Source organism: Armigeres subalbatus, chromosome 1 (genome assembly GCF_024139115.2).
Source record: "Armigeres subalbatus isolate Guangzhou_Male chromosome 1, GZ_Asu_2, whole genome shotgun sequence".
In the NCBI taxonomy this organism is placed as follows: domain Eukaryota; kingdom Metazoa; phylum Arthropoda; class Insecta; order Diptera; family Culicidae; genus Armigeres; species Armigeres subalbatus.
Window position 1 is genome coordinate 213,177,441 of NC_085139.1, and position 72,089 is coordinate 213,249,529.

General features: G+C 41.8%; 1 protein-coding gene across 1 annotated transcript; it reads right to left on the minus strand.

Moving 5' to 3' along the window:
* Positions 1-7,958: 7,958 nt before the first annotated feature.
* Positions 7,959-45,730, minus strand: LOC134210689 (uncharacterized). Its single transcript, XM_062686900.1, has 4 exons — positions 45,569-45,730; positions 8,924-9,096; positions 8,546-8,854; positions 7,959-8,467 (listed from the first exon to the last, which is right to left on the minus strand). The coding sequence occupies exons 2-4, from the start codon at positions 9,038-9,040 to the stop codon at positions 8,393-8,395; spliced, it is 501 nt and encodes a 166-aa protein (XP_062542884.1). The 5' UTR covers positions 9,041-9,096; positions 45,569-45,730; the 3' UTR covers positions 7,959-8,392.
* Positions 45,731-72,089: the final 26,359 nt, after the last annotated feature.

Here is a 72,089-nt window from a genome sequence, read left to right on the forward strand (position 1 = left end):
GAGGAGTACGATTTCGCGAAAAATAAATTGTAAAAATTTTAATCCGTGGCTTCGTTGCCGGTCACGACACGAGTTGGTGAGACACCGGAATAAGGACGCCCAAGTGCGTTTCCCGCCGAATAATTGGTCAGCCACCGCCTTGAGTTAATTCTGTACGCCGCATCCGGATTCGGCCACCCGTCAGTGGCTTCAAAATTTGCCGTTCATACTATCGTCCGACATATAGTCGATACCTACGACGTCACCCGACCACCTTCTTGTTAAAGCAACTGTTGTCCATCAAACCCACCACCGCCGCATCGTAGGCCGTTCGACCGTTTGTAAGCCGCGTAATCAGCTCACCTCCGGCCGACTACCTTGTCGCTCGGAGCCCGTTGGCTGTATAATCGCGCGGCCGCATATCGTCCGTTTTTTCTTTCGGCCGTAGCCGTGTAATCGTCCATCCTCCGGCACATTTACTGTACCACCATCACCCGCATTGTTATCTATCTGGCCAACCACGAGATCGTTCTACAACCACCCGTCGGCTGCTTCAACGGCCGACCACTCGTTTTTCGACACCGAAAGCCATTACGGCTTGCAGCCCGCTAGCCGAATCATCGTTCAATATAACGTCGGCCGCGTCATTGCCCTGATTTCCTCTGGCTGAACTTTCTTTCTTGTTGGCACCTTCCTCGCTTGACCACCCGACCATCGCACCTATGAGTGTTTTTTGGTAATAAAAACCTCTATGTAGATTATTCAATTCCATGGTTAGGTCCTTCACGCTCCCGAAAGCTTCCCCACACCAGTGACCCTGAGACCCGGAACAAAAGAAGTCTTCTGCGCCAGCCCAGACAGCTGCCGTGGCTAGACCAGCAGCTAGGGGTTAAGGCCAGTTCCCTTCTGGAACGAAGCGGTTTTGGGGCCATAAATTTAGACTCTTATAATTTGCATCTCAGCTTAATATTAATATTATTGCCAAATTTCATAGCTGAAAAAAAACAAACGTTTAATAAAAATGGAATACCTATATAATAATGCGACGGATGAATCTTATCAAGAGTCAGCAAACATTTTCCTTGATTGTTATTGTTTGGTAAAAAAAATCTATAAACGAAAATGTTGCTATGGCATCAGTGCTAAACCATGTTCTAAAGGTCGTTCATAGATTACGTATTGTTTGCAAAGATGACATAACTGGGTACCGAGGATTGTTCATAGTGTGCGAAACTGGAACCACTAAAAAATCGCTAGTTTCATATTGATTGTTGGTAAAGCTGAAATAATAAAAATTACAGTTGTGCGTTGCTTCCGTATTGCCCATGAAAATGCGAGTATTTTAAAATTTATACATATTCCGGGAGGTTTGTCCTTAAATCTAGACCTACATTGGAAAAGAGCGTAAAAGTCAACATTTATTTGTTCCGGTTCCTTATACATATTCAGTTTTCCACAAGCAGTAATGGCCGCCAGCTTACCTGTGAGCTAGTTTCTGAATTGATGTTTTTGGAGCTTTGATCAATGTGCACTCTGGAAAAAATCCATACTAAATAGATTAAAAGTCATTCGAATTGGCTATTCGCCTGGTTGATCCCGTCTCTCTAGCAGAAAAAATCTGAGACGGTTCATTGGCAAAAAAATGTACGTTATTTGGACTCCGCAAGATGCTTCGATCTAATAAAGTTCGCCGCCGTATCAAACGCTCGTTCGTTCGCACCGCGAAAATTTGAAGACTACGGTGGGCCAGGCACGTAGCTAGAAGGGCGGACAATAACCCGGTGAAAATGGTTCTCGAAACGACCCGACGGGCATAAGAAGGCGAGGTGCGCAGCGAGCAAAGTGGAATACGATTTACGGACCTGCGTGGCTGGCGACGTACAGCCATGGACCGCTGACTAAGACATTCGAGCCTTAGTCTGGAAAGATAATAAAATGTTTTGTCTCAAGGACCGTTGTGCCAAGTCTGTTTATGGTCTGTCTCATTTCTCAAATTAAACTTAAAAGGGAACATCCATAAACTACGTAACTGAAGCGTGACGATCCATACAAAATTTTCAGATGGTCCATGCGAAAAGTGTGACATAGGGGGAAAGGGGTATAAAATAGCCAAATTTTGCATTACGTAATTTATGGATCTTCCCAAAGTGACAGTTCGAAAATTATCAGGCTTGCAGAACAAGATTACCACAGACAAACAGACATAACACTTGTCAAATTTCCATCGTTCACTGATTTACTGATCAATTCAAATAATCATTAGCTGGCTAATCGATCACTAGTGGCGCGCGCATCGGATTTGCTCGAGTTTGATGTTTTCTCACTATTGCCATCTGGTTCGTGATTTGCCCAACTAACTGGAATCAACAGATGTCGTTGATGTTTAAACGACGATGAATTTGATGAGTGAATGTTCAATGTGTTATGTCTGTTTGTCTATGAGATTCAAGGGCCCCATACGCCTGTTACTGGCGAACAAAGCTCGTGTACTCTGCATCGAAGCTTAGAACCAGTGTTAGGGCGCAATCGTTAATGCGAACATTTTTATATTCGGTTAGTTACTGCATGCAAATACATTCTTTTTCGAGTCCCTATAATCAAGCAAGTATCTCAAGCATACCACATCGTTATATTGCTGTATGATTGAGTGTTTAAATTTGATAAAATATCGAAAACAAAAGTGTGCAAAAAAATTGAATTGCCATAACAAACAGGTGGTAGAGAATTAACAATGTTGTTTACATTTTAGTACCAGCACATGTCGGGGTACACTGAGCCAAAACAGCAACCTAAAATCGACTGATTTGGCTTTCCCCTTATTCAAAATATCGTTTCATCCGCAAGCGAATGCTGCGCCACTGTGTATGACATACTCATGTAAAATCGAAAGAAAATCATCCGAGCAACAAACAATGCTTGTAACGCCTGTTGAATGATGTGTCACACATATTCCTAATGCATATATAACGAAGTAGAATCGTTGAGATATCGGATGATATTTGCTTTGGTAAGGCACCACAACGATGTTCATTCGGTATTGGTATGCATTAATCATTGTGTTTCATATGAAGGTGTGGGTTGGTTTAGCGAGTACTTGCCTGGCGCAAATCAACAATAGTCGCCATGTTTTGTTCTCCTGCCGAATCAGTCCGTGTTTATTTCTCTTCGTAAGTTGATTTCAATCGCCATTACTATAAGGCGCCATTTGCGGTACGTATAAATTGAATAAATAATTAAGCAAAAATTGCATAAAATAATTGAAATTTTGTTTTTAGCCAGTAATATTCGTCTTGCTCGTCATCACCAAATTATTTACTTGCGCTCGCGCAGCATCCGGTAAGTAGAAACATTTGTCTAGGGAATACGCAAAGTGAATTAAAGTGAGTTTTATTTTGTTCAGGATTTTGACGCGACGGACGCTGGCTGTGATGATATGCTGGTTCCGACAAAAGAATAGTCCCGTTAGAAGACCGTACGCTACGAAATGCCCCGCTATGAAGGCCAAAGAATGACCACATTCCGGTAGAGGTGCCATGATACTCACATGAAATCAAATAAACGATACGTAAATAAAATATGGATATGACTTAACAAAATTATTTGTTATTGTATTATTATTGTATTATACATAAAATGGCATTAAAACTATTATTTAGCTTTCAAATTGAAAAACATTTTTAAATTAAAATAAGTTCAAAACCATCCTGAAATCATCTGATGACCGAATGTTCTTCACTTCCACACCATCTGTATTGGATAATGGAAATGGGATGACTGTCATACGCAACGCACGCGGGCGAATGGGAGCTGGCAAATGACGATCATCCTGAAAGTGAATGATTATCGTTAAGGGGCGGAACCAAATCAATTATCAGTCGCTATCAGGATGAAGATTTGGTTCAGTGTAGGGATTCAGTGATCCGCCTTCTCCCCCTGGTGCGATTACTTTTGACAGATATCGAATCATGCGCACTGAAAACCAAAACTACCCAAAAGTGGGTTGTTTCCACTCAAAACCGTAGTTTGGGCCAATAACCCAAATTTGAGTAAAATGACTTTTCTGGCACTAGGTAATTTGCCTTTAATCACATGTAAACAATTTACTCAAAGCTAAGTTTAATTTATCCAGCATTATTTAATCAACGCAAAATTGAGAATATTGAATTTACTCAAATTTGAGTTGTTGGGCTGAGCAACCCCGGTGAGGTGCTTGCATCTTTCTCTAGTTTTGGCAACAATCATGGGAAAGAAAGGGAAAACTACCCAAATTTGGGTAATTTTTTTCTGCGATATTCTCAACAGTGCGTAAATTGAACTCAAATTTTGGGTTGATTTATCTATCCGTGTGGGCTTCGTGGCCGTGCGGATAGCGACGTCAATCGTCTAGACGCATGGACTATGTAGCGTGGGTTCGATTCCCGCCCCGGTAAGGAGGAATCTTTTGAATGTTATGTGTCCTGAACGTTGTCTAGATGTTAAGTGTTCAATCTGTACGACCTCTGGTCGAAGACGGTGCTCCTGTCTTTTTCTTTTCATTTTTGATCGATGTCTTATTGGAATTACTGGGTATTATCAGCCATTCTGTAATAATCATTATAATTCTCGAACTGTCACTTTTAAGTAAAATTTAATTTAATTCATTACATGAGACAGAGCCTGAAATCCATGTCGGTTTCTAATCAGTCTGATAGATGTCCAGATAAACTTATTGACAAATATTTGTCAATATGAGAAACAGTGTACTGAGGGCTTTAGAGTACACTTAAATTAATCGACTAATCTATGTACAAAAGTCGGATTACAAAAGTCGCATAGACATTTCAATAAAATGGTTCGCAAAGTTTCAATAAAAAGAAAAGTTTTATAAAGAAGTTCAACAGATCACACTACCAAACCCACCACAAATTAATACGTCGTTTAGATTTGTTTGAGGTATTTATCAATACCACTTGAATATTTGAAGATTGATTAGTATCATACCTACTTCAAGTATTGCTTTGGGTAATGTAAAAATTAATCATTCATTAATATCCTACGTAGTTCTCTTTAGCAAATAAAGGTGATAGTATTTATCAAGACAACTAGTCAAAAAAATGAATGCAAGCATAAGATAATTGGTAAAAGAAATAAGTAAAAAAATTACAATTATTTATTTCCTAGTTATGGTATATTAATATCAGAATCAGGTATACTTAATGCAGGGGTGCATGCTGCTTGGGCTACTAATACTACGGATCTTCCGGAAAACTTTCCGGAAGTCCATGGTCATACAAAATTTTGAAAATTTATATGAGTTAGTTATCCATTTCAGGCGATGCACCGCCGCACTGAGGAGTATTTCAGCCCAAATCCTGGCCAAAAGTCAAAAACAAAATTTTTAGATATTTCCATATTACTTTTCGTTTTTGAACTCTCAAATAGTAATGCTAATTTGCCAAGGGATTTTTGAAACAATGTTGTTTACTTGCAAGCAATGCTAACTGTCAAAACTTCACCATAGTTTCAATGCTAGTTTAATCGCAATGAATTATTGGCAGTGGCTGATTTCCTACTCGCCGCTGCCACATCCAGGCGCTATAGTATATGCGCAAAATAGCCAGCATGAGTTAACCGCCAGAAATTTGTATGGCGAAAGGCATCTATAGCGGGATTTCTCAAAAGTAGGAACTTTTCACGAAAAAATATTTGGTACCAGTAGTGTAGGAAGGTGTCCGCTACTACGCCTACCAAATATTTTTTCGATCAAGCTGCTTAATTTTGAGAAATCGAACCTTAGATGCCTTTCGCCATACTGATTTCAGAAAGTGAACTCCTAGTGTGCCGCTGTAAGCATGCTCAAAGCAGGCGATTCATTGTGCATAAAAAAATGTTCACGTTTTTTTTCGTGTTTTTCTTGGTTATTAGTGATTTTGAAGATGAAAATCAATATAGGTATCAATGATTAGAGTATATGAAACGTTTTGAAGCATGATTCGATCTGAAACCGTTTTCAGGTGATCCATAATCATGGTATTATTTGCTAGCTTTTTTCTACCTTTTATACACTAATATGCTTTACAAAATAAAACTTTTAATTAGGTTCCAAGCTCGTCCAAGCAACAAAATTTTCAGCGTTGGAAAGATTGGAGTTTCCCTTAAAAGCTCCACAAAACACATTTCACGCATCCTCACGCAATCGTGACTTATTTGTATTTTAATAAAGTGAAGTTTGCTAAAAAGCTAGTCAAAAAGATAAATAATCTTGGTTTTGAGCCACAAAGCACACATAAATTATGTTTTGCTTCCAAAAAAGAGTGAGGCCAAAAATGTTGTAAGTAATGATAATCAACGAATGAAAAATAACATAAGAAAGATCATACTCAATGACGGATCCAGGGGTGGGCGCCACTCGTCGCAAGCACGCTGTAGTTCTCAAAGGCAGCGTTCTTGCACCAAGTGATGCTATATCAAATAACAATAACTGACGCCGCCAGTGGTCATACTGCACTGCTATGAATGCAAAAAGCATAAACACGAAAAAATACGCTTTGCTGTGTATATTGAATGCATTTACAGACAATAAAATGATTGATATAGTTTTGGCCACGCTTTTACTCTGCGTACTCCTATGTGCGCCGCGTCTAAAACTCTTAAAAACCTTTATACGTGGTATATACGCTGCTCCTATAGGTCACTAGCAGTTGATTTTTTCATGGAATCTTAGTCTTGCGAAATTATACTACGTTTTGATAGGGAAGTAAATTAATCGTCATTTTTTTCTGTTCGGGGGTGCCACTGCGATCAATTATTAGATCTGTTGGAGCATTCCCAGTATCCTTAGTTTATACGTACAAGCCGATTTTTTTTTTTTCATTTTATTCTGGACACTTAACACCAGAGTGGGGCATTCGTGTCTAAAGTTTAGAATATCTATGTGTTGATTTGCTTTTTCGAATACGTTCCTTTGGTTGAACTTCCAAGGTAACATGACTTTAAACAGTGATAACAGTTGTTTCTGGGATCCTAAAGAAATAGTCTACGAATTGTTCTTCAAGACTCAAATACTTTTCAACCCCAAAAGCGCTCAAAGATGTCTTTTATGGTTTCCAGAAGTAAAAAAGTATTTGAAGGAATCAGAAAGTGTGATTATTTCAAAATTTATAAAAAAATCAGGCTTTGAATATTATTATATTAATTTTGAATAGATTATCAAATATCCACGGGAAAAAAATCGTAGAAAGCTGAATAGATTAAACGTGGGCTTCGCGACATCTACTGGAAGCTTGTAAAGATTTTCGAAAATCAGAAACATTTAAGGAAATACACTGGAAGTAATACACTGAAAAATATTTCTACTCAATTTTAGCATACTTTAAAAATCAACCGAAGCTAGTATAACTTTTTAAACTATGCTAAAATAAGTTCCAAGAATGTAAAAAATGAATTATTTCAATACCTACTTTGTTTTGTTCTATTTTTGAGTGTGGTAAATAGGAGGTGTGAATCCTTCATCACACTTCATCAGCAGCTTCTTATTTACTACATTGATCAAAATGCTCGGAACGGTGGATGCAGTTGACTTCCACAAAAGTATGTGACAAAAGTCAAATCAGAGACTAGTCCACAGGCAAGTTGGCGCCCACTGCCGCTCGCGGAAAGCTGGTATCAAAGGACTAAACGATTCATTGATATCATGACAATTTGGTTTGGTTGAAAAACTATGAAAATATTTGAAGAAGTTGAAAATGACGTACCAATAGTATGAAGGTGAGTGTGTTGATCCATTTTTAATAAATTTGCTTGTTTGGTTTTAAAAAATCGCTCCAGGAACAAAAGGCAAACGGTCAGAAGTGGCTAGTTTAAGTTCAGCAAATGATAACAATAAACAATGTGGGAAAAGCGAATCTGTGAAAAATGATCATGTTGTTGCTGGATTGCCCCTTAGCGAAAAATTGCCAAGCCATGCTTTGCTACACCTAATCATTTTAATAAAAAAAACATTATCTTATATTTATTAGAATATTTATTTATCTTATAATAGTTATGAAGTACAAAGTAATCTCCTTAATCGTACAGTACATCGCATGACTTGTTTTTGCTGCAGTTCCTACTTGTTTTAATGATCCATTTGAGATGAGAATAAAAATCGAAAATTTCCTTGGCAGTACACTTATTCACTAATTATTTCAAATCATACCTTGTGTGTTTTTTTAAGATTCGTATGAACGTTGTATAGAGTATATATTCCAATCATAAAAGCTTTAAAAAATTCTAGGCACATTTATGTTCACATAATTCTAGGCACCAGGCGACATTTATATGGTTTTCAAAATTTGGGTATTTCATATCTTCAAGATTGGGTATATTTCGAGTTTAATTAATGGTTTCAAGTAATGCATTGGAGTTAAATAGATGGTGATGACTGTTTAAGCACTTAGATTCCTCGATAATACCGCTGAGCCAATATAGTGCTGAAGAGATAAAGAGCTGCATTGATTATTCCCAATATCTGAAAGAAATGACAAAATGTTAAAATTAACATTGCAAATACAGAAAAGTGATGTCACCCAAACTATTGGAAACCTACGGAAGCAATCATGTAAGCATCCTTGAGCGTTGAATAATATCGTCCGTTGGTGACATCAGATAGTAGAATGATGGACGACGTCAGTATCAAGATGAAGGCAATCGCATGGTAGATCAGCTCGTAAATGGTTTTCGAAATAATTCCCCCGGTGCTCAACGATACGAGGCACGACGCCAGCAGGCAGAATGTGCCAATGAGGAAGGCCACGGCCATCAGCAGGAAGAACAGTTCCGGATTACCGCTGGCATAGACGGAGTGGTACCGTCGCAGGTGCCATGCTACGATCCCGACGTTGACGGCGCCAATGATCTGTGGACATTTATGATTTCAGTAATGTGGCATTTAGAATAGAATAGTTTTTAACGCAAAACGTATTACCAGCTGAGCAAGCTTTAGTAGACCGGCCGTAGTTTTCAAATAGCCTGTGTTGAGAATGAGATGCGAGGTGCCTGTGGTAGTGGTTGTTGTCCGTGTTATGACGACTGAGTGCGACATCTTGGTGCTTCAGCTAGGAACTACGCCCCCGGTGAGTAGAAAATGTGGTGAGTTTACTGCAAAAAAGAGAAGACGACGCATCGTGTAAGTGGTGAGTATAGGTAGTGAATTTCAGATGTATCCATCTCGGTTCTCTTCAGTAAATTTCTGAGAGACGCACGATGCAACGATGCTACAACAGCGTTGGTCGATGTATTTGTTTAATCAGATCAGAGGCGCGCGCTTTCTGACGAGAGAGGCTCAGTACAAAAAAATCAGATGCAACTGCGGGATGCTGTGGTCACAGCGGAGGAAAAGAGGTACAGTGGTGGAAAACAGACAGCATGTTTTCCCGGAGCGCCAGATCATCAAAATGTGCGTTGACGAAACTAAAGGAATGTAGGTCAAATCGATGTGATTGAGTGCAATTTGGGTTGGTGGCAGCTGCTAGTAGAATGGGAAACTATAAATTTTGTGGGTGGTGTTGCCAATGTAGTTTCGAATTGAGAGATAGAAATGTATGCAACTGTTAGGTTTGCAAGTATTCGTAACATCAATAATGAATATAAATATGCGTAGAAAGGATTAACGAAAAGATAATTTGGTTTTGGAACTACCTTTCCCTTCCAATTATACGTGTTAATGTTTTTAAAAGTTAATTGACATGTTTATGAGGACACTGTTTTGCCACGGAAATAGGCAGACATAAATATAGATATATATATTTATTCGGCGGCAATATTCATTATATTGCGGTTTTCACTGCTCGGTTAGTATAAATCAGATGGGAAAGCGGTTAGGTGGTTAGGAATTGGCGGTTAGCCAAGCCAAGAAGGCCTCGAAGGAGGCCGAATCGAAGATTCGGCTCCTTGCAGAAGGGAAGCAGCTGGCGGAGAGCCAGACTGCAGAACTTAAACGGCGTATGGCTAACAGCGGAGCAACTCCTAAGCTAAGTAGGGTCACGCAGGAGGCGGACCTGAAAGTAGCTAATAAAGCCTCGGCACGGACCGTAGAAAAGGTCCGAGTGGAGACCGAGAGGAAAATGGTACCTCCACCTAGGAGGATACCGGAGGACCGCCGGGAGGAAGATCTACCATGGACAAAGGTAGTGAATCCTAAAAAGGCGAAAAGAAGCCGTCAGCAGGTCGCAAGGAGTGCGACCAAGGGAAAGGATCCAGTCACCGCCAAGAAGGGTAGAGCCCGTGAGAAAAAGGGTGCGCCTTCTAGTGGGAGTGGCAAGCGGAAGGATAGAGGTGAAGCGATCATTGTCAAGGCTGACGATAAAAGCTACGCCGAAGTCCTAAAGACTATGAGAGACACCGAGAAGCTCTCTAGTCTAGGAGGGGATGTCAACTGCATCCGAAGAACGCGCAAAGGCGAGATGATTCTCGTCTTGAAGCGGGATGCTACTCGGAAGAGTTCCGAGTATAAAAAATTGACGGAAGAGGTCCTGGGTGACAGGGTCCAGGTTAGAGCCCTGTGCCCAGTCCTGAACATCCAGTGCAAGGGCATGGATGAAATAACCGAAGCCGGAGACCTGGTAGACGCACTGAAGGATCAGTGTAATGTCGAGATCCAGGATTCCGCGATTCGGTTACGCAAAGGCTATGCGGGAATGCAGGTTGCCTCATGCCAAGTACCTATGGCTGAGGCCAAGAAGGTGCTGGATAAGGTAAAACTGAAGGTGGGTTGGTCGATGTGCTCGCTGAGCACAAGCCAACCCAATCAGGCCTGCTACAGGTGCCTTGGCCACGGTCCTAGGACTGTAAGGGACCTGACCGTAGAAAGCTGTGCCGTAGGTGCGGAGCCGAAAACCACCAGGCTCGCACCTGTCAGGCTGCACCAAGATGCCTGATCTGTCCTACGGGGCAGACAACAGGCATCTCACCGGTGCGCAGGCCTGTCCGGCCTCTAGAAGGGTCCAGACATGCAAGTAACACAGCTAAACTTGAACCACTGCGAGGCGGCCCAGCTGCTGCTACAACAGTCGGTCCCTGCTGGAAACGGCAGCTGGATTGCGGACAAGCCCGGTATGGTGGGAATCTGGACTTGTGGGCGCTACCCCATCCAGAAGATAATATCTTCTCCTGACGATGAGGGTTTCGTCATAGCAAAGGTAAACGGTGTATACTTTTGTAGCTGCTACTGTCCTCCTAGATGGAGTATAGAGCAGTACACTAGGGTAGTTGATATTCTTGCGGCGAAACTAACTGGCCTTAAACCAGTAGTTGTAGCAGGTGACTTCAATGCGTGGGCAGTGGACTGGGGTTCCCGGTTTACTAACGCTAGAGGTTATATCCTGCTAGAGTCACTAGCGGTATTGAACGTAGTTCTGCTGAACGAAGGTCAAGTGCCAACGTTCAGAGGACCGAGCGGTGATTCATGTATCGACGTCACCTTCTGCAGCGCAGGATGGACTGAAGAACCGGGATGGATGGTCCACGAGGGTCATACTTCTAGCGACCATCAGGAAGTACGTTTTATGATCGAGTATACCCGGAGAACTACGACGAGAAGAGGTGGTGCAACGGATCCCGGATGGCGCACTTCACAGTTCTATCAAGAGCAGCTGGTGGAGGCGCTGAGCTGGGAGAGTAGGACTACAGGACTAAGCGGTAACGACCTGACGGAAGTACTTACACGTGCTTGCGACGTGGCAATGCCAAGGAAGACCCAGCCCCCAGGAAATCGACCACCAGTGTACTGGTGGCCTGACACGATTGCAGATCTTCGTAGAACCTGTCTTAAAGCTAAAAGAAGGTTGCGACGTGCTAGAACAGACGTTGAGCGACTCGATAGACGAGGGGTATTCCGGATAGCGAGCAGAGCCCTGAACTACGAGATTAAATGTAGCAAGCGAGCCTGCTTCGAACAGCTGTGCAGGATGGCGAATGACACCCCGTGGGGTGATGCATACAGGATAGTGATGTCTAGGACCAATAGCACACCTCCTGAAAGATCCCCAGAGCTGTTAGCCAGTATAGTAGAGGGATAGTTTCCGACACATGAACCATCGGACTGGCCCGCTACACCATACGAGTCAGTCGACGTGGTACCGCTAGTGACTAACGAAGAGCTTATCGTAGCCGCAAGAAAACTTAAGCTTAGAAAAGAAAACTTAAGTCCCGGATGGTATTCCAAACTTGGCCCTTAAACACGCCATTCTTGCCAATCCAGATATGTTCAGCAGCTGCCTCCAGAGATGCATGGACGAAGGAAACTTCCCAGATCGATGGAAACGGCAGAAATTGGTGCTATTACCGAAGCCTGGCAAACAGCCGGGGGATCCTTCGGCATACAGACCAATTTGCCTACTCGACACAGCTGGAAAGCTGCTAGAGAGGGTCATTCTGAATAGATTGTCGGCTTATACAGAGTGTGCTGGTGGCTTATCTAGCAACCAGTATGAGCTTCCGTAAGGGCCGTTCTACCATCGAAGCAATTCGAGCGGTAACGGATACGGCCAAGATAGCGAGAGGTTTAAACAGAAGAGGTATTAGGTACTGCGCGTTGATTACACTCGATGTAAAAAACGCGTTCAACAATGCTAGCTGGGCAGCAATTGCAGAGTTCCGGATTACCTGTGCAGGATACTGAAAAGCTATTTTCAGAATAGGGTGCTGTTATACGACACTGATGCTGGTCAAAAGTCGATCGTAGTGTCCGCGGGTGTTCCACAGGGATCGATCCTCGGACCGGTTCTGTGGAATATTATGTACGATGGAGTATTACGCCTAAGTCTCCCGGCCGGTGTGGCTTCGAAGGCTTCGCGGATGACGTAATGCTGGAGGTAACAGGAGACACTCTCGACGAAGTCGAACTGAAGGCTTCATACGCGATTGGCAGAGTGGAGGAATGGCTCAACTCGAGGCGGTTGTCCCTTGCACATCACAAGACGGAAGTCGTGGTAGTGCATAACCGTCATGGGCTGCAACAGGCGAGGATGAGAGTAGGGACCTGCACAGTTAACTCCGTGAGGTCTCTCAAGCATCTGGGCGTGATGATCGACGATAAGCTCAATTTTACGAGCCACGTCGATTATGCATGTCAGCGGGCTTTATTGGCGATAAAATCTTTATCACGAATGATGTCCAACAGATCGGCGGTGCATAGTCAAGTGCGTAGGCTGATAGCTGGCGTAGCATTGTCTATCATCCGTTATGGCGTGCCGGCATGGGCCGTAGCACTAAAAGCCGAGTACAATGTAAAGAAATTGATCAGAGTACAACGGCTGATGTGCCTACGTGTCGCGAGTGCATATCGCACCATATCATATGAGGCGGTGTGCGTTGTAGCTGGAATGATGCCGATCGACACACTCTTAGAGGAGGATGTGGAGTGCTACAACGAAAGGGACTCGGTGCAAGTGCGACGTGTCAAGAGAGCAGCTTCGTTGCTCAAATGGCAAAGAGCATGGGACACCGCAGTCAAAGGTCGTTTGACCCACAGACTGATTCCAGATGTGTCCAACTGGGTTGATAGGAAGCATGGTCAAGTCAACTTCCACCTAACACAGGTGTGGTCTGAACATGGCTGCTTTAAGAAATTCCTACACAGGTTTGGCTTCGCAGATTCTGCGGAGTGTCCTGAATGTGTAGGTGAGGTAGAATCGGCAGAGCATGTGATGTTCGCATGCCCGCGATTCGAGATAGAACGCAATGCCATGCTGCTTATTAGTGGTATGGATACAACCCCGGACAACCTCGTCGAGAGGATGTGCCGGGAGGAAGCTATATGGAATGCGGTGAACACAGCATCTCAACAGATTATGTCGAAACTGCAGCGGTGGTGGCGTCTGGAACAAAACCAACGTGTGCAGTAAGGGCACCTGTGATGCAGTGAACACTTTGCTCACCCCGACAACCAACATGTCGCGGGTGGGCTGCGGGGACCTCAGTATGTAGATATAGAGGTCATTGCGGTTCACGCGCGGTGGTTGTTGTCGGGGTGCTCGTCTCCAACGTGAGATTATGATACGGACCGTTAGGTTACTATCATAGCTTGCGATCGACGGGTGGTGAGGTAGCCACCCTTGAAGTCGATGTTGTGTGTATTGACGTCAAGTGCGTTAGCATAGGCGTGAGCGTTCTCAATAGTCCCCCCCTGATGTATTGCTTAATTGCGGGCCGGGGGTACGGACTGGCGAAAGGGTTTTGGTTTTAGTGGGTCGGGTAAGAGTTACATGACATACCCATCCCCACACTACCTGAGTACCTCCTCAGGTGTCTGGTTGCAGATTTCCGTTTACCCTTGCTCAAGAAAAAAAAAAAAAGATGGGAAAGTGCGTTGAACACCGATGTTCGTGCGCTATTCTGAGAGAATTCCCATGTTCGGTATAAGTTTCGGGAACTATCTCTCGAACATTCGGATTGCAACGAACTACAGCGGAAAATTTTCCAAGGATACCCCGAATGAGACCGACTACTGCAGTACCATTACCTGACTTCGTCACCATCTGGGATTGGGGAACAATATCCCTAAAACTTCTGATTTCGGACACCTCGATTCCAGCCCGGCCATAGTTTGCGGTGTCCCTGCAGCCTCCCTACGTCACCCTATCTAGGTTTCAACATCGTCGTGCAAGCGCTTTACGCCGGCTATCAACGCTCCTTCTAAACGACCTGACTCGAAGACCTAAACTGCTGTGGGCAGACTAGTGGCCTGGAGTTTTGATTGGTTCCGGAATGTAAATCTCGAGGGCTAACAGAGCCGTACCAGTAGAATATTAGAGTGTCTGAACCTGGGACCTTTTTTTGCATTTGTAAGAGTTTTAACATCCAGGAAGCTGCGACCCAATAAAAATAGATTCCAAGGTATGGACATCCATATTTTGTGTGCGTGCCTTTCGTATACATTTTACATCATCCACTAATACACTTGCATTTGGTATTCTTCCTCACTTCAGTATCTATTCTCATTGGGTGCGACCTGTGGGGGTTGCCTATGATTAAATTTTGACGGTGGGCTCTGTTAAACTTCTACATTAGGGTGGCTCAAATTAGTATGGGAAAAACTTTGTTCAATTTTTTTGATGGGCCGCCCTCTTATTCGGTTCTATTTGATGCCCTGATGCTGTGGACAACATTTCAGCCAAATCGGTCAACGTTTGGGCGGTGCTAAACTCGTTGGAAGTTTATATGGAAACATGTTTGCAGAAACATCCAAAAACAGTAAATTGCAGCTGGACTATACAACTTACGATAAAGAACTATGATACTCATTCAGATCTTGGAGAATTTAATACAGAATGTTATGCAGAAAACCGCGAGAAGATTCGAGTTTGCCCGGCTGAGTTATTAGCATTTCTCTGCAGTGGGGTTTGAGCAAATTTCGTTTCTTTTACCTTTGAAAAGAAATAAATTCACCCCTACAACACTCCAGTAAAATGCTAATATCTTTGCGTAATAAACTCTAATCTTCTCGCGGTTTTCAGCATAACATTCTGTACTTTATTTTACAAGAACTGAATGAGTATCATGGTTCTTGATCGTAAATTGTGCCGCCCAACTGCAAATCACTGTTTTTGGATGTTTCTGCATACATTTTTCCATATAAACTTCCAACGAGTTTAGCACTGCCCAAACGTTGACCGATTTGGCTGAAATTTTGTCCAGAGCATCAGGGCATCAAATAGAACCGAATAAGAGGGCGGCCCATCAAAAAATTTGAAAAAGTGTTTTTTGAGCCACCCTATTCTACATAGATTTTTTTTACGATATTTTGTTCATTTTCTCGATAAAAAAAAAATGGTTGGTTGGCATCGAGGAAGGAGAGTCCAATATTGCTCTAGGCTTCACATTTTCCTACCTCACGTCCTGGTAGATGGACGGCATTCCTCGGACGTGATCGATGTGCCGGCTTCAGAGGTCCTAACACAGACTCTGATTACTACCGCGTTATCAGTAAAACTCGAGCATGGTTGTCAACTCTATGGAACGAACTATGCGTTACAATATCCAGTGAATGACAGCGGAAGGAGTAATGTCATGAAAAACAAGTAATTACTGATGCCAAATCGAATACTAAGTTTTTTGTATAATATAGGTCAATTTCTTCAAGTAAGCTTGTAAGTCAAGTAAGTTTCTTGTCCAGTCGTGTTTCTCCAGTGGCAGTGCGTGTTTTAGTCGTCGCGAAGTAGTTATTATACTAAATCAGTCTTCGGAAAAATACGTTAGTCACGCGTTGCTATTCCATTTCTGTATCATCATGAATATGGCGTCGTTCAGAAGAAATAATTAGTCGCTTACCAAGGCCATTTCCAATAGATTTCCTTCCCAACTAACTAGTCATTTCCAGTGCGCTCATGGAGATACAGAGGATTCCTTGGTCTCTTGTAGCAATGAGTGTCGAACTAATTTTCCTCCCCTTATCCTAATTGATTATGAGGAAGTGGTCGCCATCGTTATTGGTCTTGCATTAAAGAAACTCCGAAGCATGTACAGTGAGAATAGCTTTCTAGTCCCGAGAAAACTATTCAACTGGTGAACTGTGCCAATCACGACTAGCAACTACGATGTGTACAGTCAATCAAGCTATGTGCAACGACGAAGAAGGGAGTTTTCTGACGAATAAAACCTGCCAGGCGGAAGCAGCACTTCGAGACTTTGTTGATGTGACGGTGCAGCAGTGAATAGAATAAGCATTAGCGGCAATGGCCGATCTGTGGAGCCGCATACACTAGACGAGCTTAAAAAAGGCATCAAAAAGCTGCGAGGAAGGACCAATGAATCGCTGATCTTCTTAAACATGGCAGAGAGCACCTTCATGAAGTTCTGCACTTCATGTCAAAAATATGTGAAGACGATGAATTGTCTGCTACCTGGTTGAAACTCCTCATTGGGCGATTATTCAGGAAAAATAACCTTCTTCAATTCGGCATTTCGTTTCTAAAAACTATGTCCCGTCTCCTTTACAAAGATTGAGATCTCCTGAAGAGTCCGTGGGCTTTGTTGAACTTCTATAAAAAGCTGCATGTGTCCCCAAGCAGGCCCTATCAAAGCGCACTAGCCTAGTCCTGGTGTTGGGTGGGACTTTACACAAGTTTGACCCGACTGATCGAGCGTCTGTTCGCCAAGGAGGTGCGGCTCCAACTGCAGCGTCTGTTCTGGCTTCAGTACGAAATGCTTTTCCCCGGAAGCTATATCCAAGACGGCAGCCCCATCCCGTTGGATAGGGACCTTAGGCCAACAACCTACTGCTTTCGAAACTAAACCAACCGTTCTAGAAACCAACGAAGAAAGATCGACAACTGATATAACGGCGACGACTTTTTGTATGAAACAAAGGACACGAATTGCGTTAGCTCAGTAAGGTAAGCTGGCACAACTCGCCAGCGAGGCACGGAGCATGAAGCTCGGAATCCTGGGTTCGTTGGCCAAACTTTGGAGAACACAAACTACCTTCGGGACGTCATGGTCTTGGATAAATGGTTGAAAACGGTAATTTGTTGGCAGAATTCTGTGGCAATAATGACATAGTGATTGAAGCGTCGCTCTTTTCCCATCCACCAGTGCACAAGGTACGTGGGTCTCTCGTGGTGGACAAACTGAAAATCAAATCGTCCACATCTGCCGACCAGCCGAAAATGAAGACTGAGGCTTTTTGACGTCCGGAATAAACGCAACGCTGACATCGCGTCTGACCATCACCTTTGGTGAAATTCGATTACGCATTGCTCGGATTCAGCGGCGGGAGGAGAGACTCGAACGGCGATTCAACACACGCCGACTAGAAGATCCAGCTGTGAAGAGATCGTTCATTGAATAACTTGGAACTCGGGCAGCCCATGTTCCGGAAGGTGGAAGCGTAGAAGCGAGAACAATCTGTGTGAGCTGCGCACTCAGCGGAAGAAGTGGATTACGGATGCAACCTTGCAGAAAATCGAGGAGCATAGAGAAGCAAAGGCCGCGATAGTGCGGGCAAGAACCAGAGCAGCCAAGTACGAGTCCCGTCAACGGTATTCGGCTCTAGAGAAGGAAGTTAAATGCTGCTGCCAGTACTGTTATTTCTCATTTTCAATGAAAGATGTCACGCGATGTTTACATATCTGCCCCTTTCAATATCTATAGAAACGCGAAGGATGAATGGCATGCTAAAAAAATCTCAAAAAATATTTGTTCCATGACAGTGCATGAAAGTGAGCAGTATCTGTTTTATTTTTGCATTTATTACCACTTTCAACTCGGTGAATTAAAGGAGTATGATTAATTTATCGACTAGTCACTATTCGTCGCATATATCTATTAAAATAACTTAGAAATTTTAATTTTAAAATAAAGCACAACATCCTTTCATGACTGCCTTTCCATTGAAATTGATCAAAGAACCCACTATTCTTTCATTTGATCCCCTGAAATAGAAAAAGGCACTTTGCTCTCTGTCTTATGACGATCACGACCTATTCCAGTACTGGCTGCTGCAGACGGGACAAGCGAGTGTGGGAAGAAAGCTACAACAACTGGCGATATCCGTCTCCTCTACGATATCTCACGACGCCTAAGAGAAGCAAGGATGAATCCGAGGATGCTGGTGGAAGACGCGACAGGTCAGTTACTCACCGACCCAACTGATCAGCTGTAACGTTGGTTCGAGGACTTCGAACAACTTTTTCAGTTTCGACGCCCGACCAACCATAAACATCTCGACATGAGCCGCCAAGGGTGCGACGCATTACCCACGTCAACTCCGAAGCTCCATCATTGCAGGAGATTGTAGCAGCCATCCGATCCGAAGCATTGAATCTAACAAAGTCCCCGTGGTCGATAGCATTTCAGCAGAGAAATGTTGCATCAACTATTCTGCAATATCTGGGAAACCGCAACTTTTCCGGCTGACTGGGCGTCTTAGTGAAGGTCCCAAAAAAGGGGCACAATTGGCGAGGCATCATGTTACTGTGCATTGTTCTTAAAGTTCTGTGCAAAGTTATCCTAAATCGGATACAGGAGAAAATAGAATCGACTCTCCGACGGCAGCAGGCAGGATTCTAGAGAAAGTTAACGAATTTCAAGAGTCCCTCTACCTGGTATTCATTGACTATGAAAAAGCATTCGATCGTCTGTACCACGAAAATCTGTGGGGCGCCCTTGGATGCAAGGGAGTTTCGGATAAAATCGTCGGCCTCATCGAAGCGCAGTACGAAGCTTTTACGTGCAGAGTCCTGCATAACGTAGCCTTGTCTGACCCCATCCGGGTAGTCGCTGGAGTGAGGCAAGGATGTATTCTATCTCCGCTACTGTTCCTCACCCACCAATCAACGAGATCATGGTGGGTGCGATTGATCGTGTACCAAATCGTGGGCTGCTCTGGCAGCATCTAAACGACTTCGATTTAGCTGATGATATTACTCTACTAGCACAACGGTGCTCTGATATGCAGAGTAAGCCGAGCGACCTGGCCGAACGCTCCTCAATGGTGGGTCTCATCATCAACGGCAACAAGACCAAATCGTTGGATTTAAACACAAACAACCCCTCCAACTTAACGGTCGGGTAGGCAGTGGAGAAGGTCAAAAACTTTCAATATCTTGGCAGCTAGTTAGCGTTGGACGGTGGAACCAAGACCGACATAAGAGCACGGGTCAAGAAGGCTTGGGCTGCTTTTGCGAGTTTACGTATTGTATGGAGATCCAATCAGATTAGCCAACGCACCAAATTTCGAATATTCAACTCAAACGTAAAATCTGTGTTGTTATACGCCAGTGAGACTTGGTGTGTATCAGCAGAGATTACGCAGAAACTGCAAGTATTTACCAATCGATGTGTACGTTTTATAATTCGGGCCTGATGGCCTCACAATTGGATCTCGAATGCTGAGCTCCATCGACGATGCCATCAAAAACCGATATCGGCAGAAATTCGAGAGCGCAAATGGAGGTGGGTCGCCCACACATTACGAAAGAGCGAAGACGAAATCTGCAAGCAAGCGCTGGACTGGAATCCAGCAGGACATCGTAGCAGAGGCAGACCCAGGTAGACCTGTGCGCCGCCGCCGACACTTATTGACGTACGCCGACGCCGGTCAAGGTGTTGGCTCAAGGTTGGTTCCACGCCGCCGAGTTTCGTATTTCACGCCGATGTTTGGACAACACAAAAATCACATTATGCAGTGCGTTTGCATCGGCCGACCCAAGGCAACCTATAAAGCATTAATTAAATAGTTATTATACCTTTAGCAGATTTGTTTACTTTTATCCCTGCCACTTTAACCCGCTTTGGCGTGTTAAATATTAGGTCATCCAAAAACTTCTTGGCAACAGATATACAAATTAATGAGCGTGGCGATTAACTTCTAATCTCATATGTAACTTCATGTGGAATAACGTCATTCTGGTCGCATTGGGTGGTTCATCATCTCTTTAAAGGTTGGAATGTTACATATATTAATTGGTCCAGTGCTTACACACTCAGTTTTTATTTATACAGCTCGGCAAATTCCACACAGCCGTTAGCCCAGCAAAATAAAAACTGTTATCCCGGGAAAAATAACGTTTGTTAGCTGGTTTTCGGCAAATAATTTGCTGATTTTCAGCAATTTTTACAGAAATCTCGGCAAAAAACACGTTAGCTGGGGCTCGGCTGTACGAATCTCGGTAAAAGTTCAACAAATTGCTAAGATCCCGGAAAAAAAATTAAGTGTGTACAAACGCGGCTACAAATCAACACCATAATGAATGTTGGATTTGGATTCCCAGTCTGGTATGATTTTTTTAGCTTCTCTGGGCATGGAGTATCATTGTGTTAGCCTCATGCGAATGCAAAACTGATCTTTTGGCTTCTGGAGCTGGAGCACGATTGGGCAAGTGACCCAACAAATTGAACATTTCCTGCACTCTTCCTTGTAATTGCTTGATTTGTTTTAAAAAAAATTGGTTTCGATTTATTTGGATAAACAATTCCCAAAGAAATTTCTTGGTTTTCTTGAAATAATTTCCAGGAAGTCCTGAAGGAAATTCTGAAGGAACATCTGAAGAAAATTCTTAGAGCCTTGATGAATTTCTGAATTTATCTCCGTTGTAATTTCTGGAGGATTTTCTGAAGGAATCTCTGGAGAAAATCATGAAGGAATTATACGAGGAATGTCCAAAGAAATTGTTTAAGAAATTTAAGTATGTCAGTAATTCCTTTAGGAGGTGCTTTGAAAATTGCTCTAGGAATTCGTACGGAGATATCTTAAAATTCGTCCTACAGTTTTGGAAGGAAATGGTGTTGGAAATTCCGAAGGAATTACTAGATTAATTTCCGAGGGAATGAAATGTCTTATGAAATACCTGGAAAAATTCCAGTGGAATTGTTAGAATAATTTCCGAAGGAATTTTGTAGAAATTTTTAAAGTATGTATGTAACTTTGTATGTATGTGGTTATCCATCACCCTGGCTTGAGTCTTGCTCTGCATGCGGCTCCACCCAATAGTACAATCGAATTTAATTATTATTCTGCTTTCAATGCACTTCTGTTTGAAGGGCAAGAAACGGAGGTGGCGGACCCGTGACCAGAGACACTTACGCGAAGCCCGCGGGAGAGAGAGAATCTCCTTTCAACAATGTAATCCAACAGACTAATAAATAGATTCGCAATCCTTTTTGATCTTTCCGAGGGATGGCTTCTTTGAAGAAGGGCACGTCGAGTCCATTACAACTGTGAGGAAGTGTACCCATCTACATGAGAAGAAATTATTTAAAGTATTCCAAAAAGAATTTCTGAAGTAAATTTTCTTTATTCTTTATTGAATGGTCAATATGAATCTTATATGAATTTTTGAAGGAATTTCCAGAAGAATTCCTTAAGAAATTTCTTAAGGTCCTAAGAAGTTCTGAAGCAATTCTTGGGGGGAATTTAAAAGGAAAGCTTGGTTTCATTTGTGGAGAGTTTTTAAAGGACTTCTTGAAGAAATTCTTGATCGGATTGCTGACAGAGTTTTTGAAGGTATTTTAGAATGAGTTTCTTGATGACTTACCGAATTAATTCCTGAATATTTTTTCCTAGGGGATTAGTTAAGGTATTTACGAAAAAAAAATCTGTAGAAATTTTCGAAGGAACTCGTGCAGGAAATTCCCAAAGAATTCTTGAGAATATTTTTTCTTGGCATGTAGTCTTGATTCTAGAGTCAAAACTGAGTTTGTTTTACTACTGTCCGGACTTTCGAAGAAATTGGAGAACTATAGCTATTTGTTCGGTGAATCCATTAAACATTTCGTAATTTACTTTCAGAATTCTTTCGGATATTCCTTCAGAAATTCATTTAATTTTTTTATTTTTTATTATAGAGTTGATGTGATCTTTCGTGATACTTATATGACTGAAAGAGCCGATAATAGTCAAACAAAATTTATTATAGAGGTTTTCAGCCCTGGTTCACCTGTTTGAAATTCATTTGAAAATTCTGTTAGAAAATCTTTTCAGGTTCTCTTTCGGTTATTCCTTCAAGAATTGAGTCGGAAATTCATCCAGGAGGTATTTTTTTCAGAAATTCGTCCTGGAGTTCCTTAGGAAATTCCTTCAATAAACTATACAAAATTCATACAAGAATAATTCCGGAAAGAATTCTTATTTGGAGGAATTTATAAAGGAATTTTCGAAGAAATTTCCAAAGGTATTTGAGCGTTAAACTTATTTTCAATTAAAAAAAACACCTAAACAAAGGTTCAAAAAAATTAAAGGAATTTACAAACAAAATTTTAGAAAATTTCCCAAAAGAATGTCTGAAGATATTCTCGAAAGAATTCTTAAAGGAATTTTGAAAGAAATTTTCGAAGTTCTACAGGAATTTCTGAAAGAGTTGTTAAAGGAATTTCCGGAGGAATGTTCGAAGGAATTCCTATAGGAAATTCAGAAAGAATTCCTGGAGAAAGTTCTAAAAAATAAAATTCCAGAGCGAAAATTTCGAAAGAATACCAAAAATATCTTCGTAGAGTTTCCGAAGAAATTCTTTAAGGAATAACTGGAAGAATTTCTATTAGAAATTCCTAAAAGAAATTCTTGAAGGAATTAAAAAAAACAAAATCAAATTCCGAAGGCTTCTTCTCAAAGGGATTTCCGGATGTATTCCTCAAACAGTGTTCGTAGGTATTCCGATGGAAATTCATGAAGGATTTTCCATGGGTATTTTCTAAAGAATTCTTAAAGGAATTTCCGAAGGAATTCCCAAAAAAGTTTTCGAATGAATTTCCGAAGAAATTCCCAAAAGACTACGTAAAGGAATTTCCGAAGCAATCCCTAAAGTAATTTAATTCCAAAATAAGAAATTTTGGAAAGAATTTCCGAAGCAATACCCAAATAAATTTTCAAGGGAATTCTTGGAGAAATCTCTGAAGGAATTCATAGGGTAATTCTAAATTAGTTCACCGAATTCCTTTTTCGAATTTTCTGATGAATATCTTGAGGAATTTCCAAACGAATTTCTGGATTTATATCTGAAGTACAGTATCTGGGAGTAGACGACTGAAGTTTAGCTATTAAGATTGAATTTTTTCGGCGATAGCGGTCTTAATAAGTAGCAAATACTTTGTAACGTCGGATGTAGGAGCAACAAAGTATTTGCTACTTATTCAGACTGCTTTAGCCGAAAAAATTCTATCTTAATATCTAAAGTATTTACCACTGAATTTATGTGCTGTGATGCGGCAATATCCTAGTGGAGGATATAATGTAAATTTTTGCTATGGAGATACAAGGTATAGCTATTAACATCTTCACCCTATCAGTCTATCTGTAGCTAGCAATTCTACAAAAACCTAAAATACAATAAAAGCATGATAGGCCTTGCTGCGTGATTTTTTTTTTCTCAGCTTAAAATCATTCACACCGATTCACGCCCTGCCGCCGCCGCCGCCAAACATTGCTTACGGCGTGACGCCGCCGGTGTAAAAATGGCCTTACGCCGCCGCCGTTCACAAATACTTCGGCGCACAGGTCTAGACCCAGGGGTTCGTGGCGGCGTAGCCTCAACAAAAAATCAGAAGGGTTGTGTACAAGACACGACCGCTCGACGTAAACTACGTAAAACCTCTTAGTGCAATGAGAATCGTAATATCATATGAACATTAGGTTGAATACATGACACAATGGCGAATTTCAACCAAACATTATTTTAAACTGTTTTCAGAACAAACATTTTTCTCAATCACCACCGACGACCATACAGATGTTAGTTGTCGAAAATCCATCGAAAGAAAAAGACGCTATTAGCGTTTGAAATCTATCCTAATTTTTGTGACAGTCTCGAATTTGGAAATTTCCGTTTTAAACCCTGTATCTGAGTCTTCCCCTTAGACGAAGTTTACGTCAAAAAATCTGTAGCAAACATCAATACTGACACCATACAATTTTCTTCAGTCATAATGCGAATCAATTGTTTGCATGGTCTCCTTCCGATACTTGCTTGAGATTCAACTACCGACGTTAGCGTTGCGCTTTGAATAAAGTTCATCTCGGAACCGATTTCATTTTCAATCACCAACAGAAAAAAACCAAAGTTAGAGTCTCGAGGGAAAATTTGATTTTATGCCGACGAAATCCAAAGCGTTGCAAACGCCACATTATTGAATAAATTGCTGTAGCAATCTTCCGATGACAGCCTATGCTCGGACCGGCACTAATGCTATGATTACGCTACCGATGCCAAACAATTATGCTTTGTTCTATGAAGAAAGTTCGTATAATATCAACATTCTCAATCACTAAAATCATACAACTCCGAATAACGCTAGAAAATTTCACCGAAGAATTTTCCAGTTCCTAACGGATGCACTTTAGGGAAATTATTTCAACTTAACCTTCCTCCCAAATATAATGATGGTCCTGAAAAGAACCGATGAATTGCCACTTATGTGCCTTATCAGCAGCCACTGGGCTGCGCGACCGCCATCCGATGATTCGGCTCAACGAACGCCGTCGATTGCCAGATCCGCCGAAGATGGGACACGGATGAAATTTCATCCGCACCACCACACCGCTGAGACAGCCGTTGTCACTGGGACCGCTTCTGGAAAACGTGGAAAACGAAGCAGTGGATCAAAAGGCCCGTACCTTACTGCAATCTGATGTCCGTGTTGGGGATTTATGAACGGAATTGAATTTTTCACCCGGTTTGGAAAGAAACAACATTTTCAATAGTTTAACTTTGATAATCAATAGTATGAATAGAATTGGCAAATTGCTGGAGAGTTTCTGAATCGATTGATAAGCAAATGTCGAAAATCCATCGAAAGATAAAGATGCTATTAGCGTTTGAAATCTACCCTTATTTCGTGACGGTCTCGAATTTGGAAATTTCGGTTATACACCCTGTATCTGAGTCTTCCCCTTAGACGTAGTTTACGTCAAAAAATTATTTCATCTTAACTTTCCTCCCAAACATAATGGTGGTCCTGAAAAGAACCGATTCATTTCCACTTATGTGGCTCATCAACAGCACGGAGTTGACTGCCAGATTCAAAGATGCTGTTGGGAACACGTTTGTAAAGATGTACTGCTGTTGCCACGACCGCCACCACGAACGAAAAATTTCATCCGCATCATCACTCATAAATCTCAATCAACGAGCCCTCCTGTGCGAACGAAATCGTCCGTTCTCCGTGACATGCAGAATGAAAATGACGCGCGCACGCGAAACACGGGGCTTTTTATACACAGGGAAAACGAAGCAGTTGATCAAAAGGCCCGTACGTTACTGCAATCTGATGTCCGTGTTGGGGATTGATGAACGGGATTGAATTTTTCACCCGGTTTGAAAAGAAATAACATTTTCAATAGTTTAACGTTGATAATCAATAGTATCAATAGAATTGGCAAATTGCTGGAGAGTTTCCGAATCGATTGATAAGCAAATGTCGAAAATCCATCGAAAGATAAAGACGCTATTACCGTTTGAAATCTTACATGATTTCGTGACGGTCCCCAATTTGGAAATTTTCATTTTGCACCCTGTATCTGAGGCTTCCCCTTAGACGTAGTTTACGTCAAAATAAAGGAAGTCGACAGGAATTTGACCTGGGCCCAGGTCAAGGCTAAAGCGAGCAGCCGCCCAGGATGGAGATCTTGTACGTTGGCCCTATGTACCTCTAGGGGTGCTCAGGATACATGAGTGAGTGAGTTTTAATACCGACATGTGATGTTTGTTTAGTTTGCTCGTTTGGTATCGCGTTTGACGATTTGAATGATAATTTCGTCTTTACTATTCACAAGTGACGGCTTTGGAATCTGCAAGCAAGCGATACCAAAGCGACAGTGTGTCGCTCAAAGGGCAGTAGCCCACGAACTTCGAGCGTTTGTTCAACAAGGGGTGCCGCGACTCAAACAGGGTCTGTGAAAAAAAAATTGTCGGAAGCTATAACAGCCCATCACGGTTGATAGGTTCCCTTGACAAAACCTTAAACAAATCCTATTCTTAATATGCGCTTGAAAGAGAAATGTGATTAAAAGTCAGCAAGGCTTATAAAAATGTCCATTTTGATCAAAAATCAGTCTAAAATTCACAATAGTAAAACAGAAAAACCGTCAAAGAAGTCGCATATTGAATATTAATATTTATTTCTCAACAACTTAACTAATAAATCTGTTTATAGTAAATTGTCAGTGTAGCGCACCACCTACTTATATTGTATCGCGCATAAACAAATCTACTCATTCGCTTATTTTTCGTCGCAACCAAAAATAAGCGCTAGATAGTCGCCTCAGAAAAACATACATGAAGGAAAAAGCTACTTTTATAATTTAGAAAATTCGACCGCCGCGGGGTGGGGTATAGCGGCGAATGCTTTGAAAGCACGTGCTATTTGTATTGTGGATACATTTTTCAGATATAAAAAATTATCACAAAAGTTGTCATTTTGTTGCAAGGTACAATATTTATTTCCACATAAATTTTAAAAATTATTTTGTGTATTTTTAACGAAAGTATTGATAAGCAAGTAACAACTTGGAGAAAGCAAATATTTTTGAATGATTGAACATTAAGCTGCGATGCGGCAATGTTTCAGTTGGGAGATGCGTTGTCAGAAAAAAAAACTATTACATACTAGCATACTAACTTGCTTACGGAGCTTGCTACGGCTGCCACTTGATTAATACCTGTCAATCTTTTCCAAGAATGGTGTCTGTTTGCAATTCGTTCAGTCAACCAATGATGATTTCAGAACCATGACATCAGGCAGTAACAACCTCAACGGTATTTACATAAACAGCCCACTTGTGACTTATCAAACATCTTGCTTAATCTTATTCATTGCATTCCACATTCCACATCCCAACTCATAGTGTAAATAATGCAAATGGAGGTGCCGCACATCACATGATTAACGAGAAAAGCAATTCGGCTTTTTGCCATTAGTTACTTATATGGGAACAACAACTATCTTCGGAAAGGTCAGCAACCAACCGGCTGGCCTCTAACTGCCACATCGACCACTACTTCCGCTGAATGAGCTCATATCCAACAGAAACAGTTCCCTATAGCGTAGCTACCATCATGATATTTTCCCGCACTTCACTTGACCATCGATCCATAGCGAAGGGACCGGGACATGTCACACCTCAATGAAGCGCATTTTAGACCAACTGTCCAGTTCGAGTGCAAGTGCACTTCAGTTGGTTCAACTATAATCGCAATACATACTCGTGTATACACATTGTTGAAAAAACAAAACAAATACCGCGCCGGTACTCACGATCGCGAGCTCTGCTACATTTATTACCCTGATCACTGGCAGACCGCTTTTATTCCGCGATCAGACATGCGTGCGTATGAGTCGGCGGCGGCGGGCTGCGCGGCGCGTCGTTCGCTCCTTTTACGGACAATTATGTCAAGGCGGATTCCCTTGATCGTCTTTCGCGGTTTTGGCCGGCCTCCGCCGGTCTCGTCGGTTGGGCATATCAATTCGGCCAACAAATGCGTGAGTCTCTTTACAATGCGCGGAAATTCAAACAATGTAATCATTCAAAATATGAGAACATGTTTGATGCGCTTGGTCTGTGTGTGCGGTATTCATCTCGATCCATAATTGAATGTGCTAATTGCTGAGTGAATTTATAAATTAATTAATATGGCGAATGGATTGTTCTCCCTTTTCGAAGTGGAGACTACACGCGATTTTTGATAACAATTTGTTTTATGCAAATTCGGAAAGCGAGCTGAGTCATCATGCTTCGGGGTCGTTTTGCGTTGTATTCATAATTAAATTAGTGTATAGGCGACCCACTAACAAACATAAGTTGAATTAGACGAAAATAATAAACAATCTGTGAAGTTACAAACAAATGGTGGAATTGAATGAATCCTAAATTATATCTCGATTTATGATAGATTTACCCAAGTAACAATTTCCCTGCTTCTTGGATTTATTTAATCCTTATAGCGGATTTATCATATCAATCGCCACAGCCTGTTGCTCAGTTTTATTGTCAATATTATTGCTATCAAAAAAGTCTCTTATAAGTATGCTGAAAAAGCTTCAAACGTCAAACGCCTATTAATCTTATGAACAGCTCTACGGTAGTGATGAAGAGCGTGATAAACCATATTTTCAAAGCTTGATAAAAGCTACAATTCTCGGGTACTTATTCAAAAGGACGTATGTGATTTTGTAAACAAAGATTCAAACGTCGATTTGTCCAATTTGATGGCACTCCCACGCAAACTATCACCACAGACAGGCAGGGGAAGCCTTCGGCTACCTGTTGGTGGTGTTGGTTTGCGTGGGAGTGTCATCAGATTGGACAAATCGACGTTTGAATCTTTGTTTACAAAATCACATACGTCCTTTTGAATGAGTACCCGAGAATTTTTGGTCCTAATGTGGTCAAATGGATTACCCCAATAAATATATTTGCATTGCAAAGAGCTTATGACGGTGTTTAATAAGAGCAACATTTTCCTGATCGAAATTTTAGAGGCCATGTTGAAAATGGAGAAGCATTTTAAGTCAATACAATTTATCCCTGAAATTCATGATTGAACAATGTTTCCACCGCGTAAAACCTTTTTTTTTGTGATTGACATGCATAACAAATATATTAGGGAGAAAAATAAATTGATTCAATTGAGATCTACGATAACAACAATTAGGTATAATAACTTCAAATTAAATGTCCAGAACTACATTATTTTGAGGGCGCGTGGTGTTCAATCTTATTTTTTCACTAGCTTTCACCATAAAATTAAACGCGCACCTCATTTGGATAGAAGTGAATTAAAAAAACAATCCTGAAAGAAAATTATTTTATAGTCATCCTCATCATGATCGCCATCAACAATTTATTTTGTTATCACTTTCCAGCAAAGTTTTGTTTCCCTTTTTATAAGCAACATTTTTGACAGCGGCCGCAGCCAAATTCCCTTTTGTGGTTTAAAAAGGATTTCTAAATACTCTTATAATAGGTTTATAGTGGTTATCTAGAGAGGGCCACTTGGCCATATCTTACTCTTATAGTGACCATCACAAGTTGTCATGTAATAGCGGGTTTTATTGTTCGATCTTATTATTTTTTCTTGAAAACCATTCCTAGAGCGGAATAAAACTTAAAATGTTACTTGGGTTAAACATTTCACTTGAATTATCTAAGAATGCATCCATAAGTCCTGGTTATTCTGGTATATGGCACTCGGCTACCTGTGTTATTATTCTTGGAGCGGGATTATATCCTTGACGTTCACTTAGTGCACGAGAAAGGGAAAAGCTCACTGCATAACTTGTTTGGCGACTGATAATTGAAACCAGGCCTCAAAGTATCAAAGGAATCCTTGAGGATATATCTTATGAAACTCGACTTATTTTTGATGTGGTGTTATGGAGGCTTTGTTAAGTACCTTCAACGTAGAATTTCTGCAAGAACTCTGGTTGCCCAAGAAGCTCATAAGTAAGGCTTGTTCGCGACAAAATCTGGACACATAACTTTAAGAATCAACATAAACTACTGTTGGTTTAATTCGGTACGTTTTTCACTTCAAATGGCTTCATTCCTTATCGATGCTTCGATGTATGCACGAAACTTGGTGACATTTTGAATTTTCTAAGAAATAATACGTGCCGAATGATCTGGCATCCTCAGTAGAATTTGTTTCGAGCTCGTATCCTTCTGGTGGCTCATAAAATCCGTTTTTGTTCCAATCTCTGACGTTTTAGATATTGTCGAACTAGCATCGACAAATTTTAAAACGCTTTGAGCAGTGTTCACATGAAAACAAAATGTTTTTATTCATTTTCTGGATCGAGAGACCCGAATTTCAATTGCGACTGCACACAATTCTTTCCGAACCTGCAATTCCTTCGACGCCATTATTCACTACGTACTTGTACCACTCATAAGAAATATATTTTCAGAAAGTACAGACATAGATTCATCAATCTACGAAATATTTCACTCGTTGATGAGCTATTTCAAAAGTTATACGTGTTTAAAGGTGTCCAGATTTTGTCGCGTACAAGCCTTATACCAGAAAAAAGCCCATTTCACAGGGTTTAGACATAAGGGTTGAGATAGCGACAATTTTATGGAAATCTGTTTCTTGTCATAAGACGAGTTTGTACCATCCCATTCAATTCCACCACTTCATTGTACCTTGACAGATACGTATTTCGATCTCAACAGTAACCACTAGGCCAAGTTTTTTGTAGGGGATCCCACTGATGAAACTATTTCTCGCATCTCTGTACCTGGCTTATGTATCTTTGGTAGTAGTTTGGTTCCTTTATCGTTTTATCCGTAAGTCTGATAAGTCTCTCAAATGCCTGTACACCCAACCAGCGGATGGCAGATACAGTTCTGCATAAGAACCTTACAGAAACTGTATAATAATTGGGCATATACAATTATGCAAGATTTTAATACAATTATGGTATTGAAATCTCACAGTGTATGGTCTTCCGTTGATTTTTGTCGCCATCTGTTCATCGTAGTCCTCTTTATCCATTATCACCACTGCGTTTCCTTTGTCCGCCTTCATGTAGTAAACAGGTTTCTCCTTCAACTACTTCAAAATCCTCCTCTCGATTTGTTCGATGTCTCAAGCTGTCCTGCTTTGATGGCGTCTGCAACGATGTTTCTCACACTATTCTGGTCCCGTTGATTATGTGTTCCAGATCGGCTTTCTGGGTTGTCGCATATCCTAAACCCTTGTTAAGGTATGCTAATTGTTCCTCCGTAAACTGCTGTGTCGAACGGTTAACGACGAATCCTTCGATCAATTGTACTGTAGGGTTAGTCGTTCTACCTTCCGTCGCTGATTTCCCTCGTCAATTTCTTCTTGTGCAGTCTCCTCTTCCTATCCGCTTCACACTCTTCGGCCCGCTGTACCTTTTTTAGGAATGTGTCGAAAGAGTCTGGGTTCTCCTTTGCCAGCTTGAGGTGTAGGTTGTAGCACTCCAAGTTCAACCTGTCTAGCTTGGCATAGTGCCCCCCGATTGACATCTTCCACAAATCCGTTTCCGCTCTCTTACTGATAGATTTTTGGATGTGAGATCCCATATTAATCCTATGGCTAACAGGAGTCAGCATCTCCTTTTGGCACTTCTTGAGGAAGACCACATCCTTAAGAACACTTGCGATCCTCCTCTTCAAATCTATAAAAGTATTACGCTCGCTCCGCTCGGATGCCATTTTGTTAAGAAAATTATTTTGAGCTTTTTAGTGAAATGTCTTCACTTGTCAGAAGACGAATTGTACCATCCCATTTAATTCCACCACTTGATTGTACCTTAACAGATACATATTTCGACCTCAACAGTAAGTTCGTCTTCAGTGTCTCGTACTTGACTCGACTGGAAGAAAAGGATTACAGCTTGCACTATTTATACTATGCGTAATTTTCTTAAGAAAACTGTTTATTAAAACTGGAACTACATACACCCGATTCTGTTTTTACACGTACAAAATTTTTGCAAAGTTGCTCCATTTTGCATGATTCGTTGAGAAATCATAAAACTTTTTTTACACGTGAAAAACCGTGTAAAAAAAGTTTTATGAACTGAAAACTTTTTTTACACGGAACGCATCCCCCGTGTAAAAAAAGAATCAGGTGTACACACAAATTCTTTTAGTTTATTAGTTTTCTGTTTTTATTCGAAATCTCAGATCGGACTACGGATAATGCAGATCTTCCGGGCAGGCCTTACTTTGTAACATTAAATGTGAAAAATGATTCACAAAAATGAAAAAACGATCCGTAAATAACATTTGAATGTTTCATAAAACGCTACCATAAATCAATAAAATAGTTCAGAATTATCCATAAAGAATTATTTTAAAATCCATTACTAAGCTAAAAATTTGAAATTAATAGGAAAATATGCTCCGCTAGACATGGCCAAGAAAAACAACAACATTCCGTCTATTTTCTGAATGATCCAAAAATCTTTGGAAAATGATCCATAAAAAACCAATGTATTGGTCCATTGAAAATAAAATTTACGAAATTTTTATCGTGATGGATCATAATTTCAGTAATATGAACCATAATTTTGGAAATATGATTCATAACGCTTGGATAGAAGCCAATAAAACTGTATTGGGTAATTGGTCCATAACATTTTTTACAATCTAAAAAAATAATGGACCATATATATCACCAAAATTATGGATCATATGAACAAGACTATTATTATTATTTATTCAGACTAAGGCCGAAGTGGCCTGTGCGGTATATAAGAGTCTTCTCCATTCGGCTCGGTCCATGGCTACACGTCGCCAACCACGCAGTCTACGGAGGGTCCGCAAGTCATCTTCCACCTGATCGATCCACCTTGCCCGCTGCACACCTCGCCTTCTTGTACCCGTCGGATCGTTGTCGAGAACCATTTTCACCGGGTTATTGTCCGACATTCTGGCTACGTGCCCGGCCCACCGCAGTCGTCCTATTTTCGCGGTGTGAACGATGGATGGTTCTCCCAGCAGCTGATGCAACTCGTGGTTCATTCGCCTCCTCCACGTACCGTCCGCCATCTGCACCCCACCATAGATGGTACGCAGCGCTTTCCTTTCGAAAACTCCGAGTGCGCTTTGGTCCTCCACGAGCATCGTCCAGGTCTCGTGTCCGTAGAGGACTACCGGTCTAATGAGCGTTTTGTAGATTGTCAGTTTGGTACGGCGGCGAACTCTATTCGATCGGAGCGTCTTGCGGAGTCCAAAGTATGTACGATTTCCAGCCACTATACGTCTCCACTATATGAACAAGACTATGGATCAAATTACCAAAACTATGGATCATATGACCAAAGTTATTGATAATCATCACGTTAAAAATTGCGCGAATTTGAAATTTTGTGGATCCAAATATAGTTTTTATGGATCATTTTCCATGGATCATTTGACATACGTTCATGAGAAAATAGCAGGAATGTTATTGCTTCGCTTGATCATGTCTAACGGAACAATTTTTTCAATTGCTAAATTGAAGCTTAGTTATGGTATGGATCTAAAAAAAATCTTTTCGAGGGTTTCCGATTTACGGATTTACGGTAGCGTTTTACGGATAGTTATTTTTTTTATTCTTTCGTTTATTTGGAACACTCGTTTGCCGTGAAGCGTTACGGAGCCGCAGATATTTTTATTTTTTATTTTTTATGGAACATTTTCTGTGTGTTTTATATGCAAAAGCATGTTTTGTCGATTTTTCGGGTTTTCCGAAAGATTGTTGAAAATGGACACCCAGAACCAGGGTTGAAATATGTCAAAGTCAATGCATTAGAAAACATGAATCTCAGGATATTCTCCGGTCAATCTCATCGCCACCGTCGTGAGTGCGACAGTAGGGCAGCCAAAAAATCATTCCAGCACCAACCATTCAATTTACCATTCATCCAAACACAAGTGCGGCTTGACAGGCTGCTCAGTTCGTGCGTTACCGCATGAATGTGAGTGGCCCATTTAAATGCATGGTGATTTTTTGTAATTTGTTGGGTGAATGTGTACATTTTACTGTGGTGAATTTCTTGTTCGTGGCGCACTGGGTGATGTGAGTTCTGTTGTTTATTCCTCTCCCTATTCGGGAATGTGAGATAGATTTCAAGGAAGAAAATTAAAAAATTAAATAAAAAATGCTGCAGTCGAAATTACTATTGCAAGGGTTATTTTAAGAATATGCACTAAGGTGGACCACTATAAATGAAAAAATGCATACTTTCCACTTTTTACCTCTAGGTGGCGCTGTAGTCATTTAATCACGCTCATTAGTGACATTTACTATCTTTACATTATTACGAAGAGACAGACCAATTGGACTTTTGAGAGGAAAGTGTTGCGTACTATCTATGGCGGGGTGCAGATGGAAGATGGTACTTGGAGGAGGCGTATTTACCACGAGTTGCATCAGCTGTTGGGAAAATCCACCATCGTTCACATTGCAAAAATCAGAAGACTGGGCGATGGGCCGGACATGTACCCAGAATTTCAGACAGTACCCCGGTGAAAATGGTTCTTGACAATGATCCGACGGGCACAAGAAGGCGAGGTGCACAGCGAGCAAGGTGGATCTAAGTGGAAGACGATTTGCGGACCCTCTGCAGATTGCGTGGCTAGCGACGTACAGGCATGGACCGAGTTGAAAGGAGAAAACTTTTATTTACTGCACAGGCCACTCCGGCCTTAGTCTAGAAAATGAATAACTAAAATATAATTTTCGTTAATCAATAAACGAACGTATTATTTAGAACTAGAGCATGGAGTTAGCTGTTGGCAACTATTAGGTTTACTTTTCTTCGGCATGATTTTCTTGAAATCGTGGAGATCGGTTCGGTTCAATTGGTGCAGAAAACAGTGGTCATTTTGTTTTCTTTGTTCGAGTGATTGGTTTTAGATCCTTATCGACATAGATTAAACGCAGTTCTAACAGTTTTCTAATTGTCAGACGCCACTAATTACAAATCTGATGGAGGACAACAGCAGCCATCATCTTCCAGTATGACAGTTCCTCAACTTTCGCCACTATACATAGACGGCAGAATATGTTTTTTAATGAGCGAGAGCTGCAAAAAATTAAGGTTGAGGTTGCAGCACTTCAGGAGTTCCGATGGCGAAGAACATGAGAACGGAAATTCCACGCAGTTGACCCAATTGCGGGTACTTCATTCAAGTATCACGTCCACTACAGTGTTAGTTTCGTAGTGCTTGGTAAGCAGCAACGTCGAATCATTAGACGGAGGCCGGTATGCATCTGCGTGTTGAGAATTAAGGGCAAGTTCTTTAACTACAGCTTGATCAATGCATTCGCGCAGACCAACGACAATTGCGATGATGTAAAGGACGAGTTCTATGAGCATCTAGACTATGAGCTCAAAACATGACGTGAAATTTATCATCGGTGACGCAAACACACAAGTCGGAAGGAAAGAGTTCCCAGTCATTGAAAAGGAGAGCCCCACGCAACTAGCAATGACAACGGCGCCAGGGTAGTCAATTTTGCCGCAGCCAGAGGAATGGTTATCTTTAGCACCTATTTTGCACACAAGAATATTCTAAAGCGCACCTGGAGACTCCGAAATAACGAAAAGTTTTCCCAAATCGATCATGTTTTGGTGGACGGTCGGCATTTCTCAGATGTCATAGATGTGAGGACCTTCCGAGGCCCAAATATCGACTCTGACCATTATCCGGTGGTATGTAAGATTCGAACAAGGCTGTCCAGTATCGCCGATTCTTGGCGTGAGAGAATCATGCAGGTGAACATACAACGACTGTCGGGCGATGGCGCTGCGGAGCAAAACGATCAACAACATGCGCAAGAAAAGCGTACCGGCGCCAGTCATGATCAATGACAGCTCTGGAAATCTGTTGACCGACCGAGCAGGTGACGCTGCTAGGCGAAAGGAGCACTTTGAGCTATTGTTGAATAGACAATAGGACGGAGAGGGCACAAACAGAATCAGGATTGAGGATGATGGACAAGCAATGGAGCCACCAAAGCTAGACGAAGTGAGAAAAGCTGTTTGAGAGCTGGAAAACGGCCAGGCCGCTGAGAAGAACGGAATGCCGGCCGAGTTTCTAAAAGTTGGGAGTGATCGGCTGAACGAAAAAAAACAAATCACCGAATGACTGAAATGATTTTGGCGGGAGGTGGGAGGTGGACAAGAAATGCCTTAGAGCTGGCTTGATGGCTCATATGCCTATCTACAAGAAAGGCAACAGACTCGATTGTGCTAATTATCGAGGTATAACACTCTAACGCCTTTAAGGTAATCACTCCAATTCTGTTCAGCAGACTGTGTCCGTTTGCGGAGACCTTTGTCGGCGAAGAACGATCAACAATCAGAGATGCATCTGAATACGAGAACGCGTGTTCGTGTTTAAAAAGTTCTGAACCAGTGCTGCAAAGTGTCACCGTACAAGTCACGCAAAGCGTGACAATAACAAAATCCAGGTCATGTGTCAAGCACTCAATTGTGATGCTCAATGTGGATCTCACATGCTTGGTGTAACGATTAGGGATCCTACATTCAGAGATATGCGAAAGCAGCCATCTTGAGCCAATCGAGCATTGAGAGCTGTCAGAATCTGAGCCAAATGAACAGTGCTATTGTTGCGGATTGAAAGATATTGCGATTGTAATGAAAAAGATTTTACGAAAAGTTTTGTCGAATAAACAATTTGTTTTACATTGGCAAGTTGAAGTAGTCTAGTTTATGCATGGTACTTTGTTCATTTGTATTGCACTTTTATTTTAGTGATAATGCACTGTTGGACGTGAGTTAACGAAATCTGAAAATGCCATTATACGCAAAGTCATGTTCGAGCTCCAACATTTTGCGCCACGGCAAGTGCTGGCAGCGTTTGTTTACGAAAGTAACAGCGTTGCTAAATCATCTGGAAAAGTATTCGCACATCTCTTAATATAGGATCCCTAGTAACGATCACCATGAAAGTGACATTTTAGCAACTAGCGCTTGGTCACTCACCATGTCTTCACTTCTTCTGCCTGTGATCACCAGCATGAATGATAGGAAAACTTTCCTGATGTTGTGGTTGTCATATCCATGTCATCTTGACTATCGTGATGATCACTTGACCTATGCGGTGTTTGGTTCGAAATCAACGCTCGACAGCAATGGAATAATCCACTTAGCGGATTAATGGATTTTTGCTGTGATAAAAATGCATGAGACCAAAATAGAATTTTTGGGAACATTTAAGTGTTCTTATTGTTTATATTGACTTTTTGTGCAATATTTTAAGAGGTGCTATTAAAAGAAAAGTACATACATAGTTTTTCCAAATTTGATCCAGACTATCTTTTGAAAAAGGCCAAATTTTTTTTATTGATTTTTTCAAATGGATACAATTAAAAAACGACGCATCCTACAAAAAAATGTTGTATGGGTGACTATCGCAAAATCAGTCAAAGTTTCTAATAAAGATATCGGAAACAATTCAAATTGAGCCCTACACTGAAAAAAAATCAGTTTTAACAGTTTCAAAGATTAAAACTCGATTTGCGAAAAAACGCTTTTTTTGATTTGTATGAAATTGTGTCTCAAGATAGGTGATTATGTTCCCTACCAACCGTCCATACATCGCAAGCTTGACACTTTTAAGGGAAAAAAGTTTTTCTAACAAAAAATGCGTCGTTTTTTGATTGTATCCATTTGAAAAAATCAATAAAAAAATTTGGCCTTTTTCAAAAGATAGTCTGGATCAAATTGGTAAAAACTTAGTTAGAGCCATTCACAAATACGGCCCATACAAATTTCAGAACCCTCCCATACAAAATACGTTACGAGAGGGTGGGTGGGGGCTTTCAGCCCCCAGGTCCATTTTAGCGTTATGTAATTTGTGAATGAACCCTTAATTTAACTATTGATTTATCCAAAAAACGACGTCAGTCCAATCAAACGACAACAAAATCAATCAATAACGGTGCTCACCTGCACTTTTGACAGCTGACCGACCTGATGCTCTTTATGGCTCTCAGCTTGTGGTTGTCAATCTGGGTGTCACGCTTACCGAAGGTACTCACGTGTCAGCTTCTACATGTCACGATGCGCTTGCAGTGATTGTCAGTAAAGAACATCGTTTAAAAGCGTGGTGGTTTTTGTTTTCATATCTGATCATCTGGTGATGGTCACGACATTTTGCAAGACTGTTCTGAACACTGCACACTGTTCAAGAGCACTGACCTAACTTAGCAACTTGTATCCTAGGAAAACAAACTCAAGCTACGGCATGCTACTCATTTTTTCGGCTAGTAATAGAACACGTGGGCATCTAACGGAGAGAAATCAAGGATGCTCGTATGTTTTGACGTAGGACTACGTCTGTCTTTTCTATATTGGGGTACACTTTACGATTGCGAAAATCGGAGACCGTCACGAAAATATGATAGACTTTAAACTTTGATATCTCAGCCGTTTCTCGATGGATTTTAAATATTTTTGGACCATTCGATCAAGGATGAGTCAACGCTTCTTTGTACTTATATGAAAATACTGATTTTTAACTATTTATTAACGATTATTGATAAAAAGTTTAGAAATAGGTAAACTAACCAATCACGTACATGTATCACTAGCACAGACATCAAAAATCAATCACTTGCGGGTTCGGATCTAATCCTCAGTTTGAACAAGATTTCACGAAGAGCGGACGCATCAAAGCGATCGCAGCGGAGCGGTCACAGCATCACGGAGGCGCTCCTAACATTTTCAACAGAAATCCATCGCATTAGTGGTGCCCAAGTAACCATGAAGCTATATATGCGTGTAAAAAACACAGCCCCAAAAGTTGACTTAAAGTGGAAAAGGGCAATTATAAGACCGAATTAATGGTTCATTACTTTGACATGTTGAAATAAAGCAACAGTAATGTATCACTGCATTCGTTATGCTGATCTAGAGTATCGTTGTCTGACAGCTGATAAATAAACGCCACTTCACATCATTAAAACTGATCTAATGCAGTTAGCATTTAGGATGCCGATTTGTGATTGATGTATGTGCAATATTGTAATGCTTGGTGTTACTTGGGTGGTGCTCGATGTGTTGCTATGGATTATTCAACCTCAACGAACCAGCATTTCATATGAAGAAACGGTTGATTTTAAAAATAGCACAGTTGCGATCCCGCACCGCCAGTCCCGATGCTGAAAATTTATTACAAATTGTGGTGTCAGTTAGTTGGAAAGGCGCATTGGGGAAAGAAAATTTTATGGAAAAAAAGAGTTAATTGCGAAAATGGCCTTTTCGGTGGCATTGGGCTTGGCGTGGTAGCTTGGTTGCTGTTAGTGATTCCATCCATTCAAATTTAAAAATCATCGAGTTTCAACGCAAGCTGCCGACAAGCGTTTAGATGCAGTTAGTTATTCATTTAAACAAATTTATTGCATCATCTCCCTCCGACACGCGCTTGTGATTCTACTACCGAAGAGCAACTTTCTGTCGTCGAAAAATGATAAATTTTGCACTTAGAAGAAAGTTCTCGGATCTACCTTCCCTTGTGTAAAATAATGGTACAGCAAAGAACCGATATATTTTCAATAATGCGACTTTTAAATCCCTAACAGCAAAAAAAAAATCAAAATATTGTGAGGAAATTTTATTTTACTACTACCATTCTAACAAACTTATTGCATCATCTCCCTTTGCTTTGTTTTGCTTTTCGAAAGAGAAAGAGACACAAACTATGATTACAAATACCATCCATTCCGTATAACTACGTAGTCCTACGTCACTTTTGCGTACAACCCGATTGGGTGGCACCTTTGAGTTTTTGCATAGTTCCAAATCTAAGGAATCTTAGCTACCATGATCTTATTACTTGCGTACCAACCCAGTGCACACTGAACTGTGTTCAGAGCACAAAATTTAGAACAGCAAGGCACGCTCTTGGCTCATATTCTGTTCAGGATGCGTCTCTGTCAACAATGGACCAAATGTTCACTCTGCGATAAATCCTGGATAAATTCCGGGAATACAGCTTGCGCACTCATCATCTGATTGAAGGTTTCAAGGCAGCATACAAATCAGTGAAACGGAACAAGCTTTTGCATACAATGCTAGAACATGGCTTTCCGGCAAAGCTCATTAGGCTGATTTGTGCGACGCTGGATGGATCCAAATCAAGCGTCAGAATATCTGGTAAGACATCTGATTCATTCGTGACGTTAGATGGATTGAAGCAGGGCGATGCGCTCTCTAATCTCGCAGCTTTCGAACACAGACAAAAATAGCTCTGTACGATTGTATGACATTTGCCAGAATTAATTTGCCAGAATGATTTTTGCCAGAAACCCATTTGCCAGAATGGATCATGTGCCGGAAAATCATTTCCCAGAATGGACCATTTGCCAGAATGAACCATTCACCAGAATAGAATTTGCCAGAATATACCATTCCCCAGAAATAGTGAAACAGGAAATTTCAGTTATTATTGGTGGCTGAAGAATAGAAAAAGAATGTTATGAAGAAGGTAATTTTGCAAAACGTGGATTTGGCATTCTTCACTAATGAAGGGATTTTTAGTAGTACTTTTAGAAGGGATAATTAATTTTCATAAAAGGGATTATTATTTTAACATATTAGACAATTTACAGAAAGATGGATACTATTTGTCAAACAAATACATTCATATTTATCTAATACCAAACAAACTGTTTACGAATGGATATCATATTTCTACGCCTTATTCCAGACGCAGACTTCATTTCAAAAATTGAATCATATCTACAGTTGGATAATATCACTTAAATTCATACTAGACAGGCATCATTGAAGAAGTTACATCTACAAGTCTAGGCAAAATGTCTCCTTTTAAACTGGAATCATATCCACAATTGCCATATTCAAAAACGGGCACGAGCAAACACCTACTTTCAAAGAAGGGATAACATCTATCCTTGTCTTAATCAGAGCAAGCGCCTACTTTTTTAAGGAAATGATCATTTCTGGTTAACGCCTATTTTCAATTTTTCCTATTTTCATTCACCATTGCTTTTCTGGACAAGTGCCTACTATTAAATAAAGAATCACATCTTCCATTACATTAATCCCGGTAAACGTCTACTTTTAAAGAAAAGATCACATTCACCATTGCCTTAATCCGGGCAAGCGCCTTCTTTTAAAGAAGGGGTCATAGCCAACATTGCTTTAATCCTGGCAAACGTCTATTTTTAAGGAAGGGCTCACATCCACCATTGCCTCAATCTGGGCAAGCGCCTACTTTAAAAAAAATGAATTACATCCACCATTGCGTTAATACGGACAAGCGCCTACTTTTAAAGAAGGAATCATATCTACCATTGCTTCATTTGTGGCAAACGCCTATTTTTTAAGAAGCGATCATATCCACCATTGCCTCAATCCGGACAAGCACCTTCTGTTAAAGAAGAAATCATACCCACCATTGCTTTAATCCTGGCAAACGCCTATTTTAAAAGAAGCGATCACATCCACCATTGCCTTAATCCGGGCAAGCGCCTGCTTTTAAAGAAGGAGTAATATCCACCATTACCTTTATCCGGGTAAGCGCCTATTTTTTAAGAAGGGATCACATCCACCATTGCTTTAATCCAGACAAACACCTATTTGAAAGAAAGGATCACATCCGCTATTGTCTTAATCCAGGCAATCGGCTATACCCGGTGTTATATTCCTCACTAGAAAACAACTATAAAACAACAACAAAGCAAAATGATGAACAATGTCCCTTTCGTCGCATGACCCTCCCTTTCGATGCTGTTCACAGTTATGCCAAAAATTCATGGCGTTGTGAATTTTAGCGCCTACTGTGCAAACGCGTGCATGGCAAATAGGAGATGACCAATTCTGGGGAATGTTTCATTCTGGCAAACGGCTTTCTGGGGAATGGTCCATTCTGGCAAAAGGCCTTCTGGCAAATGTCATACAACCCTCTGTACACATCGTTGATTCGTCCAGTCACCCTGTACGGCCATGAAGCATGGGCGTTAAAAAATGCAGACTATCGAATTCTTGGAGTGTTTGAGCGGAAAATACTGCGTTCAATACTTGGTGGCGTGGTGGAAAATGGTGAATGGCGCAGACGCATGAATCACGAGTTGTACCAAGTGTACAAAAATGCAGACATCGGCAGGCTGATAAAATACGGCAGATTACAGTGGGCTGGACATGTAGTGCGTATGCCGGAAGAGAGACCAGCAAAAGTCATGTTTAGCAGAGAACCTAGAAGAGGGCGTCGGCTCCGGGTAGACACCGAACATGCTGTTTGCAATCGAGGAAGATACGCGTGCGGCTGGCGTGCAGGAAGACTGGCGACTGGTGGCCCAAGAAAGAGCGACCTGGAACAAGACATTTCATTCGGTTTTGGTCCGGACAATACGGAATGTGCGTCCATCATCACAGGTATAGGTAGGTAGCTCAACTTTACAACGCTGGATTTGTAATTTTCTGTGAATATTTCTCGGGTACTTATTTAAAAGGACGTAAGTGAAAACAAAGAAAATGGAAACAAACTTTGAAAACAAAGATTCGTACGTTGATTTCTCCAATCTGATAACACTGGGGCAAACCATCGCCATAAAGAAGTTGGGGAGGCTTAGATTACCTGTTCGTTGTGTTGGTTTGCGTGGAAGTGCCATTATATTGGTCATACTTTTGAATAAGTACCCGAAATTTCAAAAAAATCCAGTGGGAATTCCAAAGAAATTTTATGAAAAAATATGCCGTGGAGATTTTTAAGAATTTTACGTAGATATTCCACGGAAGATATTCCGAAGAATACTCCACACTGAGAATACCGCAGATTTTGTGTAGATTTTTTTCAGGGAATTGTGAAGAATTTGCCGAAGAAATTAATACCAAAATTCTGGGAAGTTACCAAAAAAAACCCAGATTAATCCACCTAGCGGTGATGATGCCTTTCTCGTGCGGTAAAAAAATAGTATTTTGGGCATTACTTCTGAGCAGTGTTGGACTTTTTTACGCGCTTTTTTATGAGAAAAAGTATTTTGGCCATAACTTCCAAGCCCATTGTGCGATCTGGCCAATTTTCAATAGGAAACAATGGGCAGAATACTGCGTTGAATGCAACTTGTTCCGAAAAAATCGGTCAAGGGTAAGTACAAAAAAAGTGAGCTAGACTTTTTGCTCTTTTGGTGCGCACACACATACACACATACACACACGCACACACACACAGACATCACCTCAATTCATCGAACTCAGTCGATTGGTATATAACACTATGGGTCTCCGGGCCTTCTATAAAAAGTTTGTTTTTGGAGCGAACATATAGCCTTTACGTATACTTTGTATACGAGAAAGGCAAAACTTCTGTAGTTTCTAGTAGGAGCCCCAAAGAAAATCCCAAGAAAATTTCCAAGAATTTGGAGAAAATATAAGAAAATAATCACGGAAAATTCTGCAGAAATATGCTGAAAACGTCACCGCCGAGCAAAATCAAGACACACGCCGCGCCGCTGACGATATCCGGATCGGCGCACACATCTACCAAACTGAATAAAATCTGCTTAACAGAATCCACACAGAATCTATTTTTAGATTTCCATTACTCATTATTGTTGTCGTTGCCAGTCCATCTCGTCGTTAGTCCGTTGTGTCCAGGTATCTGGCACCCCTAATCCTACCCTTTACGTTTGACAATAGCCAACATCTTTGAGCTTCCCATTGTTCTGTTGAAGTTGAGTTTCCCACTGACAATTCTATTTTGTAAACAAACCACAATTTCGAGTTGATTTTTTCCAAATAGACGTAATTATTTTTCATCATTTTTCGAGAACTTGTGCGAAATTATGAATGCGAGGTGTACTTCAACAAGAATATTGATGCCTTTAATAAATTTTTATATTTCAAAAGGTACCAAGCACTCAACTTCGTTGAAATATCATGAAATTTAAAAACATATTTTCATTGGCAGGTTTTCGACGACTATGATTACGCCTTCGTATTAAATTAATCGATGATTTTGATGCTGGCATCTGAAACATGGCCGCTTCGCAGACCCCTGGTTGTGTCTTTTTGTTCATGTACGTTGGAGGAATTCCCTACGAGAAGAACAAGTTGTCAGCCGTCATCAGGCAGCCGTGATGATAAGGCGCGTTCCCCAATACGCATGGGCTGGGCATCCGGCGACTGATGAGGGTTCGTTTGAGGGACTGGGAATCGACCCCATGACCATCCGCTTATAAGGCGAACGTGTAGCCAACTACGCTACGAGACCCTCCCCCCATTTTTGGGCAATTGTTAAACAAATAATCCAGAAAAAAGGCTACAAAGGGCACTACAAAAATCAAGAAATGGTCACTAAAATGGACACAATGGTTGACGAATGATTGTCCAAAATTTATATTTTTTAATTTGTAACAACGTTTTCTCAACGGATTTTTCAAATATATTATCACTGAGTTTCTCAAAAAATTTGCTGTATAAACACTCGACAACAAACTGTAAGTAGAGCATTATTTCTTACAGAAAATAAATAAGATGACTCATGCTCTATGAAACCAAAATGAAGATGTCATCCATCAGTTGTGCCCTTCGAAGGGTTAGTGGGTTTGCTCATGAAGCTCATTGATGTTGCCGGGAGATATCTTTTATTTCCTCTGTGGTGTAAACACAGCTTGTGATGCATTTTGTATAGGAGCGATTGTACGACTATAACTATATTATTACCCTTCTCGTCCTGACAGGAAAATCCTTTATTGTCTACCTGAACTCCATACCTTTTGTGGAAGAAGTCCACACCTTTGTGATGTTGTCGCCGACCTACTTCAGACTCGACTTTAAAAAGAGCTGCTAAAGCTTTGAAAATGAAACCGAAAATCCAACATCGGAAAACACTATGAAATTAATATTTTTCCACTTTGTTCATTGCCACATTGACAGAATGGGGCCACTTTTCTTTGCGCTGTTTTCCCCCGATCTGAAACACAATATTATTCATCACCTTCGCTCCCAGACGTAAAACATCCCCACCGTCACGGACACCGGCTGGTCGGTGTTGACCCTCGACTCTGTCTCAGCGCACAGTCCTTGCCCGTTACAACACTTCTTCTCACACCAATCCATAGTAATAACAAGAAACTCCCATCCCAGTTAGCAGCCCCACTGCAAACATCATTTTGTTGGTGGAGTGAGCGGCGTCCCGCTTACTTTCGGCATGTTTACATTTTTACTGAGTTGTTGTTGAATGTTGAATCGCGCGCGGATTCACGGTGGGCGGGTTACAGGTTAAAAATAGCGATTTCGTCGACCACGCTGACATCACGCCTTCCGTTGCAAAGAGTGCTGTTCGTTACACAGCCTTGGCGTTCACGATGCCCTACGCGCTGACGTTATTTGGGTCAAGCGATTCTAGAATCTCACTGGAATCCATCTTGGATGAGCATTTTTTCATTGAGTGAAATTCGAATTTAAGTCATGAGTGACTCACTGGTTTGCTGTTCCTTCTATGATCTCAAACATTCCGCTTATTAAAGAGTCATGTTTCAAATGCAACGCACTTTGTCCGATAAGAGATGTGTCAATCTCTGGGAAGCATCTGATAAGACTTCAGTATTATTCAACACAAATTCCAGTAAATGAAGAACCCACCATCTTCGTCACCCCCCATATACACGCTAGAACTGCGGGTACACACCTTTTAAAGCTTGGAAGCCTTGACTCACTGATACAGCGGCGGGAAGGGTTTGTGGGAAGGAAGTCAACCGACCGGAACGGACCGAGGAAACTCGCGCGCGCGGAAGAACACACCCGAATCGATGCACTGGTCAAATGAGACTGGCAGACTGAATCCGGTAGGTGGCTAAATATTGGACGAGAGTAAGCAAGCGAATTGATTTGCGTTCGTTGGTGAGCTCACCAACAGCAGCGGCGCTATACCGAAGACGCTGTCTGTGTTAAGACGGGTGGTTTTGCACATTCAGACTATTTCACGACTATGCCACTGAATTTAATGTTCTCCCCGTGCAGCAGCGTATCAAATGCTATCAATGAATTAAGTTGATTCAAACTGATAATGTAAATGCGGAACGTTATCGGTAGAACGTAAAAGTTCTACCTTACAGCAAGACTATCCAGTAATCCTGTGATTATTTGTGCAAATTCTTAACCTCAAGACCTTGTTTGGACTCAAAGGATTTTTTTTATTATATGCTTCATCAATGTGTTTACCATTTGAAAATTTTGTTCTACATCACGCCGCCAAAATTTTTGCATCGGCGCATCACTATTAGAAATTTGTCACGACAAAAATTTATGATTTTTCACACTATTCCAAATTTGTAGAAATTTTCATTATTCTTAAACATGTTTACTTCTTCGGATATTATCACAATCACATAGTACAGTTAACATGAATATAATAACTTCAGAAACTACACCTACGTCAAAATCAGAATTAACTATTTTGGCTCAGAGATGATTTAAAAACCATCTAAAAGAAAGGCGATAAGCGGAAGTGTGAGAACTTTGGAGCGATCACCATCCTTAATGCCGCCTACAAAGTGATATTCCAGATCACCTTCCGTCGTCTGTCTCCATTAGTGAATGAGTTCGTGGGAAGTAATCAAGCCGGCTTCGTTGACGGTCGCTCGAAAACGGACAAGATCTTTATTGTACGGCAAATCCTTCAAAATTGCCATGAATACCAGGTCCCAACGTACCATCTGTTCTTTGATTTCAAGGCGGCATACGACAGTATAGACCGCGTGGAGCTATGGAAAATTATGGACGAGAACAGCTTCCCTGGGAAGTTTACCTGACTGATCAAAGCAACGCACAGTGTTTTCTAACCCAGGAATTCTTGATCGAAAATGTTTTGGCCTTGAAAAGTTGATTTTAGAGGCTAAGTGACTTCGGAGAAAAGTTTCAGTATGTTAAGCTCCATATTTTGGAAAATCTATCCAGCCGTTTCTTAGTTATGCACAATACAGACCAATTCATTTTTATATATAACAACAACAAGAAGAAAAGGATGTTCATACGTCACTTACGCAAGCTATGTCACATATATGATGAAATGCAACCATTATACTTTCCATTACCGAAATAAAATTTTGCCCCAGTATGCCCCTAAATGTATGCAGTCAGTTTCAAAATGCTCATTTTTTTACCGAAAATTGTCATAACCTCGTCCACATTGAAACTGTCTTTAGAAGGTACATGTTTTTATTGCGACGGACATCTTTGAAGAACATCTTAAAAATCTTTAAAAAAATATTTTGAGGAAAGTATCGTGAAAAACTAGGGGCAGCAGGGACTATGTCCAAGGGCTTGACGATCCCTCCCCAGGTCATCTGCGAGTTGTGGCGCCTGCCTAGGATGTGGTGGGGTTTGACAGTGGGCCCTGTTAAACCTCTATAAAAAGCTGTGTGTATCCGCAAGTAGGTTCCGCCAAAGCGACCGTGTGCGGCTCAAAGCACACAAGCCCAAGTCCTGGTGTTATGTGGGACGCTAAACAGCCCTGACACGACGGCCCTCCGACGAGACAGGAGGTTTGCACAGGCCCAATAAGCCGCCTTTTAAAACAACCAATACGAACGACATAGAAGATAATACGAATGGATACAATCGGCAACGACCTAGGCGACGAATAAAGGAATCTACGGCAATTACATTGCTGAACGCCGCCTATAAGGTACTCTCCCAAATTTTATGACGCCGACTAACACCAATTGCAAGAGAGTTCGTGGGGCAGTACCAGGCGGGATTTATGGGTGAACGCTCTACCACAGACCAGGTGTTCGCCATACGTCAGGTATTGCAGAAATGCCGCAAATACAACGTGCCCACACATCGTCTATTTATCGACTTCAAAGCCGCATATGATACAATCGATCCGGACCAGCTATGGCAGCTAATGCACGAAAACGAATTTCTGGATAAACTGATACGGTTGATCAAGGCGACGATGTTCGAGTTTCCGGGGCATTCTCGAGTCCCTTCGAAGCGCGTAGAGGGTTACGGCAAGGTGATGGTCTTTCGTGTCTGCTATTCAACATCGCTTTGGAGGGAGGAATACGAAGGGCAGGGATTGACACGAGTGGTACGATTTTCACGAAGTCCGTCCAGTTATTTGGTTTCGCCGACGACATTGATATCATGGCAAGTAACTTTGAGAGGTTGGAGGAAGCCTACATCAGACTGAAAAGCGAAGCTAAGCGGATTGGACTAGTCATCAACACGTCGAAGACGAAGTACATTATAGGAAGAGGCTCAAGAGAGGTCTATCGGTGGTGACGAAATCGAAGTGGTTGAAGAATTCGTGTACTTGGGCTCACTGGTGACCGCCGATAACGATAACAGCAGAGAAATTCGAAGACGCATAGTGGCTGAAAAATGTACGTACTTTGGACTCCGCAAGACGCACCGATCGAATAGAGTTCACCGCCGTACCAAACTGACTATCTACAAAACGCTTATTAGACCGATAGTTCTCTACGGACACGAGACCTGGACGATGCTCGTGGAGGACCAACGCGCACTGGGAGTTTTCTAAAGGAAAGTGTTGCGTATCATCTATGGTGGGGTGCAGATGGTGGTGGAGTGCACATCGCAAAAAGCGGAAGACTGCGGTGAGCCGGGCACGTAGCCAGAATGTCGGACAGTAATCCGCCGAAAATGGTTCTCGACAACGATTCGACGGAAACAAGAAGGCGAGGTGCACAGCGGGCAAGGTGGATCGATCAGGTGGATGACGATTTGCGGACCCTCCGCAGACTGCGTGGTTGGCGAAGTGCAGCCATGAACCGAGCTGAATGGAGAAGACTTCTCGCGCTTAGTTTCATAGGGGCGTAACGATTTCCCTTCGTCGATGTTTTCTTTTTATTGGTTTGGTTTGGAGTGATAAAGGATATGACTGTATCTTGCACCAGAATCAATAATCACGGTTGTAGCTTTAGAAATAATAGAGTTATTAACAAAATATAAAATCGATTAAGAGAAATCGATCAATACAGTTACGCCCCTATGAAACTAAGCGCGAGACTTTTATGTGCAGCACAGGCCACTCCGGGCTTGCTGCTCAAAACCGATAAGCATATTACGCCGACGTCGATGCAGGCGACCGAAAAGCTTTCGGCGCTGGAACAGGACGCACGAAGCGTCAGACGCACCAAGGCTGGTGAAATGATCTTGGTGCTGAAACGTGGAGCTAGCGGAACGACTGGTCCAAAAAGATCTTGGGTGACGGCGCAGAGGTGAGGTCGTTGGGGACGGAAGTGACCTTCCAGTGCAAGCAACTGGACGAGGTTACGAACTAGACTACCCTAGTTAATGGAGCGAGGGATGTTGAAATCGGCTGGTTAGTAAGCCCAATAAGCAAACTGGACTGGTACTATTGGTGCTTAGAGTCGGGACATAAGTCCTACGACTTAAAGGGCCCAGACCGTAGCAACCTGCGTCGTCATTGTGGTTGGGAAGGGCACAAGGCGCAGGAATACGATAAGTTACCAAAGTGCCCATCTGCGCCAGCAAAAAGCAAGCATGTTATCACTTTATGGGTAGACCTCCGTGTCCCATCGGAGAGGAAAACAAGAAGAAGCCACGCAAACAACACAGTTGAAACTTAACCACTGTGCATCTGTCCAGCAGCTGCAGTGGCAGTCGGTCTCGGAGTCGAGGACTGATGTCGCTCTGCTGTCCGACCCGTACAACGTCCCTGGCTTGGGTCGTTATTTACGTGACCATTTTCACTCGGAATTTATTCCATGTACCACAAGGAGCAAGCAATTTATTTGAAACAGGGCGACATACCTTTGTTTACGCGTGTAGATCGAAAGGTCTTGCTGCAGGAATTTCTTGGAGAGACAAGAAACTATGCTGTGTACACATTATATTCTATCTACAATAAGAAACATGTATCATATATGAAATAGGTCGACAGACCTTTAGTTACGCGTGCAGATCTTGAAGCCTTACTTAAGGATTTTTTTTGATAGCCAAGAAGTTATTCTTCATACACATTCGCGTGAAAATATCGAAAACCCGTTTTCTTTTTATTAAAAGTCGTTTTTTTACGCGGTTTTCGGGATTTATGCGGTTTTTTTACGCGGATTTTTTCAAAAGTTTTTTTTACGCGGTTTTTAAAAAAGGTTCGGAAACACGTAAAAACGAATTTTAGATTTTTAGTGAAGTCGTTTTTTACGAGGTTTTTGAGATTTACGCGGAACGTATCCCCCGCGTAAAAACCGTCTCCAGTGTATACTATTGTGATTTTATTGAAACATGAAATGTCCTACATTCGCAAGTACTTCTATTTTGGATAAAAAAAATTATTATATTTTATGAATTTATTAAAAAAATTTCAATAAGTTGTGTTTTAACAGGGATAATCGAGATAACAATTGCAGGGATGAAAATATGGAGCTGCTGTAAGTAAATATGGTATATTTTCATCATCTTATGAATTCTTTCGTGTAATAACTTTTGTCTCTTTCTTTTTTTTCTCTCTCGTTTCAGAAGGCGAGAATTGGCACTTGAACCTAGGCTTATATGTACTCTGATAAAATTGAGCTTTCGTCATGTTTTTATGATTTTCTGTATGAATTCATACGAATACTTTTGTCAATTATTGTATAGGCCACTAGACTAAAAACTGTGTCCCATCCCAAGACGTCGAGGTTCCAAGGAGTGTATATTAACCCTCTTAGCAATGTCACTCCCAACGATTAATCAAACATTACTTTATATTGCAATACAGAGCGGTTGGTACGAGATGTCCCCGTTCTATGGCTTAAATGTGGTGTCAAGTTGAGGATTGATATCCGCAATAATTTTTAACAACACTGCACAGTAGGACTGGCCGCTTTTATGTTTGAACTGCATTTATGATGTACTTCAAACATAAATAATGACAAGAAAAGTGACAGATGTCGTCGAATCTATCACTTTCCAGGACTCTTTCACGAACTGGCTGTGTATGTGTTCTTTTAGGGGGATTAATAAAAACAAAATTCCAAAATATGGAGCTTCTTCTTCTTCTTCAGTGGCTCTACATTCCAACTGGAACTTAGCCTGCTTTTCAACTTAGTATTCTATTAGCATTTCTTCGGTTATTAATTGAAAGCTTTTCCATGCCCGCCGTTGCATGAGTATGTATCTTGTGTGGCAAGTACAATGGATACACTATGCCCAGGTAGTCGAGAAAGTTTCCAACCCGAAAACATCCTAGACCGGACCGAATCGAATAGAACCCAATGGAGCTTAACATACTGACACTTTTCTCCGAAGTTACTTAGCCGTTAAAATCAACTTTTCTAGGCCAAAACATTTTCGAACACTGGGTTAGGAAACATGGAGAAACATCCACCGTTGCAAAACAGTGTGAAGATTGCGGGCGAACACTCCAGTTCATTCGAATCGCGCCGGGGACTAAGACAAGGTGATGGACTTTCGTGCCTGTTGTTCAACATTGCGCTAGAAGATCCAGACAATTTATTTGTTTCGCGGAGACGTCGTTTTCCGAGCAGAACCAAACTACGTGATCGAAGTTATCATAACCGGCTCCGCACCTACATTGCTATTAACAATAGTGATCGGACATAAGTCTCTACATCACACGAATGAAGCTTCGACTTAAGTCCTCACCTCTGAACCACGCTCACCCAGAAACTTTGGGAATTATTGAAAATATTCACCGTCCAAGTTCATTGTGTGTCCAATTCCTTTGCCAACCCTGAAGAGTACTCTGACGGACTAATGGGAAAAACTCGTTGATTTGTCTATCATAAGCCTTACCTTTCTGCGCTCCCAAATTTGCTAGCTAGTTTGCCTTTTCATTGCCATAGATTGAGCAGTGAGATGAGACCCATACAAAGTAAATTTTGAATGATCTTTCGACCAAACACGAATCTGCTCTCGCATATTTGTAGGAAAATTGTGCCTCGATCAGGCATTGAAAAAAATCAGATCATGAGTAAAATCGGCTAAAATCATGCCACCTTGATGCTCTACTGCGGCCTTATCACTGATGCTGTCTAGATCGTTGATTCAATGTTTAAAGATCTTCACTTGGTAGCCTAACAATGAGTGTTGTTACCACACGCTGTTAGAAAAATCCTTTCAGACATTGGGAAAATTAAGTCCGCTATGAGTATGGAACTCTGATACAGTGAATGGGAGGTTTTCATACTTTCTCTCCTCCATCCCAGCAACTTGAAAGCAGAGTGAATAAAGCAGAACACCTGATGTGTTTTGGTTTCATTCTAGTAGAACAAGCATAGCACAAATGCTCCAGTCGTAGCTTCCCTGGATACCATACCAACTGCATACTGTGAACACTGCATGGAAATAATCATCCTATTTCTGTGTACGAATCGATTATGGGATAATACACTGGCTAAGGAGAAAGTATTGAAATATCTAGAAGTGGTCGGAGAAACTCAACAGCGGATATTAAAATAGCTGAGGCAAATTCATCGGACGCACAGCTGGGCTAAGCATTCTTTAATCAATGAAGTTGGCGCTCGAGGTTAGTCATGTCAAAGGAGAAGGACACAAGTTTTTTTCTGTTGAAAAGTTCAGAAAACCACGGAATATCCCGTGAAAAGACGGCATATATGGTGTTGCTTTTATCTTTCTTTTATGCGGCATGTGCCGTCTCCCTTGGTGGTTTCCATTTACGGAGCTGGGATTTCTAATTCAAATTTCAAGTTTCTTGCACTGGTCGAAGAAGGCAAACAAGCTTCAGTGAAATGGTTTAGGTGACAATAATAGCTCTTCTGAACGCATGCTTGAATTTATTTGGATGCTTTACATTCTCCACATCCTTGGCCCGACAAAACGACAGGCGTTGAGGGTAGTTAAGAGTCCATTCGATCTGACTGGTCATTAATGCTTCTTTATTATTCATCGCAAGATAATTATCGAGGATCCATGAAAGGCAAATACGGAATTAGTTTAACTGGTCCTAGAGGCTTGAGAAATGGACACACTAATTTGCTTATTTGACACCAGTATTCACTAGCAACCCTATAACCAGAGACCGGCGGAGTGAAAAACTGTCGAAATGGCAACGTATGAAAATGCATGAAATCGTGACAATGATACTGGCAGCACTTGAATATTTTGCTTGCTTCTTATGGATGCAAAAAGTAAACAAGTCGAAATGGAACCGCTTTTGACGGTTCGATTGGAAACAAGATGGCGTCTTCGCCGATCTCTTATTCTAGTATTTCTAGTATTCACCAGTGAAATACACCGCAGTTCTTCTCTGCTGAACATCTACGTCGATGCGAGTGAGGAACCATATGAGTAGTCCTTTCGTTGTTGTTGATCTATAATATTCCAACAAAAGACGATTTGAAATAAAATGATGCGACTATTTCCAATTACCTACCTACCTGCTTGATGACAGCACATGACAGCACAATTTTTATCGCCTACTTTTTGGATTGCATTTACCAGTCCAAATTACTTTGGTAATTTGATCAAATTTTCCTTCCTCTCAACATTTTCCTTGAGAACTGCGTAAAGCTTGCAGCATAATCGTTGTTCAGTATCCATCTGAGCAAGGCTGTTCACTCACTGGCATAGGATGCTATGATTGAATTAGATCAATGCTCGTCTGCGTCGCTCACGCTTTCAATGCCTGGCCTCGATAGACCTAATACTATCCGAAAAGATGAAACAATGGTCTAAGTGCTGATTGGAAATAATTCCCTAAACGAAGTTAATTGCTGCCAGTTCAGCAACATAAACTGATCATGGTTAGGGGAAGGTGGAAAGACTTGATCCCCTGGGAGACTTGGCCCAAACAGTCAGATTATCTAGGGTACACCAGAGAGATCACGGCATCATCTGGAAGTTGTCTGAGCGTGCATCTGAGTTGTCCTTCCACACAATTGCCAATATTTTTAACATAAAAATTGTAAAGCAAGGTAGGGGAACTGTTCCGTTTTCCATCTCACTGAATCTTATAACGCTGCTGAATCATCTGTTACAACAGAAACGACAGCCGACCCTGTCCCTGATGAGAAATCAGCACCAGTAGTAGAAGACGCCAAGAAACAGGACACTCTCGCCGTTCCAGAAGTCCAGGCTGGTGCCACTATTGTTGCCGTTGAAGCCTCGGAAGTTGCAGCAATAGAAACCCGAGACAAATCAAAGGCCCAAGTAATCGCTGAGGAGGTGAAAGAAGATGCCGTAAAACTCTCCGACGCCGTTGAACCCGCTGCTGTCGCCTCAGACGAAGCTGTACCTGCTGCTCGATCAAACGACGGTGAGGAGAAGAAAGACGAACCGCAGCCACAACCCTAGCCCCAGCAGCCCCCACTGAGGCCGACAAAACCGCAGATAAAGCTGAGCCTAAATCAGCTGCACTAGCTGAGAAACCTGCTGAAGAAACCATACCAGCAGCATCTGACTCGGTTGACGCTTCTGCCGCAACTACCACTGCTGAAGCCAAAGTAGAAACGACAACTGCTGCCCGAGCAGGAGAAATTACCTCAATGATAACTCATTCTGTTATTGATACCTTTCTCAGTTATGAACCAGCCTTGCATAAGAGGTATGCAAATTTCATATTTCCAAGCAATATTTCCAGGCAATTTAGGGATTTCATTTAAAGTTCTCCATATCAATCTACACCGACAAGTAATCGGTGTTAGGCACTCTGTCCGTTAGAGTCTTGTCATTGATTGGAGCTTCGATAAGTACTGTCGAAGAAATTTTATTCTAGTCCAAGTAGGGGAAATGTTCCGATCTCAATCTCACTGTACATATATCCATCTCATCGCTAAACAAAGAAATACGGCACCAAATTCGTCGCTTCTTTTTGTCAACATGCGTGCTCATTGCTGAAAAAATCACAAAAATAATACTCAAACCAAATTCCTTTCCATTGCTTTGTTTTTGATGGGATGGAAATAGGAGCTATGAGATGAAGTGGCGAACCGTTACCCTATTAATAAGAAAATTATTTTAAACTTTTAGTGGAATGTATTCACTTGTCATAAGACGAGTTCGTGTTAATCCATTTAATTCCACTACTTTATTGTTCCTTTGACAGATACATATTTCGACCTCAACAGTAAGGCCGTCTTCAGTGTCTCGTACTTGACTCGACGTCGAGCCAAGAATTGTTTTTATTTCGGTTGCGTCATTAAAGTGGTTGTTGATTCTATATAAAGCACCACACTGGTGCAGCAACCAGTCAGAGCCACCACCATGTACCTAAAGAGTGCTATCTAGTAAATCTCACTCAATGATAGATTCATGACCAGACCAACTGTATGGTTTGTCTTGTGAATGCGTTCCGTATTCCTATAATCAAAACAAATTTCCGATTGTCGAATTTCGTGTACTAAACTTTATAGTTATAAGATCCCTGTACTAAGTCTACACATGGGAAGCGAAAACGCTCATCGATGCAACATGTTCGATGTAGTCGCAGTCTTCGTGGTCACACCTCTGAATGGTATAATACAGCTGGCTGGATTCACGTATATGTCTATATTTCTGTTTTCATATTCTACTAACCAGCTAGTAGCCCACTAGCAACCGCTCCTCCAGCCGAATGAAGCAGTTTGTTTTTATTTTGCATTCACCCCACAGCACTGCGTTCAACATCGACCAGACGACGCCAATACACCGTTGTATTTCCCCATTCTAGTAAGTTGTAATGAAAAGCGCTAAAATCGCTGGAAAATACAACGAATAAATTAATATAAAAAATAAGGACGAGATAAAAATAAGTACACTGACACTGCATATATGAGTTACTTGTGACACTAGTTAGCCACCATATTATGCATGTTGATCAAATGGAAATGTCACTCCAAATAATCATGAGGCTAAAATAGAATGTATTGCATATTTAGAGCATAATTATGGCATGTGAATATTATAAATCCACAATTTTCTCTTCTTCTTCAATTCTCTTTTTCTTCTTCTTCTTCTTTTTCTTCTCTTCGTCTGTTTCCTCACTTCCACTTTTTTCCTTATATATAAAAATGAAATATAACTCGAAAACGGCTTGATGGATTTTCTTCATTCCTTCAACAAATATGTCCGTCAAAGCTTCTGACGGGTTTATTTGATATTTTTTAAATGTTGAGTAAATCGTAAAAAACTAAAATTCTGATGGATATGGCAATTTCGCATGGGCAGCTCACAACGCGTATTTTCGCCTACTATGCAGTACAACTTCTGCTGGGTCTACTAATAAGAGATAAATTAAAGCGAAAAGGGACCCATCCTGCTTCAGTACCATGGTTGTTTGGATCATACTATTCTGTGACTCATGTCTGTGAAGTAGAGTGGCTCAAATTAGTATGAAAAGAAAAACTTTTTTAAATTGTTTGCTGGGTCGCCCGCTTATTCTGAGAATTCTGAGAAACTTCAGTTAGCCTTTCGAGAAAAAGCGTAGGATTGATTATCCAGAGATGGTGAGTTCGATTCTTGGTCCGGTCTAGCGTGTTTTTGGGTGGAACTTGATCGGAATAAAACGGGCGGCAACTTGATCGGAATAAAACGGTCCCCGTCGAAGAATTTGAAGAAATTTTTTTTGAGCCACCTTACTGTGGAGTCAGCGTAGTTACTTTTTCTCCATTTTGGTGTAAAAAGCCCAGAATATTTGTCGAAATCGCTTAACATTGCTCAACAATAGCAATGTATTTTTTTGTAAAAATCATAAGACTAGAAAAATCAATATGTTACAGTTAGGTAAATTGATCCGACCATGTGTGGGAGCAAGCAACAAGCGAATTCAGTGCATATTCATGTAGTTAGTTATAGCTATTGTGTTTTCGATTTCGTCCATTGCACGCTTATGTTCATGGATTTTTATAGCAGAAATTCTCTTGGCAATAATCTGCTATATAATACTGTTCCGAGCTGATTCATCTATTTTAATGCGGATAACTATATAGATTGGAGTTCAGAAAATTCGAAATATATTTCGAACCGCACGCAATTATATGCTAATATTAGACGAGTTTTCTGTGCTGGGCAGTTCCTTTCCTAAGATGCCCTCAATTGAATAATATTAATCATGATTTCAGACATGCACTTGAAAAATCTCGATCCTATATTTCCAATTTATCTTACATTTAAACATAGAATACTGAATCAACAATTTGACGTACCCTTCGTACCCTTCCACAAGCTAGAACAAGAACGTCCATGAAATCGAGAACTAACAAGTTCACGGTCAACCGTCTAAGACGAGTTAAGTACTCTCCATTTAATTCCACCGATTATTTTGATATCTTTGCAGATACGTATTTTGACCACAACTGTGTGGTCGTCTTTTGTGTCTCGTACTTGACTCGACTTGAGTCAGTCAAGTACGAGACACTGAGGACGACCACACAGTTGTGGTCGAAATACGTATCTGCAAAGATATCGAAATAATTGGTGGAATTAAATGGAGAGTACTTAACTCGTCTTAGAGGTTGAATACATTCCACTAAAAAGAGCGTAAAATATTTTTTCTGAAGTTCACGGTGTATTTTGCGCTACGTTTGATTTCTAGAACCTTCTAGAAAACGTGACTGGTGTTCCCGAATCCATGACTTAAATCAAGGTGTATTTTTGCTGGTTCACGAATTCTGGAACGCTTTTCTTTGCGTGCCTTCTGGATACTGGGTTCGGTAGAATTGATGGAGCTCGTGGTTCATCCTTCGCTGCCACACACCGTTCTTTTACACACCATCAAAAATTATCCTAAGCACGCGTCTCTCAAATATCTCGAGTATCTCATATCATTTGGCACAAATTTAGCTCAGTTAACTCGGTACAACTGCAATACGTTACGAGCGTAGTTGCAAGACGCCAAATGAGGCCAAAACAGTGTTGTTACTTTGTGTTTTCTTATGAATGGCAAAAGACGCTTCTTGAGACACTATTCGGTGTAAATCGTACTGTTAAATGTTCCGGAAATAATGAAGGGAGCGCTTACTTCACCACATCCGCAAATCGTCTGACTTCTTAGCAAACTTCTTTGTTCGAACATCCTCTGGAATATCGAACTTAGACTTGGCAACGAAATATTCATGCCCAGGAAGTTAACGGGCATGCCCATATTCATGCCCAGGAAGTTAACGGAAGTCAGTCTTGACGTAGGTTTCATCATCCATCACGATGCAACAGGATTTGGTGAACAACTTCGTAAAAAGTTTCCGGGCGCAGGTTCTTGCAGCGGTGTTATGCTTTTCAATTCGGTTTAGGGCTTTTTGCACCTTGTAAACATGTAATCCAGCACGTTTCATGGATTTTGTGCAGGAAACCAACCGACACCTTGGACTTGTTAGCAACATTTCGTTTGAAAACTTATTGAGCTGTTCTACCACTCCTGGGCATTTTACTGTCCATTGGACCGCTTCTACGACCACTCCCTTCTTTCCTTTGAACGCACAGATGCTTCATAAAGGTTCTTGTTACACGAGATACAGTTGAATTTGCAATCCTAAGCGTTTTGCTATCGATCGGTGGGACGCCTCCGGATTTTGATCGTAGATGCACAACATTTTTTCACTGGCAATTTCTTGTTCCAACGATATGATTGGAACCACTGTATGAATAATTATGAAACTCTGCAGATGTAAACAATACACTATGAATAAGATTTGCTCAAATTTTCAGGTTTCTTACTCATACGGTTCAAAAGTTATAGGAGATTTTCGGTGTGCCATTTTTATCGAATACACCCTTTAGTTGAGATCAATCCTGGCCATGTCCTTGCATATGCTGAGAAAGGGAAAGGATGGTTAGTTGGACACCTACTTAAGAAAGGTGCAGAGAATTCCTCTAATAGGTACCACGGGAGAGATTTTTGGATTTTGTGGAAGGTTATAACAGTAGAATCGTTTGGTAGAACGTGAAACACAGAAAGAACTAAGATAGAAATACAAAGTAGGAAATGAACGAGCCTGGAATTGAACTCACGACCTCCTGCTTATAAGGCAGAAGCGGTAGCCACTAGACCAACGAGCTCGTCATTCCAGCATGCTCCAAGTCTCATGTCCATAAAAGATCACCGATATTATAAGCGTTCTGTACATACTATTTAGTGCGGAGGTGAATCTTTTTTGACCGCATTTTCTTCTAGAGATCGTAGTAGGCCCAACTTCTACAGATGATGCGTCTTCATATTTCACGGATAACATTATTATTATTATCCGTTGGCAAGGACCCCAGGTAGACGGTTTATCGATCTATCGTGACACTGTTTCCCAGGCGGGCCCTGTCACGCTCGCTTCTGCACCTTTTGTCTTCGAAAGCTGAGTATCGAATTCTCTCGGGAGAAAACTGAGATGGTTGTCTTTTCATCAAGCACTAGTCGACCCGGCAGACGTTGTCCTGCATAGTAGGCGTAAATGCCCATGCGAAATTTCCATACGAATCTTAATTTTAGTATTTCACGATTTACTCAACCTTATTTGTAATTTTCACATGAGGAAATATCATATAAACCCGTCGGAAACGACAATGAAAATATCTGCTGAAGTAATGAAGAAAATCCATCCAGCCGTTTTCGAGTTATGCGGATACGAACACAGACCATTTCATTTTTATATATAGATAAGCCGGCGACGGAGAAAGGCCGTTTGGCCGAATACCGTTCGGATGAATGCCATTTGTTTGGCTGAATATACCTGAATATACGTATAAGTCATTCGGCCGAATAGGACATTTGCCCGAATAGGCAGTTTAGCGGAAAAAGTCATTTGGCCGAATAGGCCATTTGGTCGAAAAAGTTATTTGGTCGACTAGGTTATTTGGCCGAATAGATCATTTGACCGAAAAAGCCATTTGGTCGAAAGTCATTCGGCCGAAAGGGTCATATAGCCGAATAAGTAATTTAGCCGAATAGGCCATTTGGCCGAAAAAGTCACGTTCAACTTCTCACTTCGCACTATTCACTTTTCACAGTGAGCAGTGAGAGATGAGGAGTGAGAACGTCTCACTACTCACTTCTCACCCCTCATTTTCCTGTTCGGCCAAATGTCCTATTCGACCAAATGTCCATTTCGACCAAATGTCCTATTCTGCCAAATGTCATATTCTGCCAAATGACCTATTTGGCCGAATGACGCGTTCGGCCAAATGACTTTCGACCAGATGGGATTCGGCCTAATGGTTTGTTCGGCTTAGTGGCTTTCGGCCAAATGGCGATTTTGGACCCCCACTCTCCCACATCTAGGGAGAAGCGAGCAAAATGGACATCTGAAGAAGACTGCACAACAATGATTTTTTTACATAGAACTTTTAAATTTTAAAGACATGTATTTCAGAGGTTTTTGTTTGGAGCATTTATTGAAATCAATGAGAAAAATTATATTTCTATGTATGTTTGATTAAAGTTGGTGCCTCAAAAGCGTAGTTTGAACTTTTAAAACTGGTCATGTTTGACCATTCTACAGTCCTGAGATCAGCACATGAAAACCTCATTTTAGACCTTTTAGAACCTTCAATACATCTGGAAGTCCGTGCTGTCGTTGCTCTAAATACGTGAAATATTGATGGGCATGAAGTGCTCCAGAATAAATTTACAGGATTTATACAGATCAGCGAAAGTCAGATGGACAGATAGTAAGGCTGTAAATGGATACTCAAGGCCATCCAATGCATCCTTGCATTAATGTCATCAATAACTATGGGAACTTCTGCATCATACAGTCGTCGGCATAATAAAGTTTGACATACAAAATAGTCAACTTTGGAGTTCTAGATCTTGGTTCTCAGTGAACCGATTTTGCTGAAAATTTAAATAACTTGACCATATTGTTTCACAGGGTAAAAAATGTATTGCGGTAATACAAAAATCAATGATTTGGTATTTTTTTTAGCTTGTGGTCAGATGATATGTTCAGCAAAAACGCATAGTTTGGCAATATAAAAATATTTGCTCAAGGTGAATCGCGTTGGAATCCAATTTCAAAACAACGCAGCACTTTCAAAGGCTCATAACTCAAAAAGCAAACGACAGGCAAATTCGAAAAGCAGTTTTTCACCTTTGCTCACTTGCAGCATACACGAAAAAATGGTTTCCAGATGTGCTAATCGCCTATAAATTTAAATTTGTGTGAGCAAAACCGTGAGGTGAGGGCTAACACGGCCATTGTGGCAGCCATTTTTGGACTCTGTCGTAATTCATCTTAAGATAACTGTAGACCAAGAGTTGTAACCTGCTCCAGAACAATTTAAAGAACCAAAAACAACAAGGTCATCCGGCCTAATAGGTCATTTGGTTGAATAGGTCGTATGGCCGAAAAGGTCATTTGGCCGAATAGAATATTTGACCGAATAGGACATTTGGCCGAATAGGTTATTTACCCGATCAGATCATTAGGCTGAAAAGGTCATTTGATCGAACATGTCATTTGGACGAACAGGACATTTGGTATCGAAGAGACCATGGTTCAAAGGCTTGAACGTGGGACGTGATTTCACTCGAACCATGTGTCGACTAATGTCTAATCACTACTCGCTAAGTGCTTATAGGGGTAGAAGGGGCAATATGCCCTAGCCTAGCTAAGCAAAGACTGTTTAATGCAACAGTAAATCAATATGGATAACTGATGACATATAAAAATTGTAGAAAATCACAATCATATTGATAATATTCGCAGTTTAAAAAAATTGTGATATTTCGCTGCCGGCAAAACGCCTGGCAGCTATTAGGGAACAACGCACCACGCGTCGGCGAATTGGCATTATGGTATGGACAGTGCGTGGAAACGCGTAATACATTGTAGGTTAGTCTCCCTAGGTCGTCTCCCTAGATGTTTATCAAAATGTGGAAAATTTCGATTTGAGGCCTCTTCCCCTACGTTTCGGATTGCGGATGCGTTGGGCATCGCGGAACCAGCTATGAGTTGATTGAAACTGTCCGGATCCGAGGAAAACAAATAAAAGCGTTGGTGGATCTTGAATTAAGTAAGTAGTATTATTAAGTAAAGTAAGTAGTATTATTAATTAAGTAAATTCTTCTTTATTCAATCATTTTTTGTTCTACAATCAGCGCCGTAGCGTGGGGTTGGCCGGGTTGCCCCCTGCCAAGGGCGCGAGCCTTCAGGGGGCGCCGGAATCGAGAACGGGAAACAGAACAATTTTATTCGTTACATGGCCAAAAATAACAAACCGACCACAAAGTCCGAAGGTCTATGGCGAAGATATTTCAAAAACTCAAATCTTTCTCAAATAAACAAGTCGAATGAATTGGTTTTAACTTTGACTGTCATTTCGATTTCTCTGAGCCTTTTGGATCCGGCTACAAGGGGTTAAGAAAAAGTCTAGAAAACTTATATTCAAAAGCCACAGGTGTTGACCAATATTCTAAAAGACCTTTTGCGCTAATGACTTATATCGGGTAGGGGTAAGGATGAGAATGGTGTAGATTTAAGACAAATTTGCTCATTTCATTCAGAAATACTTCATTTAGTACGAAATATTATCAACATGGCCGCATTTGACTTGGAGGCATTACGCTAAGCAGTGATAATGTGCCTTGCTTAAATGACTACTTTGGTTATCATTTCTCAAAGCTCTCGTAGATTAGCTAAATTTATCCACAATACATACAGCATATGCCAAGGCATGTGCTATCAAACATCCAAAGCTTCATTTCACCACATGGCCTCCCTGCTTCCGATGTCGATTCCGACCACTTCTTGGATGTTATTGACCCAACAAAGTACCTCTAAAGCACTGACAGACCCATTCTTATGTTGTATCTTTCTTGATCCGAAATCCTCTAGCGATTTCGTTCATCGACCGATCCACTTCAGAGTTGGATTTTCTTGTTCCAACCATTCGACATTTGTATATGATTTGTCACGATTTTCAAATCCCTTTTCTCTGTGATATACTTGCAATTACGTCAGTTCCTTCCATTTAGAGCAAGAAACAGCCGTTAGGACACTATGAGCTGTAAGTAAATAACTTTCAGCAATTTTAATGATCTTTCAGCTGGATGTTCCAACAGATTCCATACTAGGATCAAGAAAAGCCCACGACTCTGCCAAGTTCCTAACATATCTTACCATATTTTGCAAATTAGTATAAAAGCTCACAACATTTAAAAACATTCCAGAGACATACCGCCTAATATACTGCTTGTTATATGCAGCATCTTCAATTCACTAAACTTTTTAATCTTACTGTTCTACAAGATGAGCAAAAATAGTGAAGAAAATCTCGTTAATACAAATTTATAAAACTTTATGGTGAGATTTAAAATGTTATTGGATTGTGAAATATTGCATATATGTATTTCCTTGGTAAGAGAGGGGCGCTCAAAAAACATTTCGCCAAGGGCGCCGGGAGTCTACGCTACGGCTCTGGCTACAATTATTTTGTTTATACATATACAATGATCGGCCGGCTTGGCCCTTCAACTTCGATTTGATTTTTTTTATAATGTAACCTGAGTTTTAAAATATAATATGTCATGACGGCCTTTAGGAGGCGCTAGTGTATTTGTTTTTAAATTTGATAACTCAGATGTTCTTGTCCTGGGAGGGGTGTTGAGGATCATCCTCAGGAATTTGTTTTGGACCCGTTGAAGTTTGGTGGTGGGTTTTAGCCCCCGGCGGAACATGTTTAGGGCATTTAGAGTGGGGGAAATGATGACCTGGGTCTTCGCCGCGTTGATACAGATCTTCCAGCTGGTGAGGTACTCTGTCAGGGCATCCAGGCCTCGTTGGAGTTTTGCCACTAGCGCTCTGATCACTCTACCGTTGTAGACGATGGAGGTGTCATCTACGAACAGAGACAGAATGCCGCCTTCTGGAGGTTCTGGCATGTCGGAGGTGAACAGATTGAAAAGCAGGGGCCCGAGGATACTGCCCTGGAGGACGCCTGCGACGATGTTGTGCGCATTGGAACTCGCTCCACTGATTGAGACCCGGAATGTCCTTACCGAAAGGTAATTGTTGATGATTTTCACCAGGTAGCTGGGCATATTGTAGCGTTGTAGTTTGTACAGCAGGCCATTATGCCATACATTGTCAAATGCCTTCTCGACATCGAGTAAGGCCATGGCAGATGTTTTTGAGACAAACTTGTTCCGTCTGAAGACGTTGGTAACTCGAGTCAGTTGGTGTACAGTTGACCGACCGAATCGGAAACCAAACTGTTCCTCGAGCAAGATGTTGAGATTTTCGGCAGACTCAAGTAACCGGTGATGAATAGCTTTTTCGAATAGCTTGGATAACCCTGAGAGAAGGCTGATGGGACGATAACTTCTGGGGGAGAAATGATCCTTCCCAGGCTTCCGGATGGGGATGACTTTCGCTGACTTCCAGGACGATGGGAAGTAGCTGAGCCAGAGACACTGATTAACTGGGACTGGGGCCTTCATGTTCTTCGATGATTTGATATAGGCCGTCAATTCGCCAGCTGAGATTTCCAAATCCTCCGAGAAGTCGTTGGGAGTCAAATGGATGTTGTTAGCATGCTCGTTGACGGCTGCTTCGTGTGGACTGACGATGTTCTGCCCAAGACAGTGTGAGCTGACGAAGTGACGACCTATTTCAGCGACCTTCTCTGCAGGAGTTATCAAGCGATCCTTAGAGCCATTATTGTCTAGTGGGATCAAAGGTGGAATGGGCCGAGGCTTGGATTTTAGAATTTTGGTCATTTTCCAGAACGGCTTAGCATAATCTGGGAGAGTGCGGATCTTATTCGAGAAGTCGTTAATTTTGAGGTCCACCATTCTGGCCTTGATAATTTTTGTGATTCGATTGCAGCGTGCCTTAAGCTCAGGCAGTCCAGTACGCTGAAACTTCCTGCGAGTGACATTCCGCAATCGAATAAAATCTTTGGTGAGTGTATCGATGGTCAGGGTGTTGCTTACCTGTCGAGCCGCCGGTACGTGTTGTTCCCGGGCTACCGAGATTGCCTCCTCGATAGCGCACAGCTGGCGGTCGATACTTTCCGGCGTCTCCGGACGCACCTCGTAATCGACGGTGTTGTCGACGCACTGCTGGAACCACTGCCAGTTCACTCGATGATAGCTTCGCCGTAACTGCTGGTGCCGATTGACCGAGGAGCCCAGCTCCGCTACCACCGGATAGTGATCCGAACTGAGCTCCTGGTAGACGACCTGCTGCGAGATGTGGTCACTCAGGTTTGTTATATAGAGGTCGAGGGTTGCGTGGACACCGGACTGACTCAGCCGAGTGAGGGAATCCGGGCTCAAGATCGTGTAGTGACCTTCCTCCATGTCGTTGCTCCAGATGGTGCCGTTTCGATTGCCGCGACTGTTGCCCCAGGCTTGATGTTTGTCATTGAGGTCGCCGGCAATGATAAACTGACCTTGCCTCCGCGTAAGCTTGACGATGTCCCTCCGAAGGGCAGCCGATGACCCATCACTGGCTATGGCTTGTGTTGGACAGTACGCCGCGATGAGCGCAATTGTGCCGACCGAAGTGGTGATTTCGACACCGATGGCCTCGATGACACTGAGCTGGAAGCTTGGAAGTAGACGACAGTTGATGTTGTAGCGAAGAGCGATAGCCACACCGCCTCCCCTGGTCGGCCGGTCAAGTCGCACGATGCGGAAGTCCGTAATGTTGACGTTCACCTCCGGTTTTAGGTGCGTTTCGGTGATGAACGCCACGTCTATTTCCTTCTCCTCAAGGAAATCTTTCAGCTCAATCATTTTGCTCTTTAGCGAGCAAGCGTTCCAGTTGACCAGGCCCACCCTAGCAGCCATTTTCAATGATGAACATGCCAAGAGTGAAGACCTGGTCGAAGCGGGTTTTGCAGCCGCGCAGCCGAGTGGTGAGCTGCGCGAAAATCGGCATCAGTTGCTCCGGAGTGTACAGCGGGGAAGATTCTTCCGGTGGGACGGCTTCGTTCTCCGATTGCCGACGAAACCCAGGAGGAGGGAGAGGGGGCCATTCGCTGGTGGATGGTGCCGACGATGCTGGAGCTTGGACCGATGCAGCTGCCGCTGCCAGTCGCTTGCGCAACTGTAGCAGTGGGAGTATTGGAATCGCACGACGGAGAGCCGGGGTGACTGGAAAGTTCAGGTTACAGGAACACGGTTCTTCTTCGGAATGGTCCTGGTGGAAGCCTTTTTCCGGATTTCCAGGAGCTCGGCTCGCTTTGGGCAGCCCTTTGTGGTGGCCCGATGTTTATCGCCACAGTTGGCGCACTTGGGATCGGCCACCTCCATTTTGTCGCACTCGTCAGTCGGATGGGGTTCGCCACACTTGATGCAGCGCGGCTTCATGCGGCAGTACCTGGTGCCGTGCCCGAAATTGAAGCAGTTGAAGCATTGCGTGACATCGCGGTGCACTGGCCGATATCGCTCCCAGTCAACGACTGTGTAATTTATAACGCCGACCAGCTTCAGATCCTTCCACGTGGTGGAGCCGTGCTCCAGGTGGACCAGGTAAAGCTGGTTGCGGTATCTCCTCGTCTTGTCGTGACGAGCGATCTTGTGCTCGGCCACCGGTTTCAATTCGCAACTTTCGAGCTCAGCTTTTAGCTCCTCTTCCTTCATGTCGTGGAGTCCTCGCAGCAAAGCCTTTAGCGTCTTCGTGCCGGGGTGGTCATGAGTGTAGTACTCATACTTGTGGACCAGTAGGAACTCCACGACGGATTGATGATGGTCCTTGTTTGCCGGCATTACTTTCACGCCCTCGCTGCAGAGCCGAAAAGTACATTTCAGCCCTTTCGCGATTAGCTGGCGAATTTTTGGGCGCAAATCCAGTGGATCGCCCTTGACAAACACGGGCGGGCACTTCTCCTTCCGCTCTGGTTGCACCTGCGGCAGCTGCGATTGCTGCTTCTTCCTCTTTTTCGGCGGATTTTTTTTTTCCAATTTCGTTTATTTGGTAGGCTCAGGCGTGTATAACACTTTACGGAGCCATTGTTCTTTATGATATATACAATCAATATCATTTTATTATACGGTTAGTAAGAGGGGGGGTAGAAGCCAGCGTACTCGTGGTGACTCGAGGTTAGTTTACAATGTTTAAGGATGGACGGGGCTTAGGATTTGGGATCAGGAAATTTCAGCTTCTCATCCGGGCATTTGGCGTCAGTGACGATGTGGCGTTTCGTCGTGCTCGAGGAATGGTTCGACTGGGAGCATCTTCCGGATGGCAAGAGCTATGGAGCTCTATGGAACAAAAAGGCAGAGACAGAACAAAAAAAAAACTTTAAAGAAAGAAAAAAAAACAAAATGTTAGATTTTTATGTCAGAAGCACAAAGAAAACTATAAATGGCCTGCATATGACAACATCACGATCTCCCAAAACACCGCGAACTTCCCTGAAGGGTTGTTTTTTGCTCTCTGGAGGCGTCATTTTCCGAGCAGGACCAAACTACGTGATCGATGTCATCATAATCGGCTCCGCACCTACATAAGTTGCTATCGACAAGGTTTATTCTGTACAGATGTGCGTTTAGTGAATAGTGATTGGACATAAGCCTCGACATCGTGCGAATGAAGCCTCGACTCAAGTCCTCACCTCTGAACCACGCTCGCCCAGAAACTTTTGGAACTATGGAAAATAGCCACCGTCCAAGTTCGTTGTGTGTCCAATTTCTTTGCCAACTTTGAAGAGTACTCTGACGGACTAATGGGAAAAACTCGTTGCACGAGTATTGTCTATCATAAACCTCACCTTCCTGTGCACCCACCTTTGCCAGCGAGTCTGCCTTCTCATTGCCGTGGATTGAGCAGTGAGATGGGACCCAAACAAAGGTAATCTTGAATGATCTTTCGACCAAAACACGCATCTGCTCTCTTATGTTTGTAAGAAAGTAAGATGCGTGTAACAGGTTTCATCGACCGGAGTGCCTCGATAGAACTAAGACTATCCGAGAAGATGAAATAATGGTCTACGGGCTGATTGGAAATTATCCCCAAAGCGAAGTTAATTGCTGCCAGCTCAGCAACATAAACCGAACACGGTTCCTGAAGTTTTCGGAAGGTGGTTGAAGTTACATTGAAAACACCGAAGCCAGTGGATCCGTTAATGCGAGAACCATCAGTGAAATATCTGCTGTTGCAATTGACATGTTCATATTTTTCAGAAAAATGGAGGAATAGATATTTGTCGAAGATGATCTGGTATTCCTTGAATAGCATGTTTCATGGACAGATCGTATTCAATTGAGGAACTGTCGTTGGTGAAGTGAACTCGAGGTGGATTATAACACGGAAGACAAAGATCTGAAGAAATGTAGTTGAGATAGACTCTAAGGAATCTTGAACGACAAGTTAGTTCAAGCATATTATCGAAGTTATCTAGAACAAGTGTGTTACTTGTTCCACATTTGACGAGTATTCTAAGTGAGAGCTCCCAGTAACGGTGCTTTAAAGGAGTGACTCCAGCAAGCACCTCCAGGCTCATGTTATGCGTTGAATGCATGCAGCCAAGGGCAATACGCAAACAACGATACTGAATTCGTTCCAATTTGATCAGGTGGCAATCAGCTGCTGAGAGGAAGCAGAAAGAGCCATACTCTAAAACAGAGAGAATAGTCGTTCTATAGAGTTTGATGAGGTCTTCCGGGTGAGCACCCCACCAGGTTCCGGAGATAGAACGTAGAAAATGGATCCTTTTCCGGCATTTTTGTATCAAATACTCAAAATGGAGTTTCCAAGTACATTTAGAATCAAACACGACCCCAAGGTATTTAGAAGATAAAGATTGGTTGATGTCATCATTCAACAGCTTTAGTTTCAGTTGAGCAGGGTACCGCTTTCTAGTAAACACAACCAACTGAATTTTTGCGGTGAAAACTCGATCCCTAAATGTTTGGCCCAAACAGTTAGATTATCCAGGGTACTTTGCAATGGTCCTTGCAAGACAGCTGCACTTGGACCTCTTAGAGAGACCACGGCATCATCTGCAAGTTGTCTGAGCGTGCATTGTCCTTCCAAACAATTGTCAATATCTTCAACATAGAAATTATAAAGCAAGGGACTTAAACATGATCCTTGGAGGCCATGTAGGCCCATGTAGCTATTTCTGGAAGTTGTCAGAGTGCCGAGTGTGAAGTTCATTTGTTTTTCTGACAACAAATTATACAAGAAATTGTTCAAAATAACGGGTAATCCACTACTGTGCAGATTTTCTGACAGTACTTCTATGGAAACTGAATCAAAAGCGCCCTTAATATCCAAGAATACTGAAACCAATTGCTCCTTGTGCGCAAAGGCCAGCTGAATATCTGAAGAGAGCAACGCTAGACAATCTTTTGTTCCTTTCCCTTTTCGAAATCCAAACTGAGTATTTGAGAGTAATGCATTTTGTTCGACCCAATGGTCGACTCTTGAAAGGATCATTTTCTCTAATAACTTTCTCATGCATGATAGCATGGCAATCGGTCGGTATGAATTGTGATTAGACGCTGGTTTCCCAGGCTTTTGAATAGCTATTACTTTGACCTGTCGCCATTCAGGTGGCACAATGTTGTACTCCATGAAACAGTTGTACAGGTCTAGTAATCGTCTTTTTGCGATATCTGGGAGGTTTTTAAGAAGATTGAATTTGATGTTATCGCATCCCGAAGCAGAGTTATTCGATGAAAGAAGAGACATAGAAAGTTCCAGCATTGTGAATGGTCCACCCAAAGAACCGGGATCAGTGACTGATTCTCGAAATAGCGGTTCTGCTGGTACGGAATCTGGGCAGACCTTTTTTGCGAAGTTGAATATCCATCGATTGGAGTATTCTTCACTCTCATTGGTGGAAATGCGGTTCCGCATGTTGCGAGCCGTTTTCCATAGTGTTGTCATTGAGGTTTCTCGTGATAGTCCCTCGACAAATCGTCGCCAGTAGCTACGTTTTTTGCCTTGAGAAGATTTTTGAGTTTTCTTTCGAGCCTCAAATACTCTTCAAAGCTCTGACCTTCCGTGTTTACGGAAGGCCTTGAAAACATCAGATTTCTCAGAATACAACTTAGTACATTCATCATCCCATCCAGGAGTGGCTGGTCTTCTTATGACAGATGTACTTGGAACGCGTCGTTTCTGAGCTTCTAGTGCGCTTTTTGAATCAACTCAATAAGGAATCGATATTCATCCAAAGGTGGAAGAGTATCAGTTGATTCAATACCAATTTTACCGCCGATGCATTTTTGCCAGTCAATGTTCTTCGTGAGATCGAAAGGAACATTAACTGGCTCGGATTGTTGATAGCCACTCTTAATTGTGGTGACTATCGGCATATGGTCACTACCATGGGGATCTTGAATTACCTTCCACGTGCAATCTAATGATAGTGAATTTGAACATAAAGACAGATCAATACGGCTTTGTTGACCATTTGGTCCTATTCGAGTTAATTCACCAGTGTTCAAAATATTCAAATTGAAATCGTCACACAAATAATAGAAAATAGGCGCTCTATAATCGTCATACGTTTCGCCCCATCCAATACCATGTGCGTTCATATCACCCAATATCAATACTGGAGATGATAGGAGGGAGACTGCGCTCCAAAAATGTCGACGATTAATAGAGGCATTTGGAGGAATGTACACTGAAGCTATGCAAAGGTCTTTATTCTTCACATTTACTTGGCATGCGACGATTTCTAAGCCGGGAACAGTCGGAATGGGAATTCTGTAGAAGGAGTAGCATTTTTGATCCCCAAAAGAACGCCACCATAATGATCATTCCGATCTTGGCGAATAATATTAAAATCGTGGAAGTTGATTTCATCTTCAGAAGAAAGCCATGTTTCACAGAGTGCAAATACATCGCAATCGGAATTGCGAATCAAAAACTTGAACACGTCTAATTTATTTTTCAGACTATGACAGTTCCACTGCAGCACAGTGATTGTATCTTGGGTATTGGCCGTATTATCCATCGAAAGATACAATTCCTGCAAGAAGGGGCCATGAAACAGTCAATTGTTTCAGATAACTTTCCACTGTTGGTATAAAAAGGTCAATGATAGGCCTCAATGAATTCGGAATATTGAATAAATTCAAAAAACGGTCCACAAGGTCCTTAAAGGAGATCAATCCTCGCTTGGACGGAATACTTTTACTAGAAGTGCGAATTACTTTTTTCTTTCGTTGATTCTTCCTAGCCGGATGTTTCTTGGAAACATCGGATTTTAACAATGGCAGGAATGCCTTACTGCAACTAGGATCAAAAGAAGCAGTAGGGACAGATTGCTTCAGGATTTTAAATAAACCCCATTACCTTCAGATTTTGCCAAGCTTTTATGGATGATTTTTGTTCTCTTGCGGCGCGATCCCGGGAAGACGGTTGCTTCCTCTTTTCGGGCACGTGTACCTCCGCAGGATCATCCATATCGGCTGCGTCAGAGTCCAATTCATCAATGGATATGGAATCATAATAATCACTTACACGAACGGTGGCTGAAATAGCAGTCGATGCAGTGGCTGTGGCGGATGTGTCTTGCGACTTAACCATTTCCGCATACGACTGCTTGGAGCGCTGTACCAACGAGCGCTTCACTTTTTGGGTGCGCTTTTTGTACACCGGGCATTCCTGCAAACCATGGGGAGGATTCAAACCACAATAAGCACATTTTGTTGCCTGTTGCTGGCAGGACTCCTCCCGATGCCTTTCAGAACATTTGCCACAACGTGGTTTGTTGTCACAAAACTCGGCAGTGTGACCAAGTTGTTTGCAATTGGTACAATTAAATACCCTTGGCACAAAAAGACGCACCGGAAATAGCATGTTTTCAATATCAACATATTTTGGGAGCATCGAACCGGCGAACGTCACCCGAAGCGAACCTGACTTGGAATATACCTTCTTTCCATCTACCGTGGCTGCTGAATGCAATTCCTTGCAGTCCAGAATATCCACGGTAGACTCCATTGCATTCTTTAGGCGGCCTTTTCCCGCAAGTACATCCTTGCAAGTCAGGCTCTCTGCGTTGATCACACCTTCAATTTCGACCTCCCGCGAGGGGACATAAACCATATATTCAACATTGTACGCCCTGTCGCCAGCAATTTCATTCGCCACCTGGTATGTAGGTGCGGTGATGCGTAGTTTGTTCCTGTTGATCTGGCTAAAATCAAGCTTCGGAAAACGACGCGTCAAATCTCGTTTAATGCCGAGAAAATCTAGGCTTTTACTTTCTGCCGAAAGTAAACAACCCAAGGCCCAGGCGAAGCCGCATGGTACAATCGAGTGCGCCCTCCATCTTTAGCAGGCACACTGCCTTCTCCAGTCTCCGCCTCCATTCTCACCCCG

Excerpts from the sequence above, each read along its gene's own strand:
- LOC134210689 (XM_062686900.1), bottom strand. The coding sequence starts at position 9,040 with ATGTCGCACTCAGTCGTCATAACACGGACAACAACCACTACCACAGGC. Across the intron at positions 8,855-8,923 it reads TACTAAAGCTTGCTCAGCTG|ATCATTGGCGCCGTCAACGT; the intron begins GTAATACGTTTT and ends AAATGTCCACAG. Across the intron at positions 8,468-8,545 it reads ATGCTTACATGATTGCTTCC|ATATTGGGAATAATCAATGC; the intron begins GTAGGTTTCCAA and ends CATTTCTTTCAG.